General features: G+C 39.1%; 6 protein-coding genes and 1 pseudogene across 6 annotated transcripts; 1 reads left to right on the top strand and 6 right to left on the bottom strand.

Annotated features, from left to right (window-relative positions):
* Positions 1-4,772: 4,772 nt before the first annotated feature.
* Positions 4,773-5,681, bottom strand: LOC122200077 (olfactory receptor 4C11-like). The gene has a single exon (XM_042905494.1). It carries the CDS (start codon positions 5,679-5,681, stop codon positions 4,773-4,775), a length of 909 nt encoding a protein of 302 aa, XP_042761428.1.
* A 12,742-nt stretch (positions 5,682-18,423) lies between these two features.
* Positions 18,424-19,955, bottom strand: LOC122201300 (olfactory receptor 4C11-like). The gene is made up of 2 exons (XM_042907185.1): positions 19,055-19,955; positions 18,424-18,482 (listed from the first exon to the last, which is right to left on the bottom strand). The coding sequence occupies exons 1-2, from the start codon at positions 19,950-19,952 to the stop codon at positions 18,424-18,426; spliced, it is 957 nt and encodes a 318-aa protein (XP_042763119.1). The 5' UTR covers positions 19,953-19,955.
* A 177-nt stretch (positions 19,956-20,132) lies between these two features.
* LOC122201299 lies at positions 20,133-30,232 on the top strand (annotated as a pseudogene).
* Positions 30,233-34,700: 4,468 nt separating this feature from the next.
* LOC122199568 (olfactory receptor 4C11-like) lies at positions 34,701-35,615 on the bottom strand. The gene has a single exon (XM_042904717.1). It carries the CDS (start codon positions 35,613-35,615, stop codon positions 34,701-34,703), a length of 915 nt encoding a protein of 304 aa, XP_042760651.1.
* Positions 35,616-42,645: 7,030 nt separating this feature from the next.
* On the bottom strand, positions 42,646-43,620 carry LOC122199567 (olfactory receptor 4C15-like). The gene has a single exon (XM_042904716.1). The coding sequence runs from the start codon at positions 43,618-43,620 to the stop codon at positions 42,646-42,648; it is 975 nt and encodes a 324-aa protein (XP_042760650.1).
* Positions 43,621-54,191: 10,571 nt separating this feature from the next.
* LOC122199862 (olfactory receptor 4C6-like) lies at positions 54,192-55,105 on the bottom strand. Its single transcript, XM_042905232.1, is given in 2 exon segments — positions 54,192-54,667; positions 54,670-55,105. Coding segments are annotated over 2 exon segments (912 nt in total).
* Positions 55,106-67,552: 12,447 nt separating this feature from the next.
* LOC122201298 (olfactory receptor 140-like) lies at positions 67,553-68,500 on the bottom strand. Its single transcript, XM_042907184.1, has one exon. The coding sequence runs from the start codon at positions 68,498-68,500 to the stop codon at positions 67,553-67,555; it is 948 nt and encodes a 315-aa protein (XP_042763118.1).
* Between the last annotated feature and the right edge of the window lie 3,589 nt (positions 68,501-72,089).

Genomic DNA, 72,089 nt, shown 5'->3' with positions numbered 1-72,089 from the left:
TATAGCGGCACTCTCAACAATAGCCAAATTATGGAAAGAGCCTAAATGTCCATCAACTGATGAATGGATAAAGAAATTGTGGTTTATATACACAATGGAATACTACGTGGCAATGAGAAAAAATGAAATATGGCCTTTTGTAGCAACATGGATGGAACTGGAGAGTGTGATGCTAAGTGAAATAAGCCATACAGAGAAAGACAGATACCATATGGTTTCACTCTTATGTGGATCCTGAGAAACATAACAGAAACCCATGGGGGAGGGGAAGGAAAAAAAAAAAAAAAAGAGGTTAGAGTGGGAGAGAGCCAAAGCATTAGAGACTGTTAAAAACTGAGAACAAACTGAGGGTTGATGGGGGGTGGGAGGGAGGGCAGGGTGGGTGATGGATATTGAGGAGGGCACCTTTTGGGATGAGCACTGGGTGTTGTATGGAAACCAATTTGACAGTAAATTTCATATATTAAAAAAATAATAATAATAAAAAAAAAATAAAAAAAAATAAAATGGGAGAAAAAAAAAATAAAATAAAATCACAAATACAATAAGGTAGAATAAAATGAAATGATGAAAGTGAAATCGGATTTAAAAATTTACAATAAAGTAGAAAGTAAAGTAGAAACCATAAACAGAAATCTTTTTATAAAACTGGAAAATAAATATGTTTTTCTCTTTGTCTCTTCAAGAATGAGAAAAGAGAAGAAAAAGAAAAAAAAATTGAATAGACGGACCAGTGAACAGAATGAGATATGGTTGAAAGAAATCCAGTTTCCCCCAGGAATCAAACTATCAAGCACTTTATGGTTGTAAACTAAGCAGGCAGACACTTGTGGCATTCCTCTAGAGCACCATTGGCCCACTTGGAAGGGTCTTGGTGTAATGGCTTGATCCTCCACAAGATGGCGCTGCTTAGTGTGCTAGAGTGGAAGGTTGTGGCAAGCATGGGTGTGTATTCACATGCTCAGGAGGGCTGAAAATGGAAACACCAAGCTACCCAGTCTCTAGTATCAGAACTCTGTGAACTCCCCCACCAGCAATCAAGCACTCCTCCTTTGTCTCAGGCTTCTGTCCACTCCCCGCAACTACACTGCCTGTGACCAAGACATCAGTCTGCCAGGCAGCACCTCCCTCCCAAGTTTTATCTCAGATGGGGCTGTGTATCCAAACCCCTCACTTCTGAGGGACTCACTGCTATGACCCACTGAGATGCTTTGGGGGAGGGTCTCAAGAGCAATGGCTGGTGCCTCCCTGCCCCCAGGAAGGTTCACATGACTGCGATGTTGCAGATACCCAGAGAGTGAAGCCTGGTGCCAGCCTGTGCTAGAAAAAGTTCATGCAATCATGTAGCAGCAGTGACTCAGGGATTATGAATTATGGTAAATCACAACACAGATATGGCACCAGGCTTCACCCTTAACATCCTCATCGCAACCCCAGTGAACGTGGCTGTTATCCAGGGTCCGCTGGGACCTATGCCTGTGGGGAGGCCACACAGTGTCTACCAAATGTTATCCCGGAGGGGAAACTGCCTCTTCCGGTGTGGCCCTAGGACCCCCTCGGACCTCACTGTCTGCTGCTGGGGAATTCACCCTTCCAAACAGAGCTTTGCTGGGTATTGAGCTGTGGAGTTTTAATTCTGCCCACCCCTGTTTATGGAGACTTAATTAAACCCTCTCTTTTCTAGGTTCTCTTTCTCCCATTCTTGTGGGTGTTTTTGCTCTTTTTCTTCTTCACCAGCTGCTTTTAGAGGGAGTGCATTTCCTATACTCTCACCGTGTCTCTTTCCTCTGTCCACAAGCAAAAACAGCTCCTAGTATCCACAGCTTCTCTCTCCCCCAGTTCACCTCTCTGCACCATGTACCTGATGAGTTCTGTGCCTCAAGTTGCAGATTACTGTGTTAATTCTCAAATCTCTTCTTTAGGTGTGGAAGGTGGTTTAGTGTTGATCCACCTGCATTTCAGGGACGAGAAAGGAAAAAAAACTTCCCTGCTGGTCCTCCATCTTGGCCCCTCCAGTGCTGTCTCCCATCACTTTCTAAATTAAAATAAATCCTGTTGAAGCCCAGTGTTCATACAAATTATAATGTAACCTTTCTTATGTAGCAAGGTGTTAAAACTGAAATGTTGTATAGACACAATGGATGTAAACTATGTTTTAAATCACCTTATGCCTATTTCCAAACCAAAGAAAAAGATGAAAGAAAGTATCCTACTAGATAAAGGATATAGATGTGGTCAGGTTATAAAGTGGCCAAGAGACTTGTGAAAAAAAAGCTTTAAGTAAATCACTGTAGAGATATGTCTGTCCCTCACCCCAGACTTCACATGTGTCTCTGTGTGCGTGTGTGTGTGTGTGTGTGTGTGTGTGTGTGCGTGTGCGCAGGCTTGTGTGTGTGTGTGTGTGTTTGAGTGCTGGAGCACTACTTGGAGAACCTAGCATGGGGCCCTCCATATAGGTACTCAGAGCAGAATGAGATAAGAAAAGTCAAGGAAGGAAGAGAGACTGGTTGGTATCAGGTGAGGGTGACTGGTTGACATTAGCCTACGTTAGAAGTTTTCCATATAAATATAACTCTTTGGGAGCAGATATGCCTGGATGTTTCCCCACACACTCCCACAGAGAAGCCATAAGGAGAACTTCTAGGGACTAGCTCAAAAGAGATCACTGGGAAGGGTACAGAATTTGGAAGGAAACCACTGGCTTTCTGAGGGCTAACAAGGGGTCATCAGTGATCATAAGAAACAGAAATCTTCTTCCCACACCCAGGATACTAAAATTAGAGAGCCTACAAAAATCCCCCAAAAGGAAGTCAAAGAAAAATCTTTCACTATTTGCCAGAAGCAGACACGGTGAGTGAGTTTGTTAAGGTACCAGGTCAAGTAAGACTTTTTGGTCCCCTGACCACTTCTTCCACCCCTATGAACTGACTTTATCTAAAATCTAAGGGAAGCTGGGATCTAAATGACCTAAGCATGAAAAGAAAATTCCCACAGCTTTCTGAACACTAATGAATATTTTCTTTCTCCCACTATATTAAATTTTAAGAACCAACAAGTGATAAGAATTAAACGTTTATTTTATTATGTCTTGGTCACTTAAGAATCGAGTATTCTAAATATAACCTTCACAGACCAGATTCAAATGCTTCAGAAATGAAACTGCAAGACACAAAGTTAGGAAGATCGGGAGTCTTCACTTAGAACCTAAAACATAATTGCCTCTTGTAAATATGGCACTTAGAGCTCTGACAAATGTCTTCCTTGGGACTTAACTATTTATTCTGCCACTTCTTTCTATGTAGGAGTCTTGGGCATCTTAGATGGGACATGATAACATTTGGTCTTCAGTTGGTAGAAATGTTCTCATACTTGGGAAGGTCATTGGATTCTCTTCCCATTAGCCTATATCACTTAAAGTAATTCTTCTTGGTGCCAATTTGGTGTGAATTGTAAGTTCAGACACTGAAACAGCATCACATGACGGTACTTAATTATGAGATTATGATGTGGTGGTGGTGGACGTGGTGGTGGTTATGGTGGTAGGGTGTTTATTACACATATCAATTAGGTTAACTTAAAAAATCAAACTATGTATTTAAATATTATCCTACAAAACCAGAAGCCCAAAATTGAAAAGCACTAATGTGGGCTTTCAATCCTGGGTTCTCCCGAGGAATATGAAATTTGAATGTTCAGACACCATTGGGAACCCTAAATGAATAAATAAATAAATAAATAAATAAATAAATGTGTTTTCTCAATATGCAAATAAGTGCAAGAGACAAGGAAGTCAAGCTAATCTAGGTCAATTTTATAGATACCCAGGAACTCCATTTTTCTCCTTGCAAATGTTCAGATACACAATGAGCGATTCTCCAATATAAAAAGGCAAAGCTTCTTCTATCCCACCTGGAGACAGTTACCACTTTCCTTTCACCTTTGCTTTCTCTACACTGTACATTGTTTTCTAGCCATGCTTCTACCCCTTAACCTTCTGCATATTCCTGCTGCCAAACCCCCTCACTGACCCTGATCTGTGACAATGAAAGAAAAGGACCCTGCCAAAAAGCAGTTCCTGGATGATACCGCCCATCACTGCCAAGTGTAAAACTCCCCTTCTCCCACCATTCACTGAACATTGACAGTGTTTTCCAGTAACAGTCCAGGTTTTCACTGAGGTTTCCAGCTCTTCATGGAGTTTGAGGGTCCATCCATGTCCCAGTGAGTCAGCCTCAGGCAAGGATTCCACCACAGAATTTTCTCAGAACATCTTCTCCAACTCCCAGGTTGTCAAGACCACAACCTTCCTTTCTAAGTTCTGGTTCTATAAGGATTAGCTTTATGTCCAAGTTTTTAAGGACTAAAATAAAATCTGTAAAGAATTGGTGTGTGCGAACACATACACACACACACAATCATTCTGTCAATAGTCAGTATATTTTTTTCTGAAGACAAATTGTACAGGAAGAGAAATTATCATGTGAATATGGCCAGCTGTCAAAAGAATTCAACTGAGAGGCAGCCAGGTTGTTCATAATGGTTACGGAATTTAAATAATCTTATTCTAATGCCATCCCCTCTGAAAAAGGCATGTGTATTATTCGTACTTATTCACAATAAGTCAATTAAATATATAAAATATTAGTGAAATTAAAATTTCCCGATGGATTTTTCCCACAATGAGAATAATTCATTTTGCCTGTCCATGAAGGAAGACCAGGCTGTTAAGGAAAAATACATTAGAAACCCTGAATATCGTGTATCCAAAGAAGTCATACTTTGCTACACCATAATTTCTTCATGGCTTTTTTCACTTCCATATTCCTCAGCGTATAGATCAGAGGGTTGAGCAGGGGCGTCCCAATTGTATAAAACACAGCCAGCATCTTGTCTATTGGAAATGTGGTTGGTGGGCGTGTGTATATGAATATGCATGGACCAAAAAATAAGACAACCACAATAAAGTGGGAGGTGCAGGTGGAAAGGGCTTTTCGCCTTCCTTCAGCACTGTGGTTACGCAGAGAGTACAAGATGACAACATAGGAGGTAAGCAGGATTATGAAACTCACCGTGCATATGGCCCCACTGTTAGAAACAAGTAACAAATTTGTCACATAAGTGTCCATGCAGGCAAGTTTCAACAAGGGCTGCAAGTCACAGAAATAGTTGTCAATCACATTGGGGCCACAGAAAGGCAATCTCAAAGCCAGGAAAATTTGTGCCGTAGAGTGGATACAAGATCCCACCCAGGCTAGAATCACCAAAACCCTACAGACGTGCCGGCTCATGATGGTTGTGTATCGCAAGGGCTTACAAATAGCTACATAGCGATCAAAAGCCATGAGGATGAGCACCAAGATTTCCATGCACCCAAAGAAATGGAATGTAAAGACCTGAATCATGCACTCATTGTAGGAAATGGTCCTGTTCTGAGCAAGGGCATCCACAATCAATCTGGGGGCTGTGGTTGTAGAGAAGCAGGTGTCAGCAAAAGACAGATAGAACAGGAAGAAGTACATAGGACTCGCAAGGGTCCTGCTTGTTTTAATAGTCACTACAATGAGAAAGTTCCCCAACAGTGTCGCAAGGTAAAAGATCAAGAAGACCCCAAATACTGCCTTCTGCTTTCCTGCATCCCGTGTCAACCCAAGGAGAATGAATTCAGTCACACTGCTATTCATCACAGTACTACTGGCTGAAAGTAAGGTGCAGTTGAGGACAGGGGCTGAATCTGCAAAGAGAAGAAAAGAAGTGACAGCTTGGGAAGATCGGTGGGCTGAACTCTGAATGCCTTGCTTTTGTTCCATGTTATGTTACTTCTGACTGCCTTCAATCCCCTTTGACTCTTGGTAAATCCGCAGATGCCCAAGCCTCTCCCAGATCTATCTGTTGATTCAGAAACGAACTACCTTGGATCAAAGCCTTTGCATTTGGGGAGGTAAAATGAAATGTCCTTTAAAAATTCTGATTCCTACCAAGATTGAAAACTTGAAACAGAACTTCAATTCTCCTTCAGCAAGTAACTTAACTGTGTTAAAATTTAGCTTTCATTTGAAAAATGGAGTGAAAGTATTTGCCTTACCTGTCCCTGGGTTTCCTTAAGAATTAAAAGATTGTTTATGCACACAGATACACACATATATCTCATGTGTTATACGTTTTATCTATGTGCTTTGAAATCTAAAAGAGACTATTCCACTAAGATTAAGCACTCATATTGTTGGAGAATCCCTCTGGAAGAAAATACTCTCAGTTCAGTTCACTTATTTTTGGGTCTCCTACCCCTTCATCTCTGAACCCATCAGTTTCTTGGATATAATATGCTTTATAAAACTCTATTTCGACAATCTTTTACTTAATGCCTTCGCGTTCAACATCAGCTTCCCTGATGTCATTATATAACCAATGTCAAGAAAACTATGAGGTTGGAATAGTTGTGGAAAACTGTTTACCTTCTTGACTGTACTGTGGGACTAAACTAGAATATTGAACATCTCTGCCTATGAATTCAACATGCTATAAAATTCCTAATGATGCCTATAATCTAAATAGGCATCAGAGATGTTACTCAGAGATGTTCATTTTACCCTGAATTCACCAGCACACTTCTAAAAATTGCATCTGAAAAGTATCCCATAATTCCAACATACTATGTTATGATTGTTCTATTTCAAGTATTTGTTCATAACATATTGAGTTTGTCATTGAAATCATCATATAATATCATTTTGTGTCCTGATTTTGACTTGGAATTATTATAACCCTTCCTCCCACGTTATCAAACTTATCATTAGTTTAACTGTTAATTTAATTGTGTGACTTTGTATAAAATTTATTCTATGGAATCTCTTTGACCGTTTTTCTTTGAGATAGTTATATTGCTTCCAATTTTGACTCACATAAATAGCAACTTAGAGTAATTTCCCAAGCATGATGTTGCCGTCCCAAATACTAGAGATTATCATTGCTGTGGATAATTACTAAAAATATTTTTCAATATTGTGTGTACATTTATTAACTATATTTTCTGATGAAATAATTCATGTTTTTCATTAATTATTCAAAGTACACAGAAATATGAAAGAAAATTTAAAGCTGTCTCCAAGCAATTGAATATATAATCCTACTCTCCAGAAATAACTACTTTTGGTTTCTTTTAGAATGTCTTTTAAGAAACATTCCCTAAGTATATTAACATATGTGTGTATGCCTATATCCTTTTGCTATATACACATATGGTCAATATTTCAAAGTTGATGATTTTGCAGAAAAGCTGATGAACATGCAAACAAACAAAAAAGGTTATTTTATGACATGATCTTATTCCCTCATTAGGTTAGTAGAAAAAATCGTATTTTGTTTTATACATACATACACATTTTTCTCACCAACCACATTTTACATTTTACTACATTTTTAATGAAAATATTGCTCTAATGAGAAATTTTTATCTTTGTTCAGTTCATAATTTGCAACCTTGGTATTTTATCTGGGATGGCTATTCATCAAGAAAATAACTACATTTCTTGGTCAAGAGCACAGTTGCTGCAGTCAGATGTCTTGGGTTCAAATCCCAGTTCCACTCTTTACTATCTGGGGAAAACTACTTTACACATAACATGGTTACACTGCAGATAAAATGAGAAAAAGATCCAGCTTATAATAAGCGAGAGCGATGTAAGTCCCCGCCTCTGCTACTTTCCCTATTATGATTTTACTTTTTCCCTTTTTCTGTGACCTTTTTTCCTTTTCTTATATTACAAGCTGTCCATTTTCCCATTCTAATTTAGTCTTTTTGCAAAACATTTTATAATGGTACTGCCATCCCCTTCTCTCATACTTCCATAATCATCTTTGATTTTAAATATCAAATCACAATTACCTGGACTTAGGGCAAAAATGGGCAAAATACTCACTTTTTCTTAATGATTTTTGAGTTTTAAAATACACGTAGATGATAGCATTAATTATGTAAGGGTCTATGTGGTTGGTATTACAAGTATAGAAACAATCTGCAGAGAGAAGAGTTAAAATTACTAAAGGACAGATGGGTCAGTGAAAACCTGAGGATTCTGTTAAGGGATGAACTACAGCTTTAACTGAAGACAGTCAGGATCTGAACCAGGTTCTCTGAGATGCAAACATCCTAAAGCAGAGCAGAGAGGTAAGTTAGCACAGTGAGAGCATCGAGGCTGAAGCGGAAAAGCTGGATTCATACCCCACCCACTGCGCAGTATGGTGCCATGTGGCAGAAGTCCTTACATTCCTCTGTGCTTCATTTTCTTCACCTGTAAAAGAATCTACTTTTTAGTGTTTCTATGAAGGCTAAATAATTCAGTATGTACGACGCAGAAGAGATGCGGGTATTTAGTAACTGTGATTGGAATGGTTCTTTCATTATGATTACTAGTATCAACATTCCACTATGATTATTAATATTACCAAGATATTAATCTACCTGTTCATTTACCCATACTGCATCTGCACAACACTTTTGCACACTAATTTCCTTCCCCCAAGTGACTGAAATCATCTTGGCACTAATTTGCTCATGGTAATCAGAAGCTGGTAATGGCAACTCCAAATATCGTTAATACATACTAAAAAACAAATACAAAATGCAAACAGCTTCCCTATATGTGAACCATGATGACATGAGAGTGAAAATAAAATATAACCTTGGTTGTAAAGAGTTTGTGATCCAAAGATACAAAAATCAGAGGGGTGAGAGCATTTGACATGAGAGAAACCAACCAAAGTTTTAATGGCGATGATGGGACAAATAAAGAAGGTCAATATGAAACTGCTGGTTTAGACTGATTCTAGTATCATAGTAGAAAACTTGGAAAAGCAAGGTTTCCTCTCTGCCAAAGGCCATGGAAGCCACGTTATGAAATCTGAACATATTTTTGCAGTCAAGTATGAGATTTGGAGATATACAAGATATGACAGCTGATTTTATTAAGATTTATTCAGCACAGAAGAACAAAATCATTCAGCTGTTTATCAAAATTTAATCATCTGGTTTTTCTAAATTTAGCCCAGTTGGATTTGGGCTTATCTGGAATGAGGTGCCTGCTCCCTTCAAGATGTCAGGGTTGCCCTGAAGACATCCATCTTTGAATCCCCTGCATTAGAAACTCAATGGACAGCATACAGGTGGATCCACTGTGGCCCCAACAGAACGAAGACTGGCCCAGCAGGCATCCCGAGTATGATTCAGTGGTGACTCCAGACCTGTCCCTTCCCCTCTCAGAGGAGGAGCAGATGGGCTCCCTCTCAGCTGTCTCTGTGGGGGGTGGGGAGGAGGCAGCAAAATCACACGCCTCCTCTCAGGTTTAATAAGATTTTTTGGTCGTTGTTGCTTTTTAGTTTGTTCGCGTTGCTAAGACTTAATTTTTTTAAAGCAGTGCTGTATTCACAGCAACACCAACACACAGGTACAGAGATTCCCCATATGGTCCCTAGCCGCCACCCAAATATCACCCCTGCCATTACCAACATCGCCCGCCAGAACGGTACATTTCCCAGAACTGATGAGCCTATCGTGACACATCCTCATCACCCAGAGTCCAAAGTTTACCCCAAGGTTGACTCTTGGGTGTGGTACATTATGGTTTCAGTAAATATTGTAACATACATCCATCATCATAATATCATACAGAGTATTTTCACTGACCTAAAATAGGATCAGTTTAGATTCTCAAAACTTGGGACATAAAAACTCCTTTCACACAGTGTCTAATACTCATCAAATTCTAAATAAATGTCTCACACCATTTTGTTGGAGAAAATAATACATCGTGGAAGATAACTATGTGAGTTTTCACTGTGAGCATTATTAGCTCAAACATAGTACAAAATCAGGCTGGTTACTCATAAACAGAAGTATTACAAATGGTCAATCCTACAATTCTTTAAGTGGACCCTCTATGTTTCTATACAGAAAGAAAGGAAACAATTTCAGAAATTCCCTCTTCTCCTCACTCTATCCTCTCCCTCTTTTTACCTCCTAGCTACAACTTCAAAAGGAAAAGTGGGCATTCTAAAAATATGATGAATCTTAACTTATGATTAAAGGGTTACTGCAGTTTTCAAGTGCAAAGGCTGAAATACTCACCATGACTTTCAAAGTCCTCAAACGCTGTGCCATAGTCTTGCTTACCACCTTTCCTCCCAAGGCTTCTGCTCGTGTGTGTTCCAGCCATGCCTGACACTTGCTGTCCCTCATGAATATGTCCCGACCTTCTCATTCTCTACATTTTCAGTATTTCTTAGTGGCTAAATAACCTTCTTCTGATAAACTTCCACCTTCCGCATTTACTTCCTGTGTCCAGAGTATCCTGTCCATCTCCTCGGCAGAGCCTTCCAGGTTTTCCCAAACAACTTTCTTGCTACTTGCCTTCCACTGCTAAAATGTGTGTGTGTGTGTGTGTGTGTGTGTGTGTGTGTGTGTGTGTGTTTGAATCATGCAACCCTTGATTATAGTCTTCTTTCCTTGTCTCTTTAAAATCTTCGTTCATTGGAATTTATATCTCATTAGGCAAATTCACATTGTTCTATTTTGTACATGTCCGACTAGGCTGGGAAGCAGCTTAGCAGAGAGCAGTCAAAAAGCAACCAGTACCAGAACTCAAACCTTTGTGCTCCATGGTAATCTCTCCCTCTCGAACACTCCACACCTCACCCACCACTGCCCTGAAAAGCATCAGACTCCATTCATTTGGGTGGAGCCGGATTAAGCCAGAAACCATGAATCAGTACAGAAGAAAAGCACTGCCATGCCCAGTATGTACCCTGACTCTCAAATTGAAGAGGGATTAAAAAAGAGAGCAGAATTTATATTTCTATTTATGTTTATATATATATATATATATATATATATATATATATATATATATATGTTTATATTTATTTATGTTCACATTTACCATTTAAGCCCACAGTGTAAGGTTGAGCAAAGAATTGTTATGGAAAATGAGTACTTGTCTCGGATTTCATGAGAGAGTTTGCTTCTCATTCCTCCACTCCATATATACCCCTTACCCCAACAGCAGAAAGAGAATATAATTCTTAGCTGTAAGCAGGTTTTTCAGGAGGTATGGACAGCCAACTTTAGTATCATTACTGGCAGAATAATGAGTAAACCACAGATCGAGGTATCAACAGTATTAATGCATAGAGACTGCGTATGGTTAGTATACAACCTATTCCTTTTCCAGAACTTAAGCCTTGTAAATAAGAAATCCACATGAATAGGGGTGCTTGGGTGGGTCAGTCAGTTATGTGTCAGACTCTTCATTTCAGCTCAGGTCATGATCTCACGGTTCATGGGATCAAGCCCCACATAGGGTTCTGCGCTGAAAGCCTGCCTGGGATTCTCTCTTTCTCTCTCTCTCTCTCTCTGTCTCTCTCTTCCTGCCTCTCAGTCACTCATTCTCCATTTCTCTCTCTCTCCTCTCTCTCTCTCTCAAGATAAATAAAAAAAATTCAATGAAATAAATAAATTGAGGGTCAGCTGCTTATTTAATCCATTAAAAGAAAAAGAAACCCATATGTAGCAGACACTATACTTATGCCCCCTCAAATATACCCCCCACTCTTTCAATAAGAACTTTTCCTGAGACTGTGCTGCCTCAAGCAGAAGCCAGTGAAAGCTGGGAGCCATGACACATTGAGATCCCCTCATCACTAAGACAAATATGTTCCCAGAGCTTCAAGCTTCTCAGGAGACAGAATTAAATCATGGCAACTGCCCTAAAATCCAGTCCTGCATGGGAGGCAAGGAAAAGAACATAGTTTACTTGGGTTTGAAAACTTACCTTATTGCTCGTAAAGGAGATGAGATCCAATAGAGAGCTCCTGTATTTGCTCTCGCAATTCAGATTTACTATGAAGATGAATCATGTGCAGTAAGTGTGCAACATGTGAACCGTACACCCAATAAATTTACTCAGCTTTCCAGTGCAGGGTCTGTGGGGAGAGGAGATACTCCACAGACAGCCAGTCTTTATTAAAAGGACTGAGTTAGAGCTGTAATATCAGCAGAAAATTTCTCACTTCTATTCTTAAAACTTACGAGAATAAAAAGGAAATATCCCCAATATTTGATGATAGAAAAGTCTCTTAAAGCAACTCTGTAACCCCAAAACAACTTCCCAAAAGAGCACGCGAATTAAACATTTCTTCCTCCTCCATCTAATATTTATAGAGATTTCATAAATGTTCACAAATGCCGAGCCTTTGGGGGAACAAGGATTCTAGCCTTCCACCCACCGCAAGGGATAATCTCAAACAATCCTTGACCACAGCAAACCTCAGTGCCAAGCATTCCTGAACAATGTCATCAATGGGAAGATTCTGTCCTCAGAGCCCTTCTCCCCCTCCAGTCTGTCCTAAGGGACACTTCTCATTTCAGTTACCAAGTGCTCCACTCCTGTCCCTGCCCTACAGAAAAAGCAAGCAGGTATAGATTCCTGAAAGTTCCCAAATGCTCTGCTCTTTAAGCCAAATCTTTTGTAACACCACACAAAACTCGGAGCCCATGTACAAGTTTAACCACATGTGATATGATTGAATTCTAGCTTCACTATTTGTGTCTCTGTCACTTTAAACATGTTTCTAAACTTCTCCCTGTTTCTTATTGTAGAAAATGTCACTCTTAGATATAATATAAATCTTAAAAATATTCATAAATTATAAAATTACAATGAAAACTACTCATTAAAATTTCTACACTTTCTAAATATTTTGAAGTCAGTAAGTTGTCAGGTAAAGAGACAAGGGAAAATATATGGAAATGAAAATGTTTTCAAGTAGTTTTTATTTTTAAATCAATTCAAGTTATACTTAACAATGAAATGCACTTTTGTTATTGAGCAATTCTACACATTACTCAACGTTCATCACAAGTGTCACAGACTGGCTACCTGTGGAGTATCTTCGCTCCTCTTGATCTCCTTTACTATTTCACACAGCCGCCCACCTCCCTTCAGCAACCAGCATTTTCTGTTCGGTATTTTAGAGTCTGGGTGTTTTGTTTTCTTTTTCCTTTCTTTGTTCATTTGCCTTATTTCTTAAATTCCACATATGAGTGAAATCATGTGCTATTTGACTTCCTCTGTCTGAGTTATTTAGCTTATGGACACTCTAAGTCCATCCATGTTGTTGAAAATGGTAAGATTTCATTCATTTTAATGCTGTGACTGCATTGTACATACCAAATTATATTTTTTAATCTACATCCAAGGTAGTGAGCATATAGCTCACTAATAATTTCAGGAGTAGAATCCAGTGATTCATGTCCTACATCTGACACCCAGTGTTCATCCTAACAAGTGTCTTCCTCAAGGTCCTTTGCCCATTTATTCATCCACTCACACACAACCCACCCAGCACCCATCTGTATGTTCTCTATGTTTACTTTTAGTTTCTTTTCTTGTTCGTGAAGAGAGAAAGAGAAAAAATTGATACTTATTCCCATTTTTATGAAAAGATTTTTCTTCAGTTTTTCTACCGTATTTTTCACGTTTTTGTAAACTTTTAAATCTATTTCACTTTCCTCATTTCTTTTTATTCTATGTTATTGTATTCATTATTTTAAATTTTCAACTGTTTGCCTTTTCTTCACTTCTTTTATTTCCTTTTTTTCTCTATTCTATCAAACTTCTTTCAACAAACATCCAGAACACACCTGTGGCCAGCATCCTACATTTGATTTTTTTGTGTTGATTTTAATTTTTTAATTTTTATTTATTTATTTTATTTTATTAATTCTTTTTCTTCCTTCAAAATGATGAAATGAAGGAATTCACCCCAAAAGAAAGAAAAGGAAGAAATGGCAACCAGGGACTTAACACTGTTACAAGCAAGATGACAGAACACAAATTTACAATCACGATAGTAAGAATAATACCCAGGGTAAAATAAGAAACAAAAAACACGAAGAATCTCTTTCTGTGGCAAAAAGGAAGTAAACTCCAGTAAGGTGAAAATAAGAATGCTATTACTGACATTCAATCTCGAATGGTGCTATGGTGGCAAGGATGGATAAAGCAGAGCAGCAAATTCATGATACAGAGGACAAAATTATAGAGAATAGTGAAGAAGAAAAAAAGAGGAAAACTAAGGCAAAGGAGCAGGATATAAGAATGAGAGAACTCAGTGACTCATTAAAAAGGAGTAACATCCAAATCATATGGGTCCCAGAAGACAAAGAGAGGGAAAAGGGGTAGAAGGGTCATGGGAGCAAATAATAGTGGAAAAGTAGACCTCAAAATCCACGAAGCCCAGAAAACTCCCATTAGATGCAACAAAAACCAAGCATCAAAAAGGCATATCATAGTCAAGTTCACAAAATACTCAGGCAAGGAAAGAATCATGAAAGCAGCAAGGGAAAAGAAAAAAAAAAGTCCTTAAACTACAAGGGATAACAGAGCAGGTTCACACCAGACCTATCCGCAGAAACTTGGAAGGCAAGAAAAGAGTGGCAAGATATGTTCAACGTGTTGAATAAGAATGCAGCCAAGAATTCGTTATCCAGCAAAGTTGTCATTGAAAATAGGAGAGATAAAAAGTTTCCCAAACAAAACTGATGGAGTTGGTGAACACTAAACAAGGCCTGCAAGAAATTTTAAGGGGAACTCTCTGAGAGGAAAAAAGACGAAACAAAACAAAAAAGATCAAAGCAACAGAGACTAGAAAGGACCAGACAATACCACCAGAAACTCCAACTCCACACAACACAAAGGCAATAAGTTCATATCGTTCAGGACTCACTCTAAATGTCAATGGTCTAAATGCTTCAATCAAAGACATAGGGTAACAGAATGGATAAAAAAACAAGATCCATCTATATGCTGTTTAGAAGAGACTCATTTTAGGCTTAAGACAACTTCAGATTGAAAGTAAGAAGGTAGAGAACCATCTATCATGCTAATGGTTGCCAAAGGAAAGCTGGAGTAGCCAGTCTTATATCAGAAAATCCAGATTTTAAAATAAAGAGTGTAACAAGAGATGAAGAAGGGTATCAGATCAAAATTAAGGTGTCTATCTGCCAAGGAGATTTAACAATTGTAAATATTTATGTCCCCAAGTTTTGATACCACAAATTTACAAATCAACTAATCACAAATATAAAGGAACTCATTGACAATAATACGACAATAGTAGGGGACTTCAACACCCAAATGACAACAATGGACAGATCATCTGACTGGAACATCAACAAAGAAACAAAGGCTTTTAATGACATACTGGACTGGATGTACTTAACAGATATATTCAGAACAATCCATTCTAAAGCAGCACAATACATATTCTTCTCCAGTGCACGTGGAACATTCTCCAGAAAATACCACATACTGGGACACAGATCAGCCCTGAATAAGTACAAAAAGATTGAGATCATACCTTGTATATTTTCAGACCACAACACTGTGAAACTCGCAATCAACCACTAGAAAAAAAATGGAGACAGTATTATGAGCAATTATATGCCAATAAATTGGGCAATCTCGAAGAAATGGACAAATTCCTAGAGACATATAAACTACAAAAGCTGAAATAGGAAGAAATAGAAAATTTGAGCAGCCCCATACCAGTAAAGAAACTGAATCTGTAATCAAAAATCTCCCCAAAACCAGAGTCCAGGGCTGGATGGCTTTCCAGGGGAATTCTACCAAATACTGAAAGTAGAGTTAATGCCTATTCTTTTGAAGCTCTTCCAAAGTGTAGAAATGGATGGAAAAGTCCCAAACTCATTCTATGAGGCCAACATTTACCTTGATTCCAAAACCAGACAAACACCCCACTAAAAAGGAGAACTACAGCCAATTTCCCTAACGAACATGGATGCAAAACCTCTCAACAAAATCCTACCCACCCTGAACTAAACAATACACTAAAAGAACTATTCACCACGATCAAGTGGGATTTATACCTGGGATGCAAGGATGACTCAATTTCCACAAATCAATGTGATACATCACATTAGTAAGAAAAAGGAGAAGAACCACGTGAACCTGTCAATAGATATGGAGAAACCATTTGACAAAATTCAGCATCCTTTCTTGATAAAACCCCAGTTTGTAAACGTAAACTTTCTTTCTAAGTTTTGTTTCTCTCTTTCTTGTTCAGTCCTTGTGGGTTTTCTACTCCCTCTCTTCCTCATCAGCTGCTGTTAGAGGGAGTGCATTTCCTGTACTCTCGCCCTGTCTCTGTCCTCTGTCCACAAGCAAAAACAGCTCCCCACTATCCACAGCTTCTCTCTCCCCCAGTTCACCTCTCTGCACCATGGACCTGCTGAGTTCTGTGCCTCAAGTTGCAGATTGTTGTGTTAATCCTCAAATCTGTTTTCTAGTTGTGCAAGATGGTTTGGTGATGATCTAACTGTATTTCAGGGAAGAGACAGAGAAAAGAAAAAACTACCCGGCTTCTCCACCATCTTGGCCCCTCCAGTGCCGTCTACCATCACTTTCCAAATGAAAATAAATTCTCTTCAGGTCCAGTGGTCATACAAATTGTTTATAATGTAACCTTTCTTATGTAGCAAGGTGTTAAAACTCAAATGTTGAATAGACACAATGGATGTGAACTTGTGCCTAAACCATCTTATGCTACTTCCAAACCAAGGAAATGATCAACAGAAGTATCCTACAACTAGATAAAGGATATAAGCGTGGTCGGGTTATAAAGTGGCTGAGTAATTTGTGAAAACAGCTTTAGAGAATTCACTGTAGAGATATGTCTGTCCCTCACCCCAGGGGTGTGTGTGTGTGTGTGCGTGTGCATGTGCGTGTGTGATGAAGCCCTACTCTGAGAACCTAGCATGGGACCCTCCATATGGGTGCACTGAGCAGACTGAGGTAAGTAAAGTCAAGGATGGAAGAGAGACAGGTTGGTATCAGATGAGGGTGACTGTTTGACATCACCCTATGTTAGAAATGTTTCTTCATTAATAGAACACTTTGGGAGCAGAGATGCCTGGATGTTTCCCACAAACTGCCACAGAGAAGCCAGAAAGCGATCTTTTAGGGACCAGCCCAAAAGAGTTCACTGGGAAGAGTACAGAATTTGGAAGTTAACCACTGGCTTTCTAAGGGCTAACAAGGGGTCATCAGTGATGACAAGAAATAGAAATCTTTCCACATCAAGGATGCTAAAATGAGAGAGCCTACAAAAAGCCCCCCAAAGGAAGGCAAATAAAAAGCTTTCACCATTTTCCAGAAGCAGAGACAGTGAGGCAGTTTGTTAAGGTACCAGGTCAAGTAAGATCTTTCAGTTCCCTGCAAGTTCTCCCACCCCTTCCAACTGAGACTTTATTTAACATCCAAGGGAATCTGGCATCTAAATGAACTAAGCATGACAAGAAAATTTCTGCAATTGTTCTAAATATAACCTTCATATGACCAGATTCAAATGCTTCAGAAATGAAACTGCAAGACACAAAGTTAGGAATATCTTGAGTCTTCACTTAGAACATAAAACATAATTGCCTCTTGTAACTATGGCACTGAGAGCTCTGACGAATGTCTGTCTTCCTTGGGACTTAACTATTTATTCTGCCACCTCTTTCTATGTAGGAGTCTTGGGCATCTTTGATGTGACATGATAACATTTGGTCTTCAGTTGGTAGAAATGTTCTCATAATTGGGAAGGTCATTGGATTCTTTTGTCATTAGCTTATATCACTTAAAGTAATTCTTCTTGGTTCCAATTTGGTGGGAATTATAAGTTCAGATACTGAAAAAGCATCACATGACGGTACTTAATTATGAGATTACGATGTGGTGGTGGCGGAGGTGGTGGTGGTTATGGTGGTAGGGTGTTTATTGCACATCTCAATTGTTTAACTTCAAAAATCAAACTATGTCTTCAAACATTCTCCTACAAAACCAGAAGACCAGAATTGAAAAGCACTAATGTGGACCTTCAATCCTGGCTTCTCCCGAGGAATATGAAATTTGAATTTTCAGACACCATTGGGAACCCTAAATAAATAAATAAATAAATAAATAAAAAGTGTTTTCCCGATATGTAAATAAATGTAACAGCCAAGGACGTCAAGCCAATCTACGTCAATTTTATAGAGATACCCAGAAAGTGCATTTGTTTCCCTGCAAACATTCAGATATCCAAAAAATTATTATTAATATAAAAAAGCAAAGCTTCTTCTATCCCAGCTGGATACAGTTACGACTTTCCTTTCACCTTTGCTTTCTGTACAGTGTACATTGCTTTCTAGCCGCCCTTCTACCCCTTAACCTTCTGCATATTCCTGCTGCCAAACCCCCTCACTGACCCTGATCTGTGACAATGAAAGAGAAGGACCCTGCCAAAAAGCAGTTCCTGGATGATACCGCCCATCACTGCCAAGTGTTAAACTCTCCTTCTCCCACCATTCACTGAACACTGAGAGTGTTTTCAAGTGACAGTCCAGGTTTTCACTGAGATTTCCAGCTTTTCGTGGAGTTTGAGGGTCCATCCATGTACCAGTGAGTCAGCCTGAGGCACACATTCCACCGCAGAATTTTCTCAGAACATCTTCTCCAACTCCCAGGTTGTCAGACCACAACATTCATTTCTAAGTTCTGGTTCCATAGGGATTAGCTCTATATCCAAGTTCTTAAGGACTAGAATGAAATCTGTAAAGAATTGGTGTGTGCACACACATACACACACACACACAATCATTCTGTCAATATTTTTTTTTTCTGAAGGCAAATTGTACAAGAAGAGAAATTATCATGTGAATATGGCCAGCTATCAAAAGAATTCAACTGAGAGCCAGCCCAGGATGTTCACAATGGTTATGGGTGTTAAGTAATCCTATTTTAATGCCATCCTCTCGGAATAAGGAATGTGTATTTATTCGTACTTATTCATAATAATTCAATTAAATATACAAAATATTAGTGAAATTAAAATTTCCTAATGGATTTTTCCCACAATGAGAATAATTCATTTTGCCTGTCCATGAAGGAAAACCAAGCTGTCAAGGAAAAATACTTTAGAATTCCCTGAATATCCTATATCCAAAGAAGTCATTCTTTGCTACACCATAATTTCTTCATGGCTTTTTTCACTTCCATATTCCTCAGTGTATAGATCAAAGGGTTCAGCAGGGGCGTCCCAATTGTATAAAACACAGCCACCATTTTGTCAATTGGAAATGTGGCTGGGGGGCGTGTGTATATGAATATGCATGGACCAAAAAATAAGACAACCACAATAAAGTGGGAGGTGCAGGTGGAAAGGGCTTTTCGCCTTCCTTCAGCACTGTGGTTACGCAGAGAGTACAAGATGACAACATAGGAGGTAAGCAGGATTATGAAACTCACCGTGCATATAGTTCCACTGTTAGAAACAAGTAGCAAATTTGTCACATAAGTGTCCATGCAGGCAAGTTTCAACAAGGGCTGCAAGTCACAGAAATAGTGGTCAATCACGTTGGGGCCACAGAAAGGCAATCTCAAAGTCAGGAAAATTTGTGCCAAAGAGTGGATACAAGATGCCACCCAGACTAGAATCACCAAAATGCTGCAGACGTGCCGGTTCATGATGGTTGTGTATCGCAAGGGCTTACAAATGGCTACATAGCGATCTAAAGCCATGAGGATGAGCACCAAGATTTCCATGCACCCAAAGAAATGGAATGTAAAGACCTGAATCATGCACTCATTGTAGGAAATGGTCTTCTTGTGAGAAAGGGCATCCACAATCAATCTGGGGGCTGTGGTTGTAGAGAAGCAAGTGTCAGCAAAAGACAGATAGAATAGGAAGAAGTACATGGGAGTCCCAAGGGTCCTGCTTGTTTTGATAGTCACTACAATGAGAAAGTTCCCCAACAGTGTCGCAAGGTAAAAGATCAAGAAGACCCCAAATACTGCCTTCTGCTTTACTGGATCCTGTGTCAGCCCAAGGAGAATGAATTCAGTCACACTGCTATTCATCGTAATACTACTGGCTGAAAGTAAGGTGCAGTTGAGGACAAGGGCTGAATCTGCAAAGAGAAGAAAAGAAGTGACAGCTTGGGAAGATCGGTGGGCTGAACTCTGAATGCCTTGCTTTTGCTCCATGTTATGTTACCTCTGACTGTCTTCAATCCCCTATGACTCTTGGTAAATCTGCAGATGCCCAAGCCTCTCCCAGAGCTATCTGTTGATTCAGAAGCTAACTGCCTTGGATCAACAAAGCCTTTGCATCTGGAGAGGTAAAATTAAATGTCCTTAAAAAATTCTGATTCCTACCAAGATTGAAAACTGCAGAACTTGAACTATCCTTGGGCAAGTGACTTAACTGTCTCATAATTTAGCTTTCATGTGAAAAAGGGATGCAAATATTTGCCTTAGCTGATCCTGAGTTTCCTTAAGAATTAAAAGATTGTATATGCACACAGATACACATATAGGTGTTATCTATGTGCTTTGAAATCTAAAAAAACTCTATTCCACTATGATTAAGCACTCATATCGTTGGAGAATCCCTCTGGAAGAAAATATTCTCTGTTCAGTTCACTCATTTAGGTCCCTGACCCCTTGATCTCTGATCCCATCTGTATCTTGGACTTTACAAAAGTCTGTTTTGACAATCTTTTACTTACACACTCTCATGTTCAATGTCAGCTTCTCTGATGTCATTATAAAACAAATGTCAGGACAACTTTGTGGTTGGAATAATTGAGGAAACTGTTTACCCTCTTGACTATACTGTGGGACTAAACTCAGAATATTGAGCATCTCTGCCTATGAAGTCAACACGGTATAAAATTCCTAATGATGCCTATAATCTAAATAGGCATCAGAGATGTTACTCAGAGATGTTCATTTTACCCTGAAGTCACCAGCATGCTTCTAAAAATTTCATCTGAAAAGTATCCCATAATTCCAACATACTATGTTATGATTGTTCTATTTCAAGTATTTGTTCATAACATGTTGAGTTTTCACTGAAATCATCATATAATATCATTTTGTGTCCTGATTTTGACTTGGGATTATTATAACACTTCTTCCCATGTTATTATACTTATCATTAGTCTAACTGTTAATTTAATTATGTGACATTGTATATAGCTTTTTAAGTGGCATCTCTTTGATCATTTGTCTTTTGAGATATTTATATCGCTTCCAATTTTGACTCACACAGATAACAACTTAATTTCCCAAGTATGATGCCGCTGTCCCAAATGCTAGGGATTATCATTGCTGTTGACAATTATTAAAAACGTTTTTCAATATTTTGTGTACATTTATTAACTATATTTTATTATGAAATAATTCATGATTGTCATTAATTATTCAAAGTACACAGAAGAATGAAAGAAAATTTAAAAGCTGTCTCCCAATTATTGTATCTATAATCCTACTCTTTGGAAATAACTATTGGTTTTCTTATATGTCTTTTAAGAAACATTCTCTAAGTATATTTACATTTGTGTTTATCTCCACATCTTTTTACTATATACACATATGGTCAATATTTCAAGGTTCATGATTTTTCAGAAGAGCTCACCATACACATATGGTCAATATTTCAAGGTTCATGATTTTACAGAAGATGCAAACAAACAAAAAAGGTTATTTTATGACATGATCTTATTCTCTCATTTGGTTAGTAGAAAAAAATTGCATTTTTTTATATACATACACATTTTTATCACCAGCCACATGTTACATTTTTACTACGTTTTTTTACTAGTTTACTACATTTTTTAATGAAAGTGTTGCTGTTACGAGAATTTTTTTATGTTTGTTCAGTTCATATTTTGCAATGTTGATATTTTATCTGGGATGGCTATTCATCAAGAAAATAACTACATTTCTTGGTCAAGAACACTGTTGCTCCAGTCAGAAGTCTTGGGTTCAAATCTCAGCTCCACTTTTTACTAGCTGGGGAAAGATATTTTAACATAACATAAAATACTCACTACTTAATGATTTTTGAGTTTTAAGATACATGTAGATGAAATCATTCATTATGTAAGGGACTATGCGGTTGGTATTAGAAGAATAGAAACCATCTGCAGAGAGAAGTGTAAAAATTCCTAAGAGACAGACGGATCAGTGAAAAACTCCAGGTTATGTTAAGGGATGAACTACAGCTTTAACTGAAGAAAGTCAGATTCTGAACCAGGTTCCCTGAGATGCAAACATCCTAAAGCAGAGCAGAGAGGTAGGTTAGCACAGTGACAGAGCATCAAAGCTGAAGCTGAACCGCCTGGATTCATACCCCAACTGCTGCACAGTATGGTGCCATATTTCACAAGTCCCGATATATCTCTGGGCTTCATTTTCTTCACCTGTAAATGGGAGGAGTAAAATAATCTACCTTTTAGAGTTTCTATGAAAGCTAAATAATTAAGTGTGTACAATGCATAAGAGATGCAGATAGGCAGTACATGCTTTTGGAATGGTCCTTTCATTAAGATTATTGGCATCAGTGTTGTATTACGATTATTAATATTATCAAGATATTAATCTACCTGTTCATTTACCCCTAATACAGCTGCACAACTGTTTTCACACTAATTGCCTGTGGGGGATAAGCTTAGGAATCCTCTGGGCTTACACCGATGGGTTAACAAGGCATAGAGAATTACAGTCATAAAACAGTCACACCCGAGTTTGAGTTAGCCAGATTGACACCCCAAGAATAGGGGGTTGCAAAGGCACCCCGAGTATAAGGAGGCAAAAAGGCGCCAAGAAGGAATAAGGAGGTGTAAAGGCACCCCAAAATAGACACCAGTGCAGAACCCCCAGCATAGAGAGGGATTGGCAAAGGCCTAAAATAGGAACAGGCGCAAAGGTGCCCAACACATAGGTATATGAAATAAACAAGATTAGATGTTCAGGTTGAAAGCATTCCCAATTTAGCGCTACATCAGAAAAGCTGCTTTTGCAGGAGGATAGAGCCAAGTTAGGTAAATTGGTGAATTGGACTGTGGACTGCTGCACTGCAGGCAAAGCAGCCCAGAGCAGAGAGGGTTAACAAAAGAAAAGGTGCCTTGTTAACTCTGAGGTTATTTCCCTTACCTGCCTCATCCCCTAGGCTAGCTAAGGTAAACAAAGGTTCTGCCTCATATCCACTGTAAACAACCTTCCTCCCAATTGCCCTGCACCCAGCTTTTGTTTTGTATTAACCCAAACCCCTAACCCCAAATACCTTCAGGACCCCCTTTCCCTCACAACCGCAAGTTAATGTTGACAAATTCATTCTCTCTTTGTGCACATCCATCACCTTCTGATCCTAATAAAAACAGGGCAAGGACACTTATTCAGGGCTCTTGTCTTTCCCAGAAATTAGCATCTCTCATTTTTCATCCTGTGTCCCACTCTCTTGCCAGACAAAAGAGAATTTTACAGCCAGCGCCTATGACAATTTCCTTCCTCGAAAGACTGAAATTACCTCGGCACTGTGGTTTCTGCTAATTTGCTCATGGTGATCAGAAGCTGGGAATGGCAACTCCAAATATCCTTAATAAATACTAAAAAACAAATACAAAGTCCAAACAGCTTCCCTAAATGTGACCCATGATGAAATGAGAGTAGAAATAAAACGTATCCTTGGTTGTAAAGAGTTTGTGATCCAAAGATACAAAAATCAGAGGGGTGAGAGCATTTGACATGAAAGAAACCAACCAAAGTTTCAATGGGGATAATGGGACAAATAGAGAAGGTCAATATGAAACTGCTGGTTTACACGGATTCTAGTGTGATAGTAGAAAAACTTGGAAATGTAAGGTTTCCTCTCTGCCAAAGGCCATGGAAGCCACGTTATGAAACCTGAACATATTTTTGCAGTCAAGTATGAGATTTGGAGATATACAAGATATGAGAGCTGATTTTATTAAGATTTATTCAGCACAGAAGAACAGAATCATTCAGCTGCTTATCAAAATTTAATCATCTGGTTTTTCTAAATTTAGCCCAGTTGGATTTGGGCTTATCTGGAATGAGGTGCCTGCTCCCTTCAAGATGTCAGGGTTGCCCTGAAGACATCCATCTTTGAATCCCCTGCATTAGAAACTCAATGGACAGCATACAGGTGGATCCACTGTGGCCCCAACAGAATGAAGATTGACCCAGCAGGCATCCTGAGTATGATTCAATGGTGACTCCAGACCTGTCCCTTCCCCTCTCAGAGGAGCAGATGGGCTCCCTCTCAGCTGTCTCTGTAGGGGGTGGGGAGGAGGCAGCAAAATCACACGCCTCCTCTCAGCTTTAATAAGATCTTTTGGTCGTTGTTGCTTTTTAGTTTGTTCGCGTTGCTAAGACTTAATTTTTTTAGAGCAATGCTACATTCAGAGCAACACCAAGACACAGGTACAGAGATTCCCCATATGGTCCCTAGCCGCCACCCAAATATCACCCCTGCCATTACCAACATTGCCCGCCAGAACAGTACATTTCCCAGAACTGATGAGCCTACCGTGACACATCCTCATCACTCAGAGTCCAAAGTTTACCCCAAGGGTCACTCTTGGGTGTGGTACATTCTATGGTTTCAGTACATATTAGTAACAGACATCCATCATCGTAATATCATGCAGAGTATTTTCACTGATCTAAAAACAGGATCAGTTTAGATTCTCAAAACATGGGACATAAATATTCCTTTCACACAGTGTCTAATACTCATTAAATTCTAAATAAATGTCTCACACCATTTTGTTGGAGAAAATAACACATCGCGGGAGATAACTATGTGAGTTTTCACTGTGAGCATTATTAGCTCAAACATAGTACAAAATCAGGCTGGTTACTCATAAACAGCAGTATTACAAATGGTCAATCCTACAGTTCTTTAAGTGGACCCTCTGTTTCTATACAGAAAGAAAGGACACAATTTCAGAAGTTCCCTCTTCTCCTTGCTCTCTATCCTCTCCTTTCTTTTACCTCATAGCTACAACTTCAAAAGGAAAAGTGGACATTCTAAAACTATGATGAATCTTAAGATTAAAGGGTTACTGTGGTTTTCAAGTGCAAAGGCTGAAATACTCACCATGACTTTCGAAGTCCTCAAACGCTGTGCCATAGTCTTGCTTACGACCTTTCCTCCCAGGGCTTCTGCTCGTGTGTGTTCCAGCCATGCCTGACACTTGCTGTCCCTCATGAATATGTCCCGACCGTCTCATTTCCTAAATTTTAAGTACTTCTTAGTGGTTACGTGACCTTCCTCTGATACAACTTCCACCTTCCATTTCTTCCTGGATCCAGAGTACCCTGTCCATCTCCTCGGCACAGCCTTCCAGGTTTTCCCAAAGGACTTTCTTGCTAATGGCCTTCAACTGTTAAAATGTGTGTGTGTGTGTGTTGTGTGTCTGTGTGTGTGTGTTTTGAATCATACAACCCTTGATTATACCCCTCTTTCCTTCTCTCTTTAAAATCTTTGTTCATTGGAATTTATATCTCATTAGGCAAATTCACATTGTTCTATTTTGTGCATGTCCGACTAGGCTGGGAAGCAGCTTAGCAGAGAGCAGTCAAAAAGCAACCAGTACCAGAACTCAAGCCTTTGTGCTCCATGGTCATCTCTCCCTCTCAAACACTCCACACCTCACCCACCACTGCCCTGCAAAGCATCAGACTCCATTCATTTGGGTGGAGCTGGCATAAAGCCAGAAACCATGAACCAGTAGAGCAGAAAAGCACTGCCATACCCAGTATGTACCCTGACTCTTAAATGGATGCAAATTTAAGAGGGATTAAAAAAGAGAGCAGAATTTATATTTATGTTTCTGTTTATTTATATTTATTTATGTTCACATTTATCATTTAAGCCCACAGTGTAAGGTTGAGCAAAGAATCTTGTTAGGGATAAAGAGTACTTGTCTCGGATTTCACTAGAGAGTTTGCTTCTCATTCCTCCACTCCATATATACCCCTTACCCCAACAGCAGAAAGAGAATATTTCTTAGCTCTGAGCAGGGGTGACAGTGGGTCTGGACAGACCGCTTTAGTATCACGACTGGCAGAGCATTCAGTGCATCATGGAATCGTGGTATCAAATGTAACAATGCATACAGACTGCATATGGTCAGTGTACAACCTGGTCCTTTTCCTGATCTTAAACCTTGTAAATAAGAAATCCATCTGGGGGCTCCTGGGTGGCTCAGTTTGTTAAGCATGGACTTTGGCTCAGGTCATGATCTCGCGGTTTGTGAGTTCGAGCCCCGCATCGGGCTCTGTGCTGACAGCTCAGAGCCTGGAGCCTGCTTCAGATTCTGTGTCTCCCTCTCTCTCTGCCCTTCCCCTGCTCGCACTCTGTCACACTCTCTCAAAAATAGATAAAACATTTAAAAAAATTTAAACAACAAAAAAAGAAATTCACCTGTATAGGGGCCCCTGGGTGACTCAGTCAGTTATGTGTCAGACCCTTCATTTCAGCTCAGGCCATGACCTCCAGGTTCATGGGACAAGGCCCACATTGGGTTCTGGGCTGACAGCCTGCCTGGGATTCTCTCTCTCTCTCTCTCTCCCTCCCTCACTCATTCTCTTTCTCTATCTCTCCTCTCTCTTTCTCTTGTGAAATAAATAACCATTTAAACTGAATAAAAGAAAATTGAGGATCAGCTGCTTATTTAATCCATTAAAAGAAAAAGAAACCCATATGTAGAGGACACTATACCTCTGCCCCCTCAAATATACCCCCCACCCTTTCGATAAGAATTTTTCCTGAGACTGTGCTGCCTCAAGCAGAGGCCAGTGAAAGCTGGGAGCCCTGATACATTCAGATCCTCTCATCACAGAGATAAATATGTTCCTTGAGCTTCAAGCTTCTCAGGAGACAGAACTAAATCATGGCAACTGCCCTAAAACCCAGTCCTGCATGGGAGGCAAGGAAAAGAACATAGTTTACTTGGGTTTGAAAACTTACCTTATTGCTCGTAAAGGAGATGAGATCCAATAGAGAGCTCCTAGATTTGCTCTCGCAATTCGGATTTACTTTGAAGATGAATCATGTGCAGTAAGTGTGCAACATGTGAACCGTACATCCAATAGATTTACTCAGCTTTCCAGTGCAGGGTCTGTGGGGAGAGGAGATACTCCACAGATAGCCAGTCTTTCCTAGAAGGCCTGAGTTAGAGCTGTAATATCAGCAGAAAATTTCTCACTTCTATTCTTAGAACTTTCAAGAATAAAAAGGAAACATCCCCACTATTCTATGATAGGAACATCTCTAAAAGCAGCTCTGTAACCCAAAAAAAAAACCCTGGAAGAGCACATGAGTTAACATTTCTTCCTCCTCCATCAGATATTTATAGAGATTTCATAGACGTTCACAAATGCTGAGCCTTTGGAGGGACAAGGACTCTGCCCTTCCCACCTCAAAGGATAAGCACAATTAATCCTGATCACGCAAACCATGGTGCCAGGATTCATGAACAAGGCTGTCAGTGGGCAGATTCTGTCCTCAGAGCCCTTCTCCCCCTCCAGTCTGTCCTAAGGGACACGTCTCACTTCAGTTACTAAGTGCTCCACACCTGTCTCTGCCCTAAGGAAAAAGTAAGCAGGTAGAGATCACTGAAAGTTCCCAAATGCTCTGCTCTTTAAGCCAAATGTTTTCTAACCCCACGCAAAACTCGGAGCCCATGTAGAGTTTGAACCACATGTGATATAATTGAATTCTAGCTTCACTATTTGTGTCTCTGTCACTTTAAGCAAGTTTCTAACTTCTCCCTCTTTCTTATTCTAGAAAAAGTCACTCTTAGATATAATACAATAAATCTTAATGAGACTCATAAAATATCAAATTACAATGAAAACTACTCATTAAAATTTCTACAATTTCTAAATATTTTGAAGTCAGTTGACTCAGTAGGTAAAGAGAGAAGAGAAAGAATATGGAAATGAAGACATTTTTTAAATATTTTTTTTTTATTTTTAAGTCAACTCAAGTTATACTTAACAATGAAATGCACTTTTGTTATTGAGCAATTCTACACATTACTCAGTGCTCATCACAAGTGTCACAGACTGGCTACCTCTGGAGTATCTTCTCTCCTCTTGATCTCCTTTACTATTTCACCCAGCCGCCCACCTCCCTTCAGCAACCAGCATTTTATTCTCTGTATTTTAGAGTCTGGGTGTTTTTTCTTTTTCCTTTGTTCATTTGTGTTGTTTCTTAAATTCCACTTATGAGTGAAGTCATAAGATATTTGTCTTCTCTGACTGACTAATTTACCTCAGCAGAATGCTGTAGTTCCATCCACATTGATGCAAATGGCAAGATTTCATTCTTTTTGATTGCCAAGGAATACTCCAGTGTGTGTGTGTGTGTGTGTGTGTGTGTCTGTGTGTGTGTGTGTGTGTGTGTGTGTGTGTGTGTGTTGATATATATACCACATTCTCTTTATCCATTTATCCATCGATGGACATTTGGGCTCCTTTCATACTTTGGCTATTGTTGATAGTGCTGCTATAAACATGGGGGTGCATGTGTCCCTTCGAAACAGCACACCTGTATCCCTTGGATAAATCCCTAGTAGTGCAATTGCTGCCTCATAGCGTAGTTCTATTGTTAAATTTTTGAGGAACCTCCATACTGTTTCTATTACATTCAAAGGATTCTACAATGCGTGTGGTATGTATTCCTGAACAAACAGACAAAACTCCGGGCCTTCTTGGATCTTACATTCTGCTGGGGACAGACAAGAAACAATATAATAATAAGTCAGTCAAATAGTATGTTAAGAGATGATAAATGCCATTGAAAAAGAAAGCCAAGTAAGAACAGGAGATACGGCATGCTAATGGAAATACAGTAGTAAATACAGCATAAGAGAGGCCTCACTGAGGAGAGATTAGAATAAGACCATAAGCAGATGAGGCCATTAGGCAAACACCCATGTGTTAAGCAGAGAAAACAGCTGAACCAAATAACACAAAGAGAAAGCCTGCCTGGTGTGGTCAATAAATTGCAAGGAGGTGATTGTGGCTGGAGCTGAGCAAGTGTGAAGTACCAGAAGAAGCCAAAAGAGCCACAGAATGTCAAACCATTGTAAGGGTTTGGTCTTTTTCTCTGAGCAAAATGGGGTCACTGCAGGGTTTTGATGAAAATAGATTTAACAGATTGAGAGTAGAAGTAGGGAGAATTCTAAGTTCATGACTATGATCTAAGTGAGAGATGATGGCAGCCCAGACCAGGATGGAAGGAGACTTGATGGGAAAATAGATCATATGCTGCATCTATTTTGAAGGCAAATGAATGTTTTTCTAATAGGTTATGTGTGAACTGTGATGTTATCAATCTTTTTTTTTTTGCTTCCATGTTTTTGGTCTGGGAAACTGGAAGGATGGAATTTTCTGGGGAAGGCCACAGGTCAATTATGTTTGATTGCAAGAACAATCGATTCTTCTCGAATCAAACAATTGCAAATTGATCGCCACTGGGGGCACTGGGCCTGGCGGTTGGGGGTGGAAGGATCAGGGGTCTTCCCACAACCCCGGGGATTCCAGCACATGGAAGGGAAACACGAAGGCATGCCTGCACTTCTTCCCCTGCAGAACTGTACCTGCTGAAATTTGTAGTGCTGTTCATGGATGACCTGGGCCATAATCCCAGTGGAGCTCCATCATGGCTGGAAGTCTAGCAGACATGGTTTTCACCATTGTAAAAAATATAGACCTCATCAAAACCAGGCTGTTGTGCAGAATGTGCTGAAACCATCTCACAGGGGGATCCTCTGTATTTTTCTACTGTTTCTGAAGAGGAAGTGTTCCTGACCCTTTATCGGGGGGGTTTCCCTTACTGTTTCTCTACTGTCACCCTTCTAGTTTTTGTGAACCTAGAGAAAATCTAGACTGGGCCCCGAGATTGATTCTCTCTCCCCCGCAACTTTGCCAGTGTCTGCCTGGCTACTGCGGTGGCCCAGATCCTCTCCCTTCTACACGGTGAAGAAAAAGATGAAGGCTCAGAGCTCCTACCTCCCCCATTGTGGAGGAGTAGATGTCCATTTCTCAGGAGCAGTGGACAGGGAAAGCCCCAGGGGAACTAGGGCTCTGGAATGGATTGACAGTCAACCTACTGAAGATTGTGCCACATTTTGGAGTTATGTTTGGCGCCTTTGAGTTCTCCAAGCAGAATCTGTCTTTACCAAAATTGTTACGTTGTGTCTCTGAGCTATAAATTGACTCCAGGGCTGGATCAGAGTTTGAGGCCCCAGGAATTATGGGCATTAAAAACATTCTTCAAAACTAGACAAGTGAAGTCTAAAGAACGAACACTTTAAAGTCGAATAGAAGTGCACCGACGGAAGGCATGCTGCAGTCACAGGCAGATGTGGCTTCACACAGGATGTGTGTGCTCTGTGTGGCACACACAGAGCGACGAGAGGGTACTCTTGTCTGCTGCTCTTGGAAATGAGAAGGTTCAGCCATATACCGCCTCTGAGCTCCAAACTGATGTCCCTGGGAACACCTGTGCCACAGGAAGGCTGCCCAACACGACTGTCTCATGATGGCACTTCACTAGATTCGATACACGACGCCAAAGAGACGTCACTGTCACGACACCTCAAAACAACATGTAACTGAGGTGGCTGAGCAGATGCCATGTCGGGTCACAGTTTGCACTAAACTCCATCCGTCCAGTTTCACTCAATGGGACCCAAGACTTCTCAGTACAATCATTCTGGAACTCATAACCTTTGCTGACTGCTGAATACACACACCGCAGCATAAATTACGCCTTAATCGCAAACTAAGTGAAAACATTTAACATTTTTCACCATGAGGGTGCCTGGGTAGCTCAGTCAGTTAAGCTTCGGACTCTGAATTTTGGTTCACAGCATGATATCATAGTTTGGGTGGTGGGATCAAACCCCACAAGGAGCCGACAGTGTGGAGCCTGCTTGGGATTCTCACGCTCTCTGCCCTTCCCCACCTTGTGTTTCTCTCTCTCTCTCTCTCTCTCTCTCTCAAAATAAATAAATAAATAGTTTTAAATGTTATCACTATCATAGAACCATGCTTTTTTATTTAAATTTGAAGCAGCCCAAGCTTAGGTATTTCAAGAATCTTGTGTTTCAGGAGGCAGTTTTCATCATGACTGCTTAATTACGACCGAAAAGACCCTCTTCCAGGTAAAGTCATATACAGATTGAGTGGCCTGAATTCTCTGTCTTTTAAACCTGATTGGCAAACCTACCCTGAAAATAAATTATTTAAGTCAAATTATTCTCGCAAATTGTCTTAGATGCCTAGAAAGGATCAAATAGAACATTTGGCATATATCAAAAAAAAAAAATGTAACTGAACAAAATACTTCAGGCTAATCATCTCTACTAGAGTTTTTTAAAAATCAGATTTCAGGTTGTTACAGCTGAGGACTCTCAGTCAAGTTTATGCAACTGTACTTTCCAATAGTGCCTATTTAAAAAAATTTTTTTAACCTTTATTTATTTTTGAGAGAGAGACAGAGTGTGAGCAGGGGCAGAGCAGAGAGAGAGGGAGACACAGAATCTGAAGCAGGCTCCAGGTTCTGTCTGCACTGTCAGCACAGAGCCCAACGCGGGGCTCGAAGTCATGAACTGCGAGACCATGACCTGAGCTGAAGTCAGACGCTCAACTGACCGAGCCACCCAGATGCCTGCAATAGTGCCTATTTATGCGTTTTAAAAATCTAATATTAAGATGTTAATTTATACACAGACAGGATTTTGTGTATAAATATGTTGAAAGCATTTTCCCTATTAAATTATTTTCAAAAGGGAGACAAACCAGTCATTAAATATGAAGATACCTATTAGATATATAAAGGAAAGTATCAAGCAAGTAGTCAAGTATACAAGTCTGGCATTCAAGACGGAGGTCTGGGGTGGAAATATAAATGTGTGACTCATCAGCATAGAGATGGTATTTAAAGCCCCAAGAACCCTTGATTCTATTTTCATTTTAATATAACTTATGAAATGAATTTTTTCTGCTGAGCTTTAGTGACCTAAAGACATGCATTTTCAGAGAAAGCTCAGCTAATCAGAATTGACAGAAAAGAAAGAAAAAAAGAACCTTCCTGATCATCAGTGGCTCCACACTTTCCCAGAGGAGGTTCCTAAAACTCAAAGTGAAATGCTTTCTCTCCTTCATAATCTCAACTCCATTACTACTCTTTTCTCCTCTCCTCTCTTCCCTTCTGTTTCTATAGCAATACTAAACTGTAGCAATTCATAGCAAAGCTAAATTTGTGGCAAAGCAGGCAAGGAAAGTAGCTTGTTGATGCCTTTTTTTTTTTTTTTTTTTTTTTTTTTTTTTTACCAACCAAGAAATTCCTGCCTTATCCTCTACAGGATTTGTACTGTGAGAGATTTTCCAGTACAGGAGATGAGCTTTCAATACATCCTCCAGGGGTGCCTGGGTGTCTCGGTCAGTTAAGTGTGGACTCTTGATTTCAGTTCAGGTCAGGATCTCATGATTTGTGAGTTCGAGCCCCGCATTGGGCTCTCCGTCGATGGTGCAGAGCCCGCTTTGGGGTTCTTTCTTTCTCTTTCTCTTGCCGCTCTCCTTCTCTCAAAATAAATAACTAAAATGAATAAATAAATTAATGAATACATGAATGCATATATAAATAAATATATAAATAAAGCTTCCAAACTTTTATTATCAGAGTTTGAAGGTCCGCCTTTACCCCCAGGGAAAAATGCTCATGCGAAGCCTCTCAGATTGGCTTTAGATGAGTTTATCTGCCACACTTTACACGCCAATCATTAGATCTATAGGAAACTACTCTCGATTATATTTACTCTCAGAGACAGACTCATTGGCCACTCCCACAGGGACTGGACTGGCTCCTGTTGTCCATACTCATTAGTTAACAGTACCTGAAACTAGAATGGAAATCTGATGAGATACATGAAAAACATAAACCAAAACACCGAAGTGCTTATCCCACTCACTAGTCCATATCTTTCCCACGAGGGAAGAAAATCTCTCAAGGAAGTCAAATTATCATGCGAAGTTTGCTTGATAAAGGTGGAATTCAAGAAGCCGTAGCCTGAAACGTTTCTCCCAATCCAGAAGTGTACGTGCCATGCCAAGCAGCCGAGCAATCTTATCCACTAGTCCGTGAAACACTTCTTTGCACTAGGTCTACACCTGTTGCATAATGAGAAGTATTGCCTCCTTGACATATTTTGTTCTGTATTTCCAGGTTGGAATATTACTTCTGTGGACATCTTCTCTTGGTGGATGGAATATTATAACAGTAGCTCTGTTGTCTCTGTCAGTTGTTTTTTTCATATGTATGATCTTATCCGTGAGGTGTTGGTTTTCATAATGTAACTCTCACAATTGTATAAAACTGTCACCAATTCACCAACCGATGATTAGGGAAATGCCCATGGATTTATATCACAAATATATATGAAACTCAGAATATGAACAAATAATGAGAAGCATGATGAACAAAGAAAAAAGATATTAAAGTACATAGAGAGTAATTATGGATTAATACAATGAATATATTTGTTGTAAGCAGAATTGTCCTGTTTGGGGTGCCTGGGTGGCTCAGTCAGTTAAGCATCAAACTCTTGATTTCAGCTCAGGTCATGATCTTCTTCGTGAGATCAAGCCCTGCGTCAGTTTCCAGGCTGACAGTGAGGAGCCTGCTTGGGATTCTCTGTCTCTCTCTCTCTGCCCCCTCTCTCAAAAATAAATAAATAAACTTTTTTTAAAAAGTCATGACCTATCTTGTTGTACATGTTCAAAAGGCAAAAAAAAAGGAAAAAAGGGCCAATTTTTTTTCAATATATAAAGTTTATTGTCAAATTGGTTTCCATACAACACCCAGTGTTCATCCCAAAAGGTGCCCTCCTCAATACCCATCACCCACCCTCCCCTCCCTCCCACCCCCCATCAACCCACAGTTTGTTCTCAGTTTTTAACAGTCTCTTATGCTTTGGCTCTCTCCCACTCTAACCTTTTTTTTTTCTTCCCCTCCCCCATGGGTTTCTGTTAAGTTTCTCAGGATCCACATAAGAGTGAAACCATATGGTATCTGTCTTTCTCTGTATGGCTTATTTCACTTAGCATCACACTCTCCAGTTCCATCCACGTTGCTACAAAGGGCCATATTTCGTTCTTTCTCATTGCCACGTAGTACTCCATTGTGTATATAAACCACAATTTCAAAAAGGGCCAATTTTTAAAGATGATACAAAGAGAAGACAAGCGTCAAATAGAGGCTTAATTAGATGGTATGTATGCTCCTGTGGGATCATCAGTTTCTTGTAGTGACTTTGCGATATTCACCGTTGAGCCAGAAAAGACAAGATCCAGATCTGATAGTGTCAGAATCGATTTGCCAACCAAATAGGTCAGTCAAAATTAGGGGCCAATTTTTCAACACAGGTCAGAAACATGGAAAAGAGAAACACACCAGAATAATATACGAAGGAGGGAGCTAAAGCTATAGATACAACAGAATCTGGCTACAAGCTGCAATGCAGACAGCAGAAGGGAAGAGTGGTCTTATCTTCCCATAAATACCACTGTACTAGATGTTTAGGCACTCTGTGATATTGGCTCAAAATAATACGGGTCCGTGCTCTGCAGTCATTCTGCCTATGTCTCCAAAAGTTCTACTGGGAGAGAATTCAATTGTCCACGTCAGGATGAAAACATCTTCTCTTTTCTATTAATCCAATTTTATTTACGTTGTTACGGAATTAGCAATTGGAGTCCTCTGCTTTTTCCCACCTCAAGTCAGAGTTTGCCACACCATAACTTCCTCATTGCATTCTTCACTTCTGCATTTCTCAGAGTATAAATCAGAGGGTTGAGCAAGGGTGTCCCAATAGTGTAAAACACAGCCACCATCTTATCCACTGGAAATGTAGTTACAGGGCGAGTATATGTGAATATACATGGAACAAAGAATAAGATGACAACGATGATGTGGGATGTGCACGTAGAGAGGGCTTTCTTTCTTCCTTCTGCACTCTGGTTATTCAGAGAATGTAAGATGAAAATATAAGAGAGAAGCAGGACGACGAAACTCACCATGCAGATAGCCCCACTGTTAAAAACTATGAGTAAATTGATTACATAGGTGTCCATGCATGCGAGTTTCAACAAAGGTGGCATATCACAGAAATAATGATCAATAACATCGGGTCCACAGAAAGGTAGTTTCAAAGCCAAGAAAATCTGTGCAGAAGAATGGATACAAGACATGACCCAGGCTAGATTCACCAGTGTGCCACAGACATGCCGGCTCATGATGATAGTGTATCGCAGGGGCTTACAAATGGCCACATAGCGATCAAAGGACATGAGGATAAGCACCAAGATCTCCATGCACCCAAAGAAGTGAACTGCAAAAACCTGGGTCATGCACTCGTTGTAGGAGATGACTTTCTTCTCAGATACAGAATCTACTATTAACCTAGGAGCAGTGGTTGTTGAGAAGCAGGCATCAGCAAAGGATAAGTAGAAAAGGAAGAAGTACACGGGGCTCCCAAGTGTCCGGCTGTATCTTATGGTCATCACAATAAGTAAATTTGCCAAAAGGGTTGCGAGGTATAGAAACAAGAAAACCACAAACACTACTTTTCCCTTTACAACATTCTGTGTTAACCCAAACAGAACGAACTCATTCACACTGCTATTCGACTCCATGGTCACAGTGAACGTAGAAAAACACAGCTGAGAAATTGTTCATCTGCGAGAAAGTTGGGGAAATGGTGACTTAGCAACAGCAGTGGACTTGATTCAGAATTGCACTCTTGTGGTTCTAAATCAACGGTTCTCAGTTTTTTATGTATTGTAATCACTTGGGAAACTTTTTGTTTTTTAATGCTGATGTCCACGCTTTCACCATGAGCATTAACTGAAGGTCTTCCAATGTGGACTGAAATTTTGAGAGGGAAAAAAAATCTCTCAAGTGATCGTGACCTCTGCCAAATTCTGAGAACTAATGACTTTGCTGTATGATCTTGATCAGGTCACTTTAATGTCTGGAAGCTTTTTCTTCATTTGCAATTGGAGATACTAATAGTTTATTAAGTACGTACATATGTGTATGGTATATATGTGCATGTAACGTATATGCAGCTCAATTACTGAAAAGTAATAACCTTGTATGATTTTAAAACATATACACTTGGAGACTCTCTCTTGAAAAAAACACATTTCTTGATTTGGACACTGGTTTGTACCAATTATTCCTGACCTCTTTGGTATCTTGGTTAGATTATGCTGTAAGAAGAAATTATTTCCCCAAATTCAGGTTCATGGTGGCCATAATTTTACCTATTACTTCAGCTTAGGAAATTACTACAATTTGTCTTTATTCTGTCTTACAATATTTCTGTACCTTTCAATATTGATGTGAAATGATCTATAATTTAATATGAGTTTTGAGATCCTCTTCCTTTCTGATAAATCACCAGTCCTTCGATGAATTAATAACAACATAAAACCAGTCACCAATATGTACTAAGCACATACTCATATCTTCAATCTATGTAATAGGGCATAGATATGTCCTCAACCTCTTTACAACAAAGTTGGAGGGATAACACACTTCTAGATAAGATAATTAACTACATAAGAATTATATACAATTCTATGTGATAATGCTGAATGCATTTGTACTTTTGATTCCAAAAGTACAAAGATCCTTAGATTCTAAATTGATTGGTCAGTGAAGTTTCAAAAATGAGAAAGATGTGACGTAATTGCTTTAAATATGTTAAACTGGTTCCCAATACGGTTCTCTGAAACTCAAGTATTCCATAAGTTTATATTGGCTTTCCTTAAGTAAAATATATAGTTCAAAATTACTCACTCAAACTGTTCATTTACCCCTACTAAAGTTATGCATCTAAAAAACTTCAAGTTTATTTTCCATCCAGCTAAAATAATATTAGTGCATTATGATAAACCAGAGATGTTATAACTACAAACTCCGATTGGCAGGTCCAATTATCTCTTGACAGCTATAAAAAAAGTAAATAAATTAATTATTACTTTGTTTTGAAACATTAGATTCCTAAAAAGGGATAAAAAAAAAAACCAAAAGGGCCCTTGGCTGAGAAGAAAGGAGCAGTTATGTGAGAAGAGTCAGTAAAATATCATAAAGGGAGAAACGTGCATTGCTTCAGGTCAACATAGAGACTATCTCCATAGAAACTATACTCTTGTTAAATCAAAAGGTTGTAACAGAGAAGTTTGGGAGCAGATAATAGACAACTGTGAAAGCCAGGTGATGTAGTTCTATTTGTTTTATTTTAAATAAGCAAAAAGAAAATTTGAGGACATAAAGACAAGAAAGTAGCACTTGACAAGATGTATGCATTATGTGAGATCAACACCACCACTTAGAGTTCTATCACGGAATTCAGTCATCATTTCCAACACTCCTGGACTGTACTTTTTCTCTGATCTGGGAGGATATCACAGTAATGGAGCACAGTATTTTCTCTTCATAATTCTTAAGTTTTACTTTTATCTGTTGAAATTTAGCCAGTTTCAAATTATATTGGTACCAAAAGTCTTCCTTTGGTTTTCCCAGATAAATAAACCTCTACCCCTAGATCCTATATTACTATGTGCTTTATTAAATATATATATTTATAGGGATGGCTGGGTGGCTTAGTTGATTGAGCATCAGACTTAGGCTCAGGTCATCACCTCACAGTTTGTGAGTTCAAGCCCCACATCGGGCTCTGTGCTGACAGCTCAGAGCCCAGAGCCTGCTTTGGATTTTGTGACTCCCTCTCTCTCTCTGCCCCTCCCCTGGTCATTGTCTCTCTCTCTCTCAAAAATAAACATTAAAAAAATTAAATAAGAAATATATTTAAAATGTATATATATTTATATTTATATACAACTGAACAAGGCAATCTTAGATTATACATTATTCGTGTTCTATAATCTTACCATTCATACGATATTCCACTTTTGTTATTTTATTTGACCTGCACACTTTCCTACAATGTAGGTGTGGCCACTTGCCCTATGTACAAAAAACTCTATGTGCAAAGTTTCAGGTATGATACAGAAAGTTTCACTGAGTACAACCAGGCTAGAACTTGAGTGGGAGGCTACTAGATAGGAAGTCTCTCTATCATTCACCCTCCAGGTCATATAATGTATCAAATCCCTATCACCATGTAGATTGCATCCAAGAGAAGATAAATCCTGAGCCATCAGGGAAGGATGTCAACTGATACCTTAATTCCTGCTCCCAACTCCAAAATCAGGTTCTGTAAACTTCATGGCAAAAGGAAAATTAGATATCCAAATGAATTATAGCGAAGGGCAAAGACAGAAAAGAGAACAGGAGAGAGGAGAGTGACAATGAGCAGACATCAGGGAGAGAAGAAACAGGGGATAAGATTCAAAAGATGTATAGAGGAGAGGTGAGGAAAAAAATGTTGGAGAGGGTCATTTCACCCAAGTTTTCATCAGAGAGTTTAGCTTCTTTATTCCTGACCCACCACACTATCACTTGCCCCCCAAAAAAAGACAGAGAGTGCAGTTTTGGGTCATGAGCAAGAGTTAACAAGCTTCTTGAAACCCCAAGTGTAGAGAAGGGACACTCCTATCTTATACTCCATTCCAGAAACATCACCACTGACTTAAAACTTTTCAAATCAGGGGGCGCCTGGGTGGCTCAGTTGGTTGGGCGGCCGACTTCAGCTCAGGTCATGATCTTGCAGTCCGTGAGTTCTAGCCCCGCGTCGGGCTCTGTGCTGACAGCTCAGAGCCTGGAGCCTGCTTCATATTCTGTGTCTCCCTCTCTCTGACCCTCCCCTGTTCATGCTCTGTCTCTCCCTGTCTCAGAAATAAATAAACGTTAAAAATTAAAAAAAAAAAAAAAAAAAAAAAAAACCTTTTCAAATCAGAGGACCTGCAAAGTAGAAACTTCAGCCAAGTTGGCCTCAATGCCATGGTGCAGTTTATCGTTCTTCACCCCCTACATTAAGCAGAGATTATCTGAAAGTCAGTATAACTCTGTGCTGAGGCCAGGAAAGTCTTAGGAACCCTGGACAACCTCAACCCTTCATGGGTGGAAATACTGTCCAGGAACTTCATCATTTGTTAGAAGACACGCTGAGTATTGATATCAGATCAGTCTTGAAGACGCAACATGAAGAAAACATCTCAGACAGACTGGAAAACTTACCCCTTTGCTTAAGAGGAAATAGATGACTTCCAATGTAGTATATTTTCTTGTATCTTCAACTTCCATTTGCTTAGAAAGTGAATCATATGAAGCCTGAATATCACATGCACACCATACTTCATTGACACTTATCCTTGTTTTTTTTTTTTTTTTTTTTTTTTTTTTTTTATCACAAGAGGTGATGGGGTAGAGAGAGTTTATGGAAGAAGGGGACTCTGCATGTGGCCACACATGACACAGCTCCTCCCCGGAAGCACTACGACAAAAACAACAAGGTCTATATTGGAGGAAGGGAGGGGGTGGTGAAAAAGAAAAGTTTCTTAATTCAGCCCTTCAAAATTTTATGGAGGAACTTATTCTTGCATTTTGAGAGAGAAATGCCTCTGAAGCAGCCTCTCTTCCCAGAGTTTCTTTTGGAGAATACAAATGAGGTAAGCATTTTCTTCTTATGCTATTAGGTATTTACAACAATTCCCACGTAAGTCTGCAAATGCCTAAGACAGGCTTTCAGCCTCAAGACTTCCAGGAAAACCATTACTCCTAACCCAGTCCCAAAGGATGTCCAATGAGCTACCTCATTCAGATAGTCCAAGGGCAAATGTATGCTTTGGGGCCAATTAGTTAGCTTCAACTCACTATGATTGCAGGTTAGGAAAGTCTGTTCACTTCTCCATAGGATTTGCTTAAGCTCATCTCTTCTAGAAGCATGAAAGTCATTGATGTCATTTAAAGGCTCAGATAGATACATGTCAGATAGACAGACGTGAGCCCTGGCCCCACCACTATCTGCTATGTGATTTTAAGAAAGTTTCTCAACCTCTTTAATTTCCAATGTTCTCTTAGGAAAAGTCAACTGGTAATCATTATTTATTTATTTTTAACATTAGTGTTCAGTTCTCCCCTGTTCTTAATCTTACCTATATTTTTTAGTCAATGCAGAGAATAAGATGAGAATAAGAATTTTTGAATATAGGTCTTCTGTATTTTCTTTTTGTTTTTAAAGATTCATGTCCTTCCACTTACGTAGAGAAAGTTGCTTGTGAATGGTTACAAGCTATTAAAGATGGGATAAATTACATTAAAACAACACTTTTCACAAAGCAAATCATGTTGCAACCCAGCACTCTGCTCTAGAATCACCTGCCAGGCACGTCACTGTCCACTAGGCACCTTCAGTGAGGATGAAGTGATCCATTCAGGCAACAGGGGAATGACAGAGGGTGGTGACAGAAAGAGAGGTAGGAGAGCACTACAAAAGATTTCACAATGCTTTGAACTCTTGCTGAAAGGTCTAGTGGCAACCAGCAAGGCCTGGTGTCTCACAGAAACGTCTGAGAGAAAATCACACCCCAACACCTGGCTTGTTGTATTAGAAAAGGACTAGAAGAATCCTGAGGAAGGTTTTTGGTCTGTCACTTAAAGTCTTAGAGCCTTCGCTGCCCCATAAATTAAACGGTAATATGAAGACCTACCTTTAAAAAAAAGTTTCTGCAAATCTTAAAATATATAGCATAGGAAAACAATGAGTCCCTGGCTCGCAGAAGCACAGAAGAAATATTCATGTGTTTTTATTACTCCTGCTTAAACATGAACTGAGCACCAGAGAAGTGAAATAACTCATGAAGGTTACAGAACAGAAGCAACAGGTTACAGAAGCAACAGAAATGAGCCTAGAATCCACATCTCTTAAGTAGGAGTCTAAACTTCTTTTATTTTCATATGATGTGCACAGGAATGTCATAAGATTTCTTAGGCTGGGAAACAAGAGCAAGCAATGAAAGAGCCCCTGCCTTAAACCTCCCAATCAAAAAGCCCCATTTTAACTCCTTACATTTGAAGGAGGATTAAGCTCTCCAGTGCTGGTGGGAAATTTTTGCAGAGGGCAGTTTCCAAGGAGATCTTTGAAGCGGTCAAAGGCAAGAAGCCAAGTCGATGATCTCTTGAAGTTTCTTCGATCTCTAAGTGAACTGACCCTTAGCACTCATTAAATTCCTTATAGACCAAAGGACTAAATGAGATCTGGATTCCAGGTCCTGTCAAAACAATGGCAGGGTTTGCTGAATGCACTTGGCTATGCTCACTCCATCATGGAAACTGTGGAAACAGAACAAATGCTAGCTGAGGTTTTTACTAGTTTGAGTCACCTCTGGCTTCATCTTAGGATTATTTAAACTGCTCATTGAAATTTGTATCTTACTAAGGTAAGGTTTCCAGTGGATAATTCAGAAACTCTGGCTAGATAAACCCAACTAATAAAATATAAATTTGAGGCAATAGATGACTTTATTGGGATCATAAATATTTTATGAATAAAAGTCAGATCACTGAGAGCAAGACTTATTATTGCAGGGAACGGAAGAAGGGATAGAGAATGAAAATGAGAAAGTGGATAGAGAATAATGGCTTTATTTTCTATTTGAATTTTGAGACATCATATTTAGATTTTAAACATGGGGAAATTTGCTAGAATGTAGAATTTATTTTAAATGCTCTATGTATGTCAAGAATTAAGAACTAATTTATTTTAAATGCTCTATGTATGTCAAGAATTAAGAGCTAAGAGCTTGTATCAGCAATAACCACACTCCTTTGCCAAATTTGACACTTTAGTGTGTTAATGTTAAAGATATATTTAAATGTGAATATGGGAAGATATCTCATTTATTCACTTATTCAACAGATATTTACTGAACTCTTACCTCAAACTGTTCTAGATGCTAATGATACATTATGAGCTGAAGAGGGGAAAATTTCCCTGCCTCACTTGAGTTTATAATCCATAAGAGAAGGCTGACTAAATAAATAAATAAATAAATAAATAGAAATAAATAGATTATGTAGCATATGAGAAAATAACTTCTCTTTCAATAGTAAGTTAAATACGTCGATAAGAGAAGGCTGATGAAAGAAAGCAAGAAAGAAAGAGATTATATAGCATAACAGAAAATAATAACTTCTCTCAAAAAAGTTAAAAGATGAAGAGTAGGTTAGGAAAGAGGGGCTATGAAATCTAAGTTGCTATTTTTCAAAACATAGTCCCATGATACAGGAACACCTATAGCTGAGGTTCTGAGAATGCGCTGATCTCTTCCACTCGACCCATGACTGTTTTCTTCCTCAATCACTGAAATCATTGCCCTACGCATAAACTTCTTTTCATTTGAAATAGTTTCTAACCTCTTAAGATATTTTTGTCATGCCTCCACAAAGACTTACCAAAGCATGGGATAAGTGACAACAGGTCTGATAGGTAATTTCTCCCTTCAATCTTTTTTTTTTTTTTAAGATTTTAAGTAATCATAATATCCAACGCTTTTACTTTACTATGAAGATATTGAGTTACCAAATCAGAGTCGATAAGTGATCTAAGTGTGAAAACATTTTTCCTGACCCCATATTACTGGGTTTTTTTATTGCATTACATTAGCTCCTATCAAACAGACCCAAACACACAAAGGCTTAGTCTAGAAAATTTGACTCTTCTACTCTTTACAATATTTTGTAAACTTCAATGTTTTATTTGTCACTACAAACCACCATTATTCTGTTCCACATTTTCTTTATGGCATTTTTCATTTCCTTGTTCCTGAAAGTGTAAATCAAAGGATTGAGCAAGGGAGTTAGGATGGTGTAAAATATAGCCACCATTTTGTCAAAAGAGAAAGCAGATGGAGGTCGTGCATACACAAATATGCAAGGGACAAAGAACAAGACCACAATAGCAATGTGAGATCCGCACGTGGAGAGGGCTTTCCGCTGCCCTTCAGGACTATGGGTTCTCAGAGAGAGCAAGATGACAACATAGGAGACGAGTAACAGAGAGAAGATTATAATGCAGATAGACCCACTATTGGCGACCACCAAAAGGCCAAAGATGTGAGTGTCAGTGCAGGCAAGCTCCAATAATGGGTACAAATCACACATGAAGTGATCAATGACATTGGGGCCGCAGAAGGGAAGCTGGAAAGTAAAGAGAATTTGTATCATGGAATGCAGAAAACCCCCTGTCCAGGCTACACCCATCAGAATGGTACAGAGCCTCCAGTTCATAATGGTTGTGTAGCGTAGGGGCTTGCAGATGGCCACATAGCGGTCGTAGGCCATGGCTGTGAGGACAATCACTTCCACGCCAGCAAAGAAGTGTTCAGCAAAGAGCTGGGTCATGCAACCTCCAAAGGAGATGGTTTTCCTCTCATAGAGGGAGTCCACAATCATCTTTGGGGCAATGACAGTGGAGAAGCAAGCATCGAGGAAGGACAGGAAAGCCAAGAAGAAGTACATGGGGGATCCCAGGAGTGCTGGGCTGCTGCTGACGGTCACCACAATTAGCAAGTTGCCCCCGACAGTTGCAATGTAGCTGAACAAGAATACAACAAATACTATTTTCTGAACACTGGGATTCTGCGAAAGCCCCAGGAGGACGAACTCAGTTACAAAGCTTTGGTTTCGCATGATTTCCAAGGAGAAGCTAAAAGCCGCCAGAAGGAGCATATGTAATCTGCAATTATGAGAAAGAAAAATTTGTCTCGGACCAGCGGACAGTAATGCAACAGTCAGTAAGAAGTTGGTGCATCACACGAAAAATTATCTTCTATGTTTCTGGCGTCACTGTGACTCACACAAAAGTCAAAGTTTGTTGAAGGTGGTTGTGAGCGGTCAGGCAGAATTGGGGAGGAGAAAGGTAGTATTAAATACTTTAAAATAGCCAGAGTTCCAATAAGGGGTAAGAATGGAGGTATCCACATGTAGAGAAATAGTTTATCTCAACTGCCAACTTGGGTCCCTTAGCAATGGCTTCCAGGAGTGAACTGTTGGCAAGGGTTCTGAAGCACATCCAGGTTCTGAGGAAAGGACCATGACAATGTGGTCATCATGTCCACCATGAGATGGAATGGGAGCCGAGGGGACTTGCGTGCCATCCCTGATAGGAGTCTGCCTGATCTGCAAACAGAAGAAGAAATAACATCCAGGTTAAGAGGTCCTTGCAAATCATGGCTACTCGCCAAATATTTCTTTAAACATCTGAAATGAACTTGGCCTTTAAGATGAGTTCATTCATTCCTTATAAAAGAGAAAGATACATGAGAAAGCTCCATGTGAACACAGAACAAGTATGCATGTGTTAAGTTGAGGGGTTTTTTTATTCATCATTTTAAAATAAGAACAAACGTTTTTTGTTTTTTTTAAAGTACCTATTTCAGAGTCTTGCCATGATGACTAAGTTAAATAATACAAGAAAAACAATTGTTCAGGGCCTACTGCCCAAGAAACAGTCCGTGTTAGTTCTTTTCCCTATTTTACTGATGGGAAGCTCATGCTTACCAAGATAAGGTTAGCAAATGACAAATGCTAGGTCTGGGATTTTAACAAAGAAACTCTGGCACTAACCCCCAACTCTATCCACTGTGTCAACAGAAAGGAGTAAGAACTTTCTTTTTCTAGCAAGAACACAGAGCAGGGTGGCCTTTCAAACGTTCATCCACCTGTAGAGGTTTTAACCTTCTGATTTCCTTATTCATGTTTGAAGGAGGCCCTTTGATGAAGGACACAGATGAGTGTAGAATCAGAAGGTAATGACCCAATTACTTGCAGGTACAAATTGATAACAATCACATAAGTAAGGAACAGTAACAGCACGGTGAATATTGCCAGAATCTTAGGGCTTTATTAATTACTTGCTAATTAATCATACAAAGTGCTCCAATCTGATTAAGCACAACTTGCCAAAGTATATCTGTTGCTAATGAATATGACTTTATGGTAAAGTAGGGATATTCATACATAACCTGCCTGCTCATCTCACAGGATTATGATGTGGGTCAAACTGGAAAAAGGAAAAATGTCACTTAGATTAAGCAGTCCTTACCAATCATAATTACTACTCTCTCATTTAAAAACCCAAGCACTTCACCCACAGAAATCTTTTCCATAAGCCATCCAGATGATTCCTCCAACTTTTGACTTTATTTTCGATAGCAAGACACAGCTTTGAAGAATGATTATGTCCTCACCTGCACATATAGCAGAAATTTATCCATCCTTACGTATATGTATGTACATATACACATAATCTATGTTTATTAAACAGGTGAATAAAAGAATAATGGGTCTTATTGGGAAAATTAAAAATAAGCTGATTTTTATGAACGTCTCTTAGAGCTAATCAAAACAGTTTACAATGTTAATAACGCTAACCAATATACAACCATGTATACGAATATCTGTTGTCTCTTACTTTAAGATTACTATTTCCATTATTTTTCCAGCATACTAGACATTCCTAAATAGTGCCTGGGCTGCAAAGTTGATATTTGGCTACAAGCTGTCACTAAGAAGACAAGAATATCAAACACTAGAAGGTCATTGGATCAGTCAACAACCATTTATTAAAAAGTAAAGAATATCAATGCATGATCCAGCAGTGATCAGCTTATCCCAGAATCAAAGCAGGAAAGAAATGAGGAAGCACATCAGCTCCAGATTCATACAGACCAGGCTGTTCTACTCAGTTATATCGTGTGATGGAAAAAAATCACTTAAAATTCTCAGAGACTCTGATTTTACTTCTGTAACTGGGTATATATAAAAATGCCTATTGATGGGATTCTTGTGAGAATCAGAAAAGGTGAGACACATAACAACATTTATGTAGTTAGGATCATAGGAGAAAAATTACAATAAATGGTAAGAACAAGCCCCAGAGCTACTGACAGAAGAGAGATGACAGTGTTTTTTGGTTTTTTTTTTTTTTGTAATGTTTATTTATTTTTGAAGGAGAGAGAGACAGAGCGTGAGCAGGGGAGGGGCAGAAAGAGCGGGAGACACAGAATCTGAAGCAGGCTCCAGGCACTGAGCTGTAAGCACAGAGCCCGACCCGGGGCTCAAGCTCACAAACCGCGAGATCATGACCTGAGCAGAAGTAGGATGCTTAACCGACTGAGCCACCCAGGGGACCCCCAAAATTTTTTAATAATATAAATAAATATTCAGTTTCTGCTGTCAAAAAACTAGTAATTACAGCTTCATTGCTGAACACCCATGTGTCATTGAATAAAACCACTAAGTCTCAGCATCCTCTTCCATAAAATAGATTTAGTAACGCTTGTTCAAGCTGATGGCTCACAAGAGTCAAATGACATAGTCATTATGCATATGTTTTGCAATGTATAATCCAAAAGGAAGATGTGAAATACTGATATCAGAGTGATATTTAAGCAGTGTTTACACCCACAAAGCAAGCTGAAAACTTTAATCTATGATGAGATAAAACGTGTCTTTAAGGTGTTGGTTTTTAAAATTATATTAATTCTAAAATCGCAGGGAAACTCTCATTATGGAATCATTTGGAAAATATTTTTGTAAATATTTCCAGAATCATAAACATGTTTTTATTCCTTATAGTAGTGACTCCCACCCTAAACAAAAAAATTATTCTAAAAGTGAAATAAGGTGGTGTCACTTTTTCTGTTTGTTTCAAACAACAGAAATGTATTTTCTCATCGTTCTGGAAGCTAGAAGTAAAAATTCAAGGTGTTACCAGGGCATTTCCTCCACAAGCTCTAGGAGAGAATCCATTCTTGCCTCTTCCAGCTCCAAGTATTCTTTGTTTATAGGCGCACAGCTTCACTCTCTGTCTTAGACTTCGCGTGACTTTATCCTCTGTCTCTTCACACAGCCTTCTCCTCTGCATCTTGGTCTGGGACTTCGGTATCTCTGTCTTCTCCTTTTCTGTCTCACAGGGATACTTGCCATTGGATTTAGGGCCCATCTGGATAAGTCTCATCATGAGATCCTTAACTCAAGTACATCTGTAAAGACCCTCCCCCAACCCCGCCAAATAGGGTCACATTCACATGTTCTGGTAGACATATCGTGTGGGACATATTATTCAACCAGCTCTACTAGGGTTCCCCCAAGAACTGATACTTTATTTATACTATCTGATACATTGTGAATACTCCAGACTGAATGCTCAAGTATCAAGTATGTATCAAGATACTATAATGAGCTATCAGAACACGGTAGCATTATTGAATACTGCGCAGAAGTCGGTAGACTGAATACTTTACTTTTTGGCTCATTTTTAATATAGAAATAATAAATTTACCTGCAGGAAGGGTAGGAGTTAAAACAAATGAGTTCCTGTAGTTTCTTTTGCTTGAAATACCTCTGAATCTTTATTTTAGCTAAGGTATTTTGGGTTTGGGTTTGGGTTTGTTTGGTTTTTTTTTTTTTTAGGTTTTATTTAAATTCTAGTTAGTTAACATACAGTGCTATATTAGTTTCAGATGTTCAGTATAGTGATTCAACACTCCCTATATCGCCCTATGCTCATCACAAGTGCCCTCCTTAATCCCCTTTACCTGTTCCACCCATCCCCCCATCCACCTCCCCACTGGTAACCATCACTTTGTTCTTTATAATTATGAGTCTGTTTCTTGGTTTGCCTCTCTCTCTCTTTTCCCCTTTGCTCATTTAGTTTTTGCTTAAATTAAGGTGTTGTAACTTTTATTATGGAAGACGATGTCATATCATTTATAATAGTCATTTATGTGTCATTTATAATAGTGAAAAATTAGAAATATCCAACATGGTCAATAATAGGAAAATGCTTCTGTAAATCAAACTACTACAAATAGCGCAGGATGCTGTCAATAAAATGCTAATCAATGTGAAATGAGAAAAACAAAAGTAGTATAATAACTCTGCCCATTTGTACAGATGTTTTAATAAAATTTTAAAATCAAGAAGTGATCATTCAAAAATAGACTTTTATTCTCAATATGTATCTAGACATAAATATATAAAATTTAAAATTAAAAATCAAGTTTAAAATCCATATCACCATATTTTCCATCACCTTAACCGTCAGAGAAAAGAGACAGGGTATGAGGATAGTTTTATTAACTATCCAGTATCATTAATTTGCATAGGTGGCACTAACATGGTAACATGACATAGATTCTTAAACTAAAAATTTTTAACTATTGTAAACTTTTCATAAATACCCATATCATGGGCCCAAACTTTCCCAAAGATTCCAAAGTCCATCCTTTCTTGATGGCCACACTTTGTAATGTGCTGGACGTACACCAGAGATTGCTCAGGGACTCTCATGGCCATGAACTGGGCTGTGGACTATTTCCTGGGGCTGTGACCTTGGGAATGTGCCGCCCCACTAACCCCATTGTCCACTATTTCCTTCCCATTCATTCTGCAACAAAACTAATCTAGCATCAATCTTTCTGAAAATAATAGAAATGCTTGTTTCAATTTTGAAATGTATATTTAAAACTATATGAGGAATTATTAGTAAGGTTGTCATTATAGGTAGATTTTTATAATTATATTACAAACCGTAAATTTAAGATATGTTTTTATGTACTTATATGTGCATATCAATCACATTTGCATGTAAATTTTAAATATACATGGTTATTACATATTAAAAGAATAGATTAAAACTCCATGATTAACTATTCCCCCTTAATTCCTAAACCCACTGTATTTTTGATCCAGATTATTATTTACTGCTGCAGTAAAACGAGTAAAATTCTCTCTGAAAATGCACACATGTGAATCACAAATCTCACCATTTATCAGTTTCTTGAAAATTCTGGTGATGGCAATCACCTATACTCTATGGAGAAAAGTCCATTCAATGGCTGGCCAAAATGTGAAGCATGTTTCCAAGTCTTATTTCTACATCTAGGAGACAGAAGAAGAGCGTCTCTGGCAGACGAGGTAGAGAGTGTTCCCCACTGCTTCTCAAGCAGTCTTCAACATGGCCTCAGGGAAAAAAAAAATAAAATAAAGAAGCAAAAGTTTCCTCCTTGACTTCCAGCTAGGATTTAAAGAAGTTTCCCTGAGAGGCTATGAACCTGTAGGATTGCTTCTTAGTTTTCCTCAGGGTTTGGAAATTTCCCATCAGTATGATTTTTCAAGACACAGTTATCTGTGATTTGATTTATGCAGGTACTTGCAAAACCTTTATGTCCCTAACCAATTAAAGTTTTTTTTTTTCTTTTTTTTTTAACTTCTCCTGGGTTCCCATTTGAAGATGCTTTGATTTCCCTTCATATTCAGGAATAGAAAACTATGTATATTGGGATGGAACATAGTATCTCTGTGCAGGATTCAAGCAAAATGCCCGTGTATTTACTAAATACAAGAGCTGAGTTCTGGGATGAAGCACATCAATTCATAAGGATCTGTAATGTGTTGGGATTAGGATTAGATAACAAGTGCTTTTTCAGGAATAACACATTTTATGAATAATGTGCAAAGCTGTGTGGATTCATCAAAAATCTTCTTTTTTTATGTCTGAATACCTAAGCGATATATGTTATGACTTTAAAACTAAAAACAAGTTTTAGAGATTAAAGGAATGTTTCTCTTTCTACTTTTTTTAAACGAAGTAATGACAGGGGGCGCCTGGGTGGCAAGGCTGGTTAAGTGTTGACTTTGGCTCAGGTCATGATCTCACGGTTCATGGGTTTGAACCCCGCATCAGGCTCTCTGATGTCAGCACAGTTGGGATCCAACTTGTTTGCACTTCCTCTCTCTGTCTCTTTTTCTCTGTCTCTCTCTGTCAAAATAAATAAATAAACAGTTTTTTAAAAGAAGGAATGACAGGTCTGCTTACTTTAATCCTTCAGAGTATGTAGCACTGGGATTGAAGCTTGAGGGAAACTTGGACTTAGCGCATGAGATCCCTTCAAAAAAGGTCCATACCAAGGAGTTTGTTGTTCTACACACTTTTGTGTCCTACCGAATTTTATGTCTATTCACATCTGACAAAAAGAAGCAGAATTGAAGTGATTTGCCAGAAAAGTGAATGTGCAGAAGCACCTTCACCTGTGGTATTAACGGGCACGTGCTATTTTCTTTTAACTGACATTTTAGAGACTTTTCCCGACCAGAAGAACCATCTGACCAGGAACACACTCCTGGAGGAGACGATCTTTTAAACACATGACTCAACAGCAGAACTCCAGCAATTAAATCCTGGAATCCTGGTTCCTTCTTTGAACCACACTTGGCATCTTCTACTTTATTCCATACCTCGCTTTGCTTAATCCTTATTATTTGATTCTATTAGAGAAACTGAGTGGGATAACACTGAAATAATAGTGGGAAGATCGAAAGGGACAGATAATATAATAAGCATGTTATTTGTGCAAATATTTAATTTGTGAATTAAAAAAGAAACTGTACAAGTCAAAAAAGACAGAGGAGAGAGATAGAGACAGGTACAAAGAGATGTATGAAATGGGGGGGGGGGGGGGGGGAGGGAGATACAAGGTAAGAGGGAGAGAAACTAGAAATTTGCCCCTTCAGAATTGATCCAATAGACCAATCTTACCCACCGATTTAAAATTCCACCTTTATCATTTATTAAATTACAAAAATTATACCAAGTTTCCAAAGATAGATGGCTTAACCACTGGACCATTTCTTCTGTTCTTTAGAATTCTCTATTAAATGGCCTTTAGCAAAATATTTACACAGCAGAGCTTTATGGTATATTCTGATATGTAGAAGATCCAGTCCCGTTTCTACTTCTCTCATGTTGTTTTTATTACCAAGGCTGTTCAAACATAGCTACACATACACACAAATTTTAATATTAGTTTATCAATTTCAACAAAGATGCACTTTCTCAGTCTTTTGCAGAAGTGTTATTAATTCATCACAGAAATTGGTGTCTCTAAAATCAGGGTCTCATCTAGGGTGCGCAGAGCAGCCAAATATTTTTTTACAGGACCCCTGCCTAGGTAAATACTCTTATGAAATAATAATAATAATAGAGTAAAACCTTGATTTGTGAGCATAATTCATTCCAGAAACATGTTTATGATCCAAGCACTTGTCGTATATCAAAGTGAATTTCAAGAACCGTTGGCTCAGTTGTGACCATGTGATATTTGGTGTCACGTGCTACTCATATTGCAAGATATCGCTCGTTTATCAAATTAAAATTTCCTAAAAATGTTTGCTCATCTTGTGGAACACTGGTAGAACAAGGTACTTGGAGTCCAAGGTTTTACTGTAATAATAACAATAATAATAATAATAGTTTGATTCAAAAGTATATTACAAGATTCACAGGTCAGTGTTAGATATAGTGAATTATTGACAGAATTCTAGAATTCAGGGTAGAAAGAGGTACTTTGGATTTGCTTATTGTCCAGTTAGACACAGAAAGATTCTTCCTGATGCGTAAACATCTGTCTTCCTCTTCATATCCAGAATCTATCTCTTCTTATTCTCTCCAGAACCTCTGTATGTTGGAATAATGCCTCTTGCTTGACATAATGCCCTCCTGGAACCAAGGTCCTGGGCATAAAACCTAGGATACTTCATAGAGTACAGTATAGAATCCAGAGTTTCTAGGGCATCTGGTTGGTGTCATGGGTAGCACAGAGAGCCAAAGAGCACCCCAAAGGAGGAAACAAGGATGAGACCCATGCAATCAGGTCCAGCTGGAGTACCCCACCAGAAGGCACTACCCAGTTCCAGACACTAGAGAACCTAGAAAACTTCACAGAAGACATTTCCAAGTGTGGAATGAAGACCAGAAGCCTTGCTTGCCCAGGTCTATGTATTATTTAAATATTATTATTAAATTAAAAACAGAAGTTCTTCCCGTCTGGGAGCATAAAGTGAGTTAGTCATGCAGACGGCTGGGAGAAAGTATTTTGGGCAGAGAGAATAGCCTACATAAAGACTCTGCAGCAAGAATGTAAATGACCAGTAAGAGGAACAGAGAGATGCCAGAGTAACCAGAGGAGTCAGCGAGGGTTTATTCATAAGGGAGGAGTTGAGAGTAATAAGAGGGCAGTCAGATTATGTCCACTTGATTGTTAGTATTGCAAAAGGTTTTAGCTTTTAACCTGAGTGAGATCAAGAGTCATTTCAGAGTATTGAATAAAGGTATGGCTAATATCTGACTTCTGGGTTTAAGGATATTTCTGCGTGTTGTGTTGACAATAGAGCAATAGGGCAGAGAATGCCAAGAAGGAAGTGAGAAGAGTGGGTGAGAATTGCAAATATTCAGGTGAAAGATGTAAGTGGCTAGGAACTAGAAAATGGTCCAAAAGAGATCACAATTGGGTGAATTTGGAGTATGTATTGAAGATAGAGCCAACAGAATTTCCTGATAAACGGGGGTATGAGAAAGAGAGACCAACTATGCCACCAGCTGAAATATAGAATATTGTGAATAGAGTAGATTTAGAGGTGGGAAAAGAATCTATTAGTCATTCAAGAGGAAATGCCATGAAGGAGGTTGGGTTTCCAGATCTCAGCCTCCGGAGAGAAGCCTGAGCTGGAGGTAGTAATTTGGGAGTCAAGGTCAAGTAGGGAAAATATGTCATGGAAGATTGGATTCAGTGATGGAGTCCATAAGATGAGAAATGAGGAAAGCCTATTCAATGAGTGACACAGATGTCACTGGTGATCTTGAAAAGAGCATTTTTAGTGTTAGGTCCTGAAGTATGCCTGAAAAAGATGTAAAGAGATTGGAAAGGGAGAAATGGGAAACAGGCATTACAGAATCGCTTAAGTTTTGCTACAAAGAAGAGACAACGAAACAGTAGTACTTGATAAAGGAAATGAGATCAAGGGAATAGTTTATTTTAAAAATGAAAGATATCAGACTGCCTCTTTGCTGATGCAAATGATCCATTCGTAAGGGAAATGAAAAAAGAGATGCCTTTATGTAAGTGATAAAGAGTTGAAGTCCAGAGCACAGATTGGTTGCCTTCAGACAGGAACACAGATAATGTATTTAGTGGAGTAAGAAGGTAGCATATGATTGAACAGGTGCTGACAGATTGGTAGGTATAGTCACAAGTCTGTGGAAGTATTCTGATGTCTTAATTTTTCTCAATGAAACAGGAAGAAAGTCCACCTAATGTTGCCCCCAAAATTTGATGCTTGCAAGGGCTTTTTAGGCATATACTCTTTTTCAAATTAAAGCACCATTTTACCCTATTTTGCTATGCCTTTGCATCATGAATAATAATGAATTTTCATATTTTATCATATTTCAATTTTACATAATCATATGAAATTTACAAACTACACTAGTAACAGCAAATCCCTATAAAAAAAGTAGTAAGATCAATATTTGTTTCAGATGTTAGGGTTTAAAAAGTCAGGCACTGAGCTCCTAAGAAATATGTTTAATGAGCAAAGGTATTTAACGTGAATTAATTTGGGGAACCCATAGGGCAGATATGAGAAGGAATTTGTGAAATCTAACTGACAGGTAATAATTTCAGCACAAATGGTAAGAACAGCTCTCCCCTTTGTAAGAGAAGATGTAGGTTTTGGACCTGCTTTTGATACGGGGAAAATTACCATACACATTACAAATATGTAAGGCTAGGGATATCGTTATGACCTTTCCAGTTCTTTAATTCTATAATTAAAATAGAAAAATGATCATCCTAAATTTTTTAGAGAGCAAGTTATTATGCTTTCATGGGCTTTTTCTTTCCTTCTTGACATGAGGCAAGGTCGAGAAACGTAAAGTGAATCCAGGAATGAAGAGGTAACTGAGGGAAGAATGACTAGGGAAACTCATCAGGACAGACTTATCTAAGGATGTGGGAGTTCATCCGAAGATGGAAAAAATGAGGTGGAGCCCACCAAGCGAAATCTCTGGAAAAGAGAAGTCCAGCAGTGAACAGAATAAGAACAAACAAAAGCCCTGAACCAAGACTTGAATTATTGAAAATCAGGCTTGAATTGTTTAAAAAGAAAAAAAAAAAAAAAACAGGTTTAAAAGAAAAAAGAAAAAAGAGTGGCCAGAATCTAGTAAGAAAAGTGATGGAGTATAAAATGTACTGGAGAGGTGGGAAATAGGGTGATTGTAGTGTCTTAGTGTGATTTGCATATTAAAAGATGCCATCGGCTGCTGTGTGCCCAATGGATTGTGATGAATGTTGGAGGGACAAAACCTCGTTGTCCTTGAAGGAAAGATTTGTCCTTCGCATACAAATTAGTGACACCCCAGGTTGTTTGTTTCTTATACCTTCTTGTATAGAAGTGTCTTATACCTTCTTGACCCACAATTTCCTCATGGCATTTTTCACCTCTGCATTCCTCAAGGTGTAGATCAGGGGGTTTAACATGGGTGCAACAATGGTAAAGGACACAGCCATTGCTTTGTCGATGGGGTAAGTGGCCACAGGCCGCACGTACAGGAAAATGCAGGGCACGAAGAACAAGACGACCACAGTGAGGTGGGAGCCACAGGTCGAGAGGGCTTTGCGCCGCCCCGCAGAGCTGCAAGACTTCAGGGAGCAGAGGATGACCACGTAGGAGGCCACGAGGATAAGGAAGATGGTCACACACATCACCCCACTGTTGAGGAAGACTAAGAGACCCAGGGCGTGGGTGTCCATGCAGGCGAGTTTCAGCAACGGGAACAAATCACACATGAAGTGATCGATGACATTGGGACCACAGAAGGGTATTTGATACATGAAGAGAAGCTGTATTGCTGCGTGGATAAACCCCCCACGCAGGCGCCTCCCAGCAGCAGGCGGCACACCCGAGGGTTCATGATGCTCGGGTAGTGCAGGGGCTTACAGATGGCCACGTAGCGGTCATAGGCCATCACGACGAGAAGGATGACCCCCACACCACCAAAGAAATGCTCCGCAAAGAGCTGGGTCATGCAGCCTTCAAAGGAGATGGTAGTTCTCTCGGAGAAGGAGTCCACGATCATCTTGGGGGCAATGACAGAACAGTAGGTGGCATCCATGAGGGACAAGGAAGTGAGGAAAAAATACATAGGTGATCTCAGGTTCTGACTTGTGATCACGGTTACCACCATGAGTAGGTTCCCCAAAACCGTGGACACGTACAGGATTAGAAACACAGCAGAGAGCATTTTCCGCAGCTCTGGGTTCTCTGTGATGCCCAAAAGAATGAATTCAGTCGCATTGTTTGGATTCTCCATTTACTTTGGGCTGAGATAAGCACACCACACTGAGCTGGAAAATCTACAAAAGAATACTATTTTGAATTAGTAATCATTGAGTGTGCTGGACAATTTTTTCACTGTGTCTTACACCTTCTTGACCTACTTTTTTCTCCAGCCACTGACATAGCAACCAGCTGCTAACAGTATAGCCTGACAAGAGCTCCGTCCTACTGATCCCTCCACCAACACCTTCACTCCCCAGTACATCTGTTGTTTCCTGTCCCCATATGTGTTGCTTGAGATACTTGGAAAACCCCACTTATCATTCTGGCGCATACTCCTACCTGGAAATATGAAGAGATTAACATACTTGAAAGAAATCCTAGACCATTCATAAATAGAAGCCAAAGAATAAATGGTAACCAGTTTAACCACAATCTTGGATTAACTTGCCTTTCTTCCCTATTTCACTCTCCCCATTCACTGCCTCCAGAATAAACCACCTACGTACAAGCCTTCTCTCAGCCTCTGATTTTTGGTAACTTCAAGCCAGAAGCTAACACTCATTTATCACTAGACACACCCAACAACCAAGAACACATAAATTCTCCTTCACTTCTTCCACATATGCAATGAGCACTTAGAATGATCTAAGTTGAACAGCCTACCAGCTAGGTCATATCCCAAGGACTCCCCACTTATTAAAAGCTATACTCTTTCCATGTACATGTTATCTTCTCAAACTGGATTATTATTACGTATTGTGAATATGCAATGAATCACCACCATGTCTCAGGCAGTGGAATACCCTATGAGACATTTTCTACATTTTAGAGATAAGATATGGAGGCTTCAAAGAGTAGAAAAATAAGACACTGAGTTCCCACCGTTAGAAAACATTGAAACCAAGTTCAAATCTGGCTTTTCCTGGATCAAAATCAATAGCAACGGCAAGCAATGTCTCTTCTCTTAAGAGTCTATCAAGTGCTCGATATGGTAGAGACATTTGCTTCATGATATTTCGCTATCATAACAAATCAGTGAGATAAATTTATGCTTTCTGTGCTCATTTTACTAAATAAATCCTACAGTAAAATTCAACAACAAATTCGATGACAATTTTACCATAAAGAACATGTTCTAATTATATATAATCCAATCCTGAAACTAGAAATTACAACTAATTAACTGTAACTAACATTCCAAGACTCTAATAATTTGCCAGATATGCTGACTAAAGAAAATAAAACTGTGCCTCTTTCTCTGCCCAAGGAAGACCCCGATCCAACTTAGCTGATATCACCCCTGCACGTGAGCCTGAACTAGTATAAATCATTCCTTCCATTTTTCCTTGTGAAGGAGTGCCCCAGGCGAAACAAAGAATTTTAAAGAATAACCAAAATATCAATAAAACAATTCATTTATTTTTTTTTTACTCATTATGTACCAGCAAGGTACTTAGTCTGTTACATGCATTATTGCAATTATTTTTCATATCACATGAGTTGGAGGCTATCATAAATCCCATCTTGAGGATGAGGAAACTGATGTTTGGAGTCAGTAGGCGTCTCGTCTAAAATGAGTGAGGATTATGAATCCATATAATCTCATTTTGAGACACGAGCTCTTAACCATTACACTATGCCACTGAAGAAGTGAACAGTGGCCTCAGTCAGCTATATACAAGTGTCACTGCCACCAAATGATATGGTAAAAGCACTGTTCCAGTAGTAAACTTCTCTTTGCTATGACTACCTAAGCAGAGGCTGTCTGCCACTTGATAGGAATATGTTAGAGACCTATGGGGAATATAAATAAGGTTCTCTAAGATTCCTCTAAATCCCCAAAGACACATTTCTAATATTATTCCTTTTATTAAACAAGGTACACAATTGCCAAGGCACTGTTTGCAATCTACAGTATGGGCTAACCCCAATCTCCAGGATAGGCTAACCCCAATCTGCAATATGGGCTAACCCCAATCTACAGTATGGGCTAATCCCAATCTACAGTATGGGCTAATCCCAATCTCCAGGATAGGGTAACCCCAATCTGCAATATGGGCTAACCCCAATCTACAGTATGGGCTAACCCCAATCTCCAGGATAGGCTAACCCCAATCTGCAATATGGGCTAACCCCAATCTACAGTATGGGCTAATCCCAATCTCCACCTCAGAACTTTAAAAGTCCTACAATAGCCCTAATAGTGTAGAAGGAACATAGTCTCAGAATCAGGCTAGCCGGGTTTCATTCCAAATTATCCCTCTTATCTCTGAAGATGTGTCGTCACATTCTCACCACTCTGGGCCTCCGTTTCCTCATCTGGAGGAGGAGGCAGCTGTGGTAGATGAGTGGAATGCTAGGGGTTCAAAGGAGGCAGTTCAGGGACTCTGTCCCTCTCAAGCACAGAAGCTTGCCTCCTACCTGCCTTAAATGTTCCCACTTCCAAGTAAGATGTCCTTTGGCCATCTCAGGACTTAAAATATCTTAAAGCATAATACACTAGAATAGAGACTCATGCCCCTTCTGTCTTAAAATCTATAAATTTGTTATATTTCTTTTCTGACCACTAATACACACTCGGTATGACATTCAAGGCCTCGCCTCATACTAATCAACCTCATTTTTTGTATGCCTCCTTCGCACAGCGGTCAAAGCCATCTCTTACTGCCAGAACACACATGTCTGTCTAGTGTGGTGGGAGAGGCCGTGGGTTCAGAGAGAGCAGACTTAGCTCTCTGTCCCACTCCTGGCACTCACACACTGGACAACCTTCAACCCTGCAAAAAGAAAACAATGTAATTAGCCATTAAAGGGGCAGAGAGAGAGGGAGACACAGAATCCTAAGCAGGCTCCAGGCTCTGAGCTGTCAGCACAGAGCCCGACGCGGGGCTTGAAGTCACGAACCGTGAGATCATGACCCGAGCCGGAGTCAGACGCCCAACCAACTGAGCCACCCAGGCGCCCCTGATTTTTTTCTTTTAATTCCCACAAAAGCCATAGGAGACAGGAACCCGTATTAGCCTGGTTTTCTGATGCAGTGGTTAAGGCTTAGAGAAGTTGTATACTTTCGTATGTCTGTGACCAAGTCCATGGCACAGGATACTAACCACCATCTCTGCAGCCTCTCTAAGAATTCCATACCCTGCCTCACAATGCTTTCAGAAGCACCAAAGGAAGTACCAGGCATGAGAATGTTTGGGGAGCACTAACAAAATATTCACGACTATTTTCTGTTCCTATAAGCTCCTGTCTTCCTCCTGCCTCTGCCCATGCCATCTATTATCAACAAACCCATTATTATTCTTCCTTCCTGCCTCATTTCTTCCCGAATGCCCCCTTCACCACCATCATTCTGGATATTTGTTACAATGTCCAGCTAGGGTACATATCAGTGGTAATTCAGCTGTATTCCTGGCCAATTTTTTTAAAATTTCATGTCAGTGTTATCTCCCTATGTGGATTCTTAAGGATAGCTAATTTATTCTATTTCCACAAATGTCTAATGCTGTGCTGTGTACACTCTAGTCATTTAATTAAATTTAATTAAATCCATGAAATTGGATTCAACCCCAAACAATACTGGTGCCCGTCTTGCCTCCAGAAATGAGAGAGTGCCATTGTCAGAGCCAGGCTGCTATCCTTCTGGCATCTAAGCTCATATATCCCATCTTTCAGCTTTCTCATTTCTACTCTTAGACATACATTAGCCAATCCCAAGAGTGGAGCCCTACCTTGGATTTGCACTTTAATGTTGAACCACCGCTTTCAGATCCTCTTTGTAATAATGCCTTCTTTTTCCAGTGTTCCTATGAAATACGTTGGCTAAAAGACTATTCAGACAAAGAAGTGAAAAACTGCATTGCTTCAATTCTCTAATGATTACCTAGACAGTACATATTTCTCATTCCATAACATGTCCAAAACTGTGAGGGATAGAGGAGGTGCCCTACCTGTAAAGAAGGAAACAGAATGAGCACTCCTGAAATGATGCATATACAATGTAAGTTCCAGAAGGGAAATTATCAGTATGATCTATAAATTTCAAAGAAGATTAAGTGATCTAAGCCTTGACATGAGAATTTAGAAACTTCTAAGTTTTTGATAAAGAAAGTCAACAGGAAAGAGAACAGCATGAGCAAGGCATGAAGAAAGGAAAAACATAATGTACATAGCCAAAATATGTGAACTTTGACATCACAAAAACCTACATTTCATTCTGGACCTGCCAGGGATGTAATCAACCAGAAGTTACACATGGTCTTTAAATCACGGGGTTTTTTTCAGAGTTGTATTAAACATAATAAGTTCCTAGCATTACATTTTAGGTTTTGATATTTACATTTATAAATATTAAAATGGGATAAAATATTAAATTAAATTATAGTGTAGATGTTTGTTAAATATTTATTATAATGCTTGTGATATTTTTGGTGTCTCATAAAAGTTAGTCACATACACCCCTACTAACTGAGTTATGAGATGCCTTGAGTAGGTGTGCCTAGCTAAACTGGAGTTCAATTGGGAGTAGGGAGTAAGAACTTAAAGACCTATGTAAAATTCCTGATTTTCCACACTACAGTCAGTTCTCACTTCTGAGTACATAAAATAGGCCAGACAACTTCTCTGTGCCTCAGTTCCATTTTCTATAAAGTGGGAAGGTAATGTTACCTATTCCAAAAGGTTGTTGTAAGGATTAAATGATTTTACAAATGTAAAGGGCTTAGATCAGGATCTCTATTTCTTTTCCTAGAATGAGGAGAAGGATACTGACCACAAACTATTTTAAAACAGATCCTCTGCCTTTGGATCACGTGTTTACACAGGCTTCTAGTAAATGATATTAGATTTTATTAGAAGTATCCATATACTTCTACTAAAAGCTCATTTTAAGTTTTATAAATTGCAAAAGTAAGATATAGCCCTTGGAAAATATTTCGTATGGAGAGGTAGAGTGATAGAAAGCTGAAAGTCAAAGGACCACTCCCAAGCATAAGCCCTACTGGACCCTTTATTGATAGTGTAGTTCACTCTCTTCAGACGTGCATTTGTATGCAGGAATATTCTATGTGCACACTTATGTGTTTTGCTCTATATAAAAGTATATAAAATATAATAATATTCTTGAAATTTTAATTGAACTGTTTGGGCATTATTTGTCAACAGTTATGAATTTTCATACATTTTAACTTCTGCATGTGATTCTATTTTATGGTTGTACTATGATTCATATAATCAATTTGTTTTTGCTTGACATTTATGCTATTTCTAGTATTCTGTCCTATACACAATGATGCACTGGACGTCACTTTACTGACTTTTTTACTTTCTGGTTTGAATGTTTCCTGGTTGAATACTTCCTGGTTGGAGAAATTCCTAGTAATGACATCACCGGATCAAAAACTATGCATATGTTGAATTTCGATTGCTTCTGTAACTGTTCTCTCAAAATCCTGAAGTATCTTTCATTCTCATCAACAGTGTATGAAAGAGTAGTTTTTCCCACAGTTTTACTCACACTGAATATTATCAATCTTGATTATATTAACCAAATGATAAGGTAAAAAAATCATACATTACTTTAATTCTCATTTAATCATTCATTCATAGAATTTCATCAATGACCTAAACAATAAATATATTATCGGTCTCCAGATGAAGCTAAAGTAAATTTACTATGTAAACTTTTTTAAATTTTTTTTAATGTTTATTTATTTTTGAGAGAGAGGGAGAGACAGAGCATGAGCAGGGGAGGGGCAGAAAGAGAGGGAGACACAGAATCCGAAGCAGGCTCCGGGCTCTGACCTGCCAGCACAGAGCCAGATGCAGGGCTCAAACCCACAAACGGCGAGATCATGACCTGAGCTGAAGTCAGATGCTCAGCTGACTGAGCCACCCAGGCTCCCCTATATGCACTGTGATATCGATGTAGAGATATATAGTCTATACACAAAATATCAAAATAATAGTAATAATTTAGCATGTGCTACATACCACATATTTTGCTAGTACGTAATACATGTTTTCTCATTTAATTCTCACATCTGGCTCTGTTTAGACAAATTTTATGGCTGAGAAAAAGCAGAATAATTAACTTGTGTAAGGCTATACAGTTAATAAATGATAGAACCTGTATTTGAATCCAAGTTATGGCTGATTCATGTTTCTAAGTGTGTGAATGTCTTATGGAGCCGAATAATTTCTTCAGTAAAATCCTGGACCACAAGAAATGCGTTTATGGATGTCCCTGAGTTGTCCTTTTTAACGAGCAATCAATAGCCCCGTATTTCTCAGAATATCTGTACCCAGAACATATGCATCATCAGTAGAATGTCTCTAATTAAGAGCTTTAAAAGGATTATTTTTGTCAGCAAGTCTTCCTAATTCATTTTGCTTTCCTTGCGAGATGAGTGGAGAAGGAATTATCTACAACAGCACCTCTATGGGTTGGAAATTACTATACCATTGTAGATACAAAACTAATGTTCTCTAGGGATGTTTCCAGTGGGAGGGGGCTGAATCCCTGAAGAACCTTTCTTGATTTCACGACCCCATCCCCGAGCAAATCATATCAGCATCACCTTCAGCACCAACACTAACACCCTGCAGTGGACAGAGCTGCTCACATATAAATGTGTATGTGCTTATATAAATATATGTTTTATATAAATATATTCTTTAAATCTAATTCATCTTTACATTAAAACTGAAAGCCAAACAGGGCGCCTGGGTGGCTCAGTAGGTTAAGCATCCAACTTCGGCTCAGGTCATGGTCTCATGGTTCGAGCCCCGCGTCAAGTTCTGTGCTGACAGCTCACAGCCTGGAGCCTTCTTCAGATTCTGTGTCTCCCTCTCTCTCTGCCCTTCCCCCACTGGTGCTCTCTCTCTCTCTCTCTCTCTCTCTCTCTGTCTCTCAAAAATAAACACAGGAAAAAAATGAAACCAAACATTTGAAGTATCATTAAACTAAATCGGGAATAAAGCACCATGTAAATTCGTTCTCAAAGGTTATTGGAAAATCAAGGCTAAAAGCAGTTGGCACAAGAAGAAAGCAGAAACATGTGTAATATATACATATATATGTGTATTCATGTGCACACACACACACACACACACACACACACAGAGTTGCATGAAAAAAAGGAAACATAAAAATCTCTCTAAAACCATCCTAGACTTACCAGCTATTCCTGTTCCTCCCCTTCCTAAGAGCACATCCCTAAAACATAAATACACTCTCATAGTTACTAATCTCATGACTTGGATTAGGCAGACACTTACATTTTGATAATTTGCTAAAAGAGATTAAAGCAAATCCCATCAAAAGTGTTGATAGGTTAAGGCTCTCCATTCTGAAGACACAAATTTGCGTGTAGAGACAAAACCGTTGAACTACTGACACATTTTAAGTATTATTGTACATGTGTAAAAAATGATTCAATTAGTTCAACAATTTCAAAGGAGTAGTTCAAATTAAGAAGAACAAGTGTAATACTCACGTAACTTGTTGAAGTCACCTTCAGTGCTCGACCTGATGTCATCCTTGTGACCTCCAAAAGCCAGTTACCCGATGGTTCCAGAAGGTAGAAGGCAGAGATTGTACAAGTAAATTCTCCAGGATAATGTCAGGGTAACCAAAGTCTGGCCCCACCCAGGATGTACTTACATGAACTTTCATCTACAAAATAGCTACAAATCATGACCTATTAGAGTTTCCATTGAGCAGATCAAAGCATACAGGCAAATAAATCAGGACACGCACTGCAGACACATCGTCTAATCATTTCATGGGGAGCTATTTCTATAGGACCAGAGTTTCTCATGATTTTGGATGAAAGATTTACAACAGATGCTCTAAGTGTCCAAGAATTTAAATAGGAAACAATCCTTGTAGATGGCAGAGAAACTCAAATTTCATCTAAATAAGAAAGGTTGCCAAATAAAAAAAAAAAAAAAAAAAAAAAAAAGACAGCTAAGCTATTTACAAAATCATGCATGGAGATGTCCCTGCCATTTGGCTGTATTTTGAGCTTAATTTGTAAAGAGTTTCCAATCCGCATCTTAGAAGAAACACTATTAATAAGATGTTTTCCTTCGGGCAATAGTCTTGAGCTAAGAGGGCAGAGCGCCATTTTCCAATGGCACAGAATTTCCACGTGTGCAGACTTGTATCATTCCAATTGCATCCCTTGAGGCTGTGTCTCTACTGACTGGGGAGCTAATCACCGTACCACTGAATTCCTATCCACCCCTACAAGGATCTGTTTTTCTCTGGGGCAGAACTTCACTGGAGACAGGCCGGGCTGATGCTCCACAAGCACAACCCCAGATCCTGGTATTAACCATTCAATTATCTGCTCCCAATGTAACCTCTCTTCTTCAGTAACAGAATGGCCACAAAACCATCCATCTGCCTAATAACCTAGACGAAGAAAAGCCAATAAACCTAGCAAATCCTGGAACCAAGTTTTTCCACTACTTAGTCTGGTGTCCCCTTCATCTTTTAAGACTATTATTAAAATTGTCACACCTAACTGCAGAACAGTTGCCATTATTAAGGATTTTAAACAATGTACCTCAGCCAGAAAAAAAGGACTCAATTCTTTCTCATTTCATAACAATAGTACTCTCAAATAACATGTTTTCAATTTAGAAATATTTGGAATGATAGCCTTCATTCTTTTTCCACCTTCAATAGTGAAAAATATCAATATGCTACATTTACAACATAGTACACAGAATACAACAGTCTCCTGAGGAAGTCTCCAGAAAAGGAAGAGTCTCTCAGTTTTATTGAGTATGACCCACAAAGGTGATGGGCCATCTTCCGCACTTGGATTATTTTTACTAACATCTTAGAATCACTTCATGTTCTTACCTAACCACTTTGATATGTAGGTTAGGGGAAGCTTCTCAATCTTTTTATTTTTCATTACTGCCCTCCTAAGGCACCGTTGTAGACATTCTAATTACCCTCACTAAAATTTTAACACCACAGATATATTATCTATGTATGTACCTTATGTATATCTGTGCTTTATATATAAAAACAGTAAGATATTTTTATTCCCCAAGAAATTGATTTTACCTGAGCGAAGAATATTTTACCCTTTGCAAAAGCATATGAAAAAGCTTACTTACAAAAAGAAAGGTGGGGGGCCCTGGGTGGCTCAGTCAGGTAAGCATCTGAGTCTTGAATTTGGCTCAGGTCATGATCTCAGAGTCATGAGATTGAGCCCCGCGTTGGGCTCCATGCTGGGTGTGGAGCCTGTTAAGATTCTGTGTCTCTCTGCCCCTCCCCCACTCATACGCGAATGTTCTTTCTCCCTCTCAAAAAAAAAAATAATAAAATGAAAACATAAAGAAAGGGGTGAAGGTAAATAATGTGGTTAAATGTGAGCGTGACTGAAATCCTAGTTGTGCTACGAACAAGTACACACATCTATATCCAGTTCTCTTCTGCACCACCTCCTTAATATAATGTTTTTCATCATACCTATTACCAACACAATTACATTTTTCATTCATTTGTTCACTTGCTTATTAACCATCTGCTCCCCACTGTAATTTAAGTTCCACACAAACACAACCTGTTTGTGTTAGTCAACGTCTTATACCAAGCCCCTAGAACTCTCTGGCACACTGTGGGAATTAAATAGTATTTTTTTTTAATAAAGGAAATAAGAATTTCCTAAACTGAGTTGACTTTGGAGTCATTTTTCAAGCAATAAATATTCACACATGGAACAGCGATTGTAAAAGCCCTAGAGAAATGACATTAAGTGCTTGACAACACTACCCTCATGCCCAGACTATCAGTCTCCTCAACGATTGAATTGCTTGTTTTTCTTTCAAATATCTTTCTCGCCCATACTTCATTCACTGTCTTGCAAATGCAACCATTTGAATTTCATTTCCTGAGCCCGTTACATCCCACTTTTCATGATGTCCATGAAAGGAAATACATCTGTGGACATGAGATCATCAAGTGGCTTTTCTCGGACACAAGGAGAATCAAGAGAGTACAGGTAGCCTGGGAAACCAGGCTCAGGGGAAGGCTGAAGGGAAGAAAGTGACCCCCAAATAAGGGGGAAAAAATGCCTCACGGACAATCTTCACAATGTGGCCAATGAGTAGTTCTGCGTTTTGGTTATTTCACTTCATGCCAGCAAGGAATAGTGGGAAGTGGGAAGAGTAGAGGAGGCAGAGCCTAAAAGTCTTGATATTGACACTTAACCCTTATTGAATCGCATTTTTTTTGCATAAATAGTGTAAAGATCCATCGAATAAAACGTATTGCATAAAGAGACTTACAGCTCGTAAAGCGCTATCAAAATGTGTGCGTCACAGTTGGTCTTCAACAAGAGTTAGCTCACTCCCCTCACTTATTGTCTGATAGTCTCACCGAAGTCTACATAAACCAAAGTCTCCTTGTACAACAGATACGACCATTATGTGTCTTATTAATTTTTCAGAGTAAATATACTTCTTTCCCTCCTGTTGTTTTAAGTATCAGGAATAATCAGACGGCACTTGGCCTTCATGAGAGAATCTCGATGATGAGATTCTTTGCAAAGGATTACCTTAACATTCCTTGAAATTACTCCCAAACCAGCAAGCCTCCCTCAACAGTCTCCTGACAACAGGAGACAGTCTTAGACCGTCTTACATTTCTCCTTTCAGGTCTTAATGCCTGTCAAGTTTGCCGTTGACAATTTATAATCTGTGCCTCTTTAATCTTCTCACGTGGTACAGCCCTAAGACACAATCGTTGGCTGTAGCTTCCCTCTTTCAATCTCCCCTTTTGTCTCAATGTAGAAACATTTACTCAATACTCTCCCTGTTCTTACCCCTGGCTCCTATCTAACTGTCAAACTGAACCACACATTGTTTGGTCTGGAGTCTGTTGTGCTTAATTGAGTCTGTTGTGCTTAATTGCCACCAGCAATTGCAAACTTGATCCCTTTTAATAGATTAAGCGCTGTTAGATCATCTTCCGGGCCTCGACTTTGTGGGAAAATGTTCTATGCCTTATGATTTGAGACAGCCAGGCATAAACTAGGACACACAGTCACCCCCGAGAAAAGATAGACCGTGCTCTGGCATTACCATGCGGTCAAATTAAGATGTTAAGTCCAGATGACCAGCGAGTGTGAGAAAGGGACCTCTGTGGGAAGTAGCACAAGTTGGAGCCTTACAGTCAGAGAAGCTTTGTTTCGTAAAGTGCTGCGTAGTGAAAGAGAATGACCCGGCAGATTCCATGTGCACAGAAGAGTGTTATTGCGTAAACGTATCTCTATATGGAAGACAAGGCTACAACCAATTTTGACACCGTCTTTCTTGAAGGACAAAGTGAATGAGCAAGACCTGCAGAAAAATGTCTTATCAATAGATATAAATGCTTCAGACGACTGTGTTTTATCTGAAAGAAAGTAGGACTGAGATCTGGAAGACCCGTGTTCAAGTGTTGCAGCTGAAACTCGTAGACGTGTGACCTGAGGCAAGTAAATTAGTAAACCTCTCTTGTCACCAATTTGCTTCTCTGTAAAATGAGGACAGTAACATTGGAACTACCGATTTTGGATGCGGATAAATCACCTGAGCTGAATATGCCTGATAAGTAATAAAATGTTCATTTAATATAAATGTATGTATCACAACCTCCCGAACAAAAGCTTTAGAACCTAATCATATGTCCTTTTGTTAAGGTTAAATAAAATAATGTTTACTGTTGTTGTTTCAAATGGCTCAGGTTTTGGTAAGGAGAAAGAAAAAAATTCCTTTATAGTAAAAAATATTTTAAAAAAATAAATAAAGTATGAGTCATAAGGGTATTTTTATTTTTTATTTTTTTATTTTTTTTATAAGGGTATTTTTAAAGATGAGACCAAATTCAGAGTGATTTCAACATTTCTGGCTTATTTATTGTGCCAAAAAAAAAAAAAAAAAAAAAAAAAAAAACACCCTAAACTAGAACTAGGTTATGAATTATTCCCTTCCTTTTGTGTGTGTTTTCACTTTTGCCTTTGGTACATTCATAGGGCTAAAAAACATCAGCAGTTTCACTCCCCAACTGTCCCGTCCACATATATCTACCTAAGAATTTCTATTTTCTGTTTCACCATAGGTGAAGCAAAAAAAAAAAAAAAGTCCTATGGAAAAAACGATTTCATCCAAGTAACATATGTATGAAAAATTTGGTAAAGTAACAGTAAGACTCTGGAGAAAAACATACTCTATAATAACCAAACTTGGGATTTATAGTCGTCTTTTCCATTGCATACCTTGAATCTACGAACACTGACGCTTTGGTAAAGTACATTAAAAACTATCAAAAGCACCTATCAAAGGGCTTAGCCACTATTGAGTGTTTAATAAATGTTAGTATGTGGGACTTTTTTTTCTGTCAGCCATCTGCAAAATTTATTGATTCTCTTTCATACTTTATGACAGATATAGTCTTCCCTATTTATATATACCATCACTTCCTTGGCATTATGAACAGCCTAACTCTCTTCTTCCACAGACTCCTCATGGCATTTTTCACCTCTGTGTTTCTCACTGTATAAATGATAGGATTTAACATGGGAGTGAGGATTGCAAAGAACACAGTCACCAGCTTATCCACAGGGTAGGTGACCACAGGACGCATGTAGGTGAATATGCAAGGCACAAAAAAAAGTACAACTACGGCAAAGTGGGAGCCACATGTTGAGAGGGCTTTGTGTCGTCCTTCGGAGCCGTGGGAATTCAGGGACCTCAGAATGGCTATGTACGAGATGAGTAGCATGGAAAAAATGAGCAAGCACATGGCCCCACTGTTGGCCGCCACCACCATTCCCAACCTGTAGGTGTCGCTGCAGGCAAGTTTCAGCAGAGGGAAGAGATCGCACATGAAGTGGTCAATGACGTTGGGACCACAGAAGGGCAAGCTGACCATGAAAAGCGTCTGCACAGCGGCATGCAGGATCCCCCCTAGCCAGGCCATCGCCAGCAGGAGGCGGCAGAGCCCCTGTCGCATGATGGTTGTGTAGTGCAGGGGCTTGCAGATGGCCACATAGCGATCATAGGCCATGACAATGAGGAGGATGATCTCTGATCCTCCCAGGAAGTGCTCCACAAAGAGCTGAGTCAGGCAGCCACCCAAGGAGATGGTTCTCCTCTGATACAGCAGGTCGATGATCATTTTGGGGGTGGTCACAGAGGTGTAGGAGGCATCTATAAAAGACAAGTAAGTAAGAAAGAAATACATGGGAGCGGAAAGTGTGGGGCTGAGGGAGATGGTGATGACAACGAGCAGATTGGCAAGCACAGTAAATAGAAAAATGAACAAAAAGACCACGAAGAGTATTTTCTGCAAGCGTGGATTCTGCGTGAGTCCCAAGAGAAAAAATTCAGCCACATTGTTCGGAGGTGTGAGGCTATCCATTCAAGAAGGAACACCCTCCTGGGGCCTGAATTCCCTACAGAGGGATAAAGAGAGATACCTATTAATCCATGAAAGGATTGTAGTCTGAATTTCATGGTACAAAAACAGTCACTGTAACTGTAGCGCATGTTCTGGGCACTCCTTGCCTCGGCGTTTGTCTTCATTCCTTCTTCCTCCGCAATGCTCTGTCTCTTCATACACCTCCCACCTGCCGCTTATAAACACCCAAAGGGCAGCTCCTGATGTGTAATTTACGGAGAAAACCCTGGGTTTTAAACACAAGTGGGATTTTCCGGGTTCCAACCCTAAGTGACTTCACTAAGTCATTTCAGTGGCCCACGCTTCTGAGCCCTCCTCTCTGCCTGTGACCTTATACATTGTAACTCAGTTACAACTGACTTACAACTGTAACAACTGAGTTAACTTACAACTGTAAGTCAGTTAAGTGTCTGACTTGATTTCAGCTCGGGTCAGGATCTCAGGGTGATGGGATCGGGCTCCATGCCAGGTGCTGCCCTCAGTGTGGAGCCTACCTGGGATTCTCTCTCTCCCTCTTCCTCTGCCCCTCCCCGACTTGCATGTGCAGTCTCTCTCTCAAAATAAACACTTTTTTTATGTTTATTTTTGAAAGAAAGAGAGAGAGAGAGCACACAAGTGGGGAAGGAGCAGAGAGAGAGAGAGAGAGAGAGAGAGAGAGAGGGAGACACAGGATCTGAAGCAGGCTCCAGGCTCTGAGCTGTCAGGGCAGAGCCTGACACAGGGCTGGAACTCATGAACCCGAGATCATGACGTGAGCTGAAGTCCAATGCTTAACCGACTGAGCCACCCAGGCGCCCCAAAAAAATAAACACTTTAAAAAATAATAATAAAAGATAAAAGTTTTTAAAAATAAAAATTTCATGTGGAGAACAGAGTCTGTTAGATAAGATAGGTTATGTGTGTGTGTGTGTGTGTGTGTATACATATATACGTGTGTGTGTGTAAACATGCACACACAAATATATAAAATCTATTACTTTAAGTGTGTATCATATGTTCACTTATTCAACAAATACTTACTGGATGCTTCTTATGTATATAAATGTGTTTGTCAACATAAAGTCATAAAAGCGTCCCCGTTTAAATGCCTTTAGTAGGGGCGCCTGGGTGGCTCCGTCGGTTGAGCGTCTGACTTCGGCTCGGGTCGTGATCTCATGGTCCGTGAGTTCGAGCCCCGCGTCGGGCTATGTGCTGACATCTCGGAGCCTGGAGCCTGCTTCAGATTCTGTGTCTCCGTCTCTCTCTGCCCCTCCCCCACTCATGCTCTGTCTCTCTCGGTCTCAGAAATAAATAAACATTAAATAAATGCCTTTAGTAACCCCTCCCCCAACACTTTATTACCAAACAGTAGCAGCGCATTCATTCATGAGACTCCCCCACTCCTTCATGCTCCTCCTACCTGCATTCTTGCGCCCTCCCTTCCCATCCCCCCAAAGCATCCATCACCCATCATTCCTGCTTGCAGGATCTTGCATTATTAATGGAACGAGGAAATGTGGGGACATAAATCTCTCAAATGAAACAAGGGAGAAAACATAAATATAACAAAATTTATCCTGCAGGAACACATTTCTTTTCCTTCCAAAGGTAAATGGATAAAGAGTTTACGTTTTTAATTATCCACGATGAAAATGTTATTCATATGTGAAAACCAAGTGTAGCAACCTCATAGCAAAATCAAGTAGTCCCTTATTCTGAGGTGGACTTCCCCGGAAGATTAGAAGAGACAATAGTGCATGTAAGTAAGAATAAGATGTAATTAATAACAGTGATTTATAACTAGCTATGAAGAAGTAGAAATTATTTGGGGCGGTATTCTTTGAATCTACAATATTCCTTCTAGGAATAAAACCCAAATAACAATATTTTTAAAAGAGAAAAACCATTATGTACAAATATGTTCAACACAATTATTAAGAACTGTGGAAAATTAAAAACTGCATACAATGTCCAACATCAGAGAAATGGATAGGCAAAATACAGTGCACCTCTCTGAATAATATGTCATTTGTAACAGAGATGTTTTTAAACATTTGCACAATATCAAAGCAAAATTATTATGTTGTAATAATAGTTGGGGGAAATTCTGGACGCAAATTTGAATATATAACATGATTCTAACTATTTAAATATGCATATAAATAAATAAATAAGAAAAAAAGATCCCAAAATATTTTTACTTCTAAATTGGTAGTATTGTAGTTGATTCCATCTTTTGTGGTTTGACCTGCTGCAGAAGACATTTAAATGTCAGATTAACCAGGGGCGGGGGTAAGAGGTGATTTTATGATTTACAAGATCCATTTAAACCTAAGATTCTATAATTATATATTTTCTGGGGGGAAAAAAATCTCACCTATGAACTTGTCTGACATAGCTCCATGGCCAGGGTCTCAGGCAGCTGGTAGTTCACCAAGAAATAAGTCAGGTGGTAAGATTGAAAATACAAACTAGCCCAGCTACATTGTCTTTGCTGATTTATAAACGGCACCTTTCTCTTGAGTCTCACAAGCACAACTATCCACCCTGTCGGTAGGCACATTCTGTGAAGTTTATTAGCTATAGCTAATTAGACCTCAGGGATATGTCACCATCATCAGTAGATCTTGCCAACAACCCAATTGTTGCACGTAACTTAACTGAACATCAGTTTTATAGCATTCGTCTTTAATTTTTAATTTCTTCCTTGAATCTATATGAATACAAAATACCATGACAAGAGGAGAAAACTGTCAACCATTTATAAATTTGTATGCTTGATAAAAAATGAGCTTAATACAGAGTCTGAATATTTGGTATTGTAAAAATTAAACATTTAGATGGATAACTATCTGATTTTTTAAACTTGCAAGCCATAATATTTGTTTTTTGATTGGTCTGCCATTCATGGTGGTAATTTTCAAATATTGTTTTCAGATGTACATGAGGTGATAGTTACGAACCCTATTATAATACTGGTACCTCATATCAGCTAAAGTTTCCAACACTTCTTCAAAGTGGTTCTTTCTTATGCCAATTCTGAAATTAGATAAAAATGATAATAATGAACATAATTCCATTCTTGAATTGTAGTCAAAGATGGTAACATGTATTTATTTCAGTCATATAAATTTAATCTCATAGTATCCCTATGAAATAGAAAAGAAATAGGCATCTATCTGTTTATAACAAGGAAAGATAAGACAAGAAATAAGAATGCTATTTGCCAAGGTGAAACAAGAAGCCAGGCCTCTAAATTGTGGGCCAGGATCCTTGTCTCTAAATTATTGTTTTGCAACTCAAGTGTCATGACACCTTTATGCTGCCACCAACTGTGAGGCATATTACAGTTATGTACTAAAAGAAATAAATATCAATTTTTGAAGTGATATTTTTATTCAATTACATTCAGAAATATTCCTGTACAGAAGCACACTCGCCCATGTTCAGATATGCTTTCTTTAGTAAGAGGAAAAGGTAATTGTACATAACTCTGGGTTGGGTCCTTAAGAGCAACATGTGTCATGGGGGAAAACAGTTTAAGGTACCTGAGAAAACATGACTAAACCTA

Source organism: Panthera leo, chromosome D1 (assembly GCF_018350215.1).
Source record: "Panthera leo isolate Ple1 chromosome D1, P.leo_Ple1_pat1.1, whole genome shotgun sequence".
NCBI classification, from domain to species: domain Eukaryota; kingdom Metazoa; phylum Chordata; class Mammalia; order Carnivora; family Felidae; genus Panthera; species Panthera leo.
The sequence above is the reverse complement of the archived record's forward strand: the minus strand, read 5'-3'. Positions and strand labels throughout refer to the sequence as shown.

Excerpts from the sequence above, each read along its gene's own strand:
- LOC122201298 (XM_042907184.1), bottom strand. The coding sequence starts at position 68,500 with ATGGATAGCCTCACACCTCCGAACAATGTGGCTGAATTTTTTCTCTTG.
- LOC122200077 (XM_042905494.1), bottom strand. The coding sequence starts at position 5,681 with ATGAATAGCAGTGTGACTGAATTCATTCTCCTTGGGTTGACACGGGAT.
- LOC122201300 (XM_042907185.1), bottom strand. The coding sequence starts at position 19,952 with ATGAATAGCAGTGTGACTGAATTCATTCTCCTTGGGCTGACACAGGAT. Across the intron at positions 18,483-19,054 it reads CATGAAGAAATTATGGTGTA|GGACCCTCAAACTCCACGAA; the intron begins GCAAAGAATGAC and ends TGGTACATGGAT.
- LOC122199568 (XM_042904717.1), bottom strand. The coding sequence starts at position 35,615 with ATGGAGTCGAATAGCAGTGTGAATGAGTTCGTTCTGTTTGGGTTAACA.
- LOC122199567 (XM_042904716.1), bottom strand. The coding sequence starts at position 43,620 with ATGCTCCTTCTGGCGGCTTTTAGCTTCTCCTTGGAAATCATGCGAAAC.